This window comes from Hyperolius riggenbachi, chromosome 9 (assembly GCF_040937935.1).
Source record: "Hyperolius riggenbachi isolate aHypRig1 chromosome 9, aHypRig1.pri, whole genome shotgun sequence".
NCBI lineage: Eukaryota > Metazoa > Chordata > Amphibia > Anura > Hyperoliidae > Hyperolius > Hyperolius riggenbachi.
Genome location: NC_090654.1, coordinates 263,102,837 through 263,174,925, shown reverse-complemented (window position 1 = coordinate 263,174,925; position 72,089 = coordinate 263,102,837). Strand labels below are relative to the sequence as shown.

At 47.2% G+C, this 72,089-nt stretch overlaps 1 protein-coding gene across 1 annotated transcript; it reads right to left on the bottom strand.

Annotated features, from left to right (window-relative positions):
- Positions 1-11,754: 11,754 nt before the first annotated feature.
- GTF2A1 (general transcription factor IIA subunit 1) lies at positions 11,755-70,458 on the bottom strand. The gene is made up of 9 exons (XM_068254440.1): positions 70,311-70,458; positions 41,551-41,652; positions 38,440-38,656; positions 35,653-35,717; positions 29,080-29,155; positions 25,845-25,978; positions 23,195-23,497; positions 20,459-20,548; positions 11,755-13,404 (listed from the first exon to the last, which is right to left on the bottom strand). The coding sequence occupies exons 1-9, from the start codon at positions 70,338-70,340 to the stop codon at positions 13,297-13,299; spliced, it is 1,125 nt and encodes a 374-aa protein (XP_068110541.1). The 5' UTR covers positions 70,341-70,458; the 3' UTR covers positions 11,755-13,296.
- Between the last annotated feature and the right edge of the window lie 1,631 nt (positions 70,459-72,089).

Here is a 72,089-nt window from a genome sequence, read left to right as displayed (position 1 = left end):
GGCTGGGCTGTATAGGCAGATCCAGCCTCTGTATGCAGATAACATTCTTTAAACACACCTCGGGTTCTCTTTAATGGTGTGTTGCGGACCTTTCCTTCTTGGATACTTCCTGAATATAATTTAAGATGGGAGGAGGCGCCCTAATAGTGATACAATATGTAGTGAGTGGAGGTAAGTAATAGGAAGTCTTACCTCGAGATGAGAGGTTCATCAATAAAAAGTCAATGCGTTTCAAGGGACCTGCCCGATTCCTCAAGCCAATATGCCGAACGGAGATACACAGCTCAGAAATGGTCTTGTTTTGACCTGAGGAAGCAGGCAGGTCCTGTGAAATGCATTGTCTTTTTATTGGTGTCTAACAATAAAAATCTTATCATGAGGTAAGATTGTTCCTATTATTTACTTCCACTCACTTCATATTGTATCATAATTGGGGCGCCTTCTCCTCTGTCTCCTCCCCTGTCCCAGGAGTTACCTCAGCAACTACATCCAGTGGTCCAATGTTTTCTCTGGAGCCCGACCCACATTGACCCAACCGAGTCATCGAAAGTGTGTGGAGACGGTCCTTCTCCACATGCCCAAAATTGTGGTTGCCTATAGCAACCCACGTTTGTGAGTAGTAGTTATTTCTTTACATTTCGCAGAAATACTAGACTATTGGCGCTCCTGGTGCTCTTCTTGTCTCCTTTTCTTACCGGTACCTGTGTTTCTAAACCTGAAATTAATCTACCGGACCTCCCAGAATGAATATAATATAAACAGTCAGTGCAGACTGTTTAGAGCAATTGCAGTCTCGTAATTACGGACAGTGCAGTCCGTAATTACGAGACTGCAATTTCTGTAAACGTCTAGCCAGGGCCGGTTTAAGCAACAATGGGGCCCCAGGGCAGAATAAACCGGGGGGCCCCCCAACAGACACCCCAGAACAAAAATCGGCATTAAGGGACCTTTTTTGCAGCTGGTATAATCAGGGTGTGAAGCCCCAATCGGTCGGAGCTCCACATTCTGGCTATCCCAGCCTTCATGAGGGACAAGGGGTTAAAAAGTTTCAGGAGGGGGGACCCCACATAATTAAAAAAAAAAAAAATTCCCACACTTTAAACATAAATAAAAAAATTGGGAAAATAGGAAAAAATGCCAGTGATCTTCATACAGCCATATTGCGGCTGTATAGCGATCCCTGGCCAAAGCGATGCGGCTGCAGAGGGGTTTCCAGGAGGACCCCCTGGAAACCCCGTCAGGAAATGTATTGCTCTCTCTTTTGATGCATGTAAAATTACACTACTAGGTTTGCTACTAAAAGTGACATTTACCGCATTTAAAAGTATACTTTTTTCCTTTGAAACTTTAAAATCTATTTTCTCAAAAGCGATAGAGTCTTTTTGAAAAATTGTTTTTTTCCTCTTATTCCCAATGATCTCCTTAACATATCCTGCAAATTTAGAGTTTCTAGCATTTAACCTGCTGAGCGGTCTGGACGAGCTCAGCTCGTCCAACACCGCCAGAGGCTGCCGCTCAGGCCCTGCTGGGCCGATTTCAATGAAATAAAAAGCAGCACACGCAGCCGGCACTTTGCCAGCCGCGTGTGCTGCCTGATCGCCGCTGCAGCGCGGCAATCCGCCGCGTGCAGCGGCGAAAGAGGGTCCCCCCAGCCGCCCGAGCCCAGCGTAGCCGGAACAAACAGTTCCGGCCAGCGCTAAGGGCTGGATCGGAGGCGGCAGACGTCAGGACGTCGGCTGACGTCCATGACGTCACTCCGCTCGTCGCTATGGCGACGATGTAAGCAAAACAAGGAAGGCCGCTCATTGCGGCCTTCCTTGTTTATTCTGGGCGCCGGAGGCGATCGGAAGAACGCCTCCGGAGCGCCCTCTAGTGGGCTTTCATGCAGCCAACTTTCAGTTGGCTGCATGAAATAGTTTTTTTTTTATTTAAAAAAAAACCCTCCCGCAGCCACCCTGGCGATTTAATCAGAACGCCAGGGTGGTTAAGGTGGATTTGCTATTAACCATTAAAGTCGGCGGGTTTTTAAATGTGTATTTTTTTTCCTTTGAAACTTTAAATCGATTTTCTCAAAAACTATAAGGTCGTTTTGAAAAAAATTTTTTTCCTCTTGTAGCCACTGGGGGCCCCTACAAGCTCTGGGGCAATTGCCTCCTTTGCCTCTATGGTAGCGCCGTCCCTGCAGCCAGCTAGTCTCACCAAGATCTCAAATCTCTGCCGATCCCTACATTAGCCGCCATTCTCCCAAAGGATTCAGTTCAAACTCCTAACACTATCATAGAAAGCTCTACATAGGCTATCCCCTCCATACATTCCTTAATTAATCTCCAGATACCATCCCTCCCAAAGCCTTTGCTCCTCCCACAAGACTCTTGTCCTCTAGCTCGATCACCTTCTTTCACTCCAGCATCCTGAACTTCTCACTAAGGCCACATACACACATCAGACCATAGTCTTTTGAAAATGAAAGATCACAGACCAATCTTACCACCCTTCATGTAGTATGAGAGCCATACTCTACACAGTCTTTTCTATGGAGCTGAACTCCACATCAGAAAAAAATCTTTGCAAGATGCTGCACACACAGATGCTGCACACACTCAAAAGATCAGTATCTGCAAAAGATCTGTTCCTGCCAAAAATCCATTCCTGCAAATTGCAATGATAGTCTATGAGATCTGCAGATCATCATACACACATGATTTAACTGACATTCATCTGCAGATCAAGCAATCATCTGCAGATCTGAAAATCCATCCTGGTGGATCTGATCTGCAGATGAATGTCAGTTAAATCATGTGTGTATGATGATCTGCAGATCTCATAGACTATCATTGCAATTTGCAGGAATGGATCTTTTGCAGATACTGATCTTTTGTGTCTGTACAGCATCTGTGTGTGCAGCATCTTGCAAAGATTTTTTTCTGATGTGGAGTTCAGCTCCATAGAAAAGACTGTGTAGAGTATGGCTCTCATACTACATGAAGGGTGGTAAGATTGGTCGGTGATCTTTCATTTTCAAAAGACTATGGTCTGATGTGTGTATGTGGCCTAAGGCTCATCAATGAGATGCAAATATTTCCGAGTACATGCAGAACTATATACATTTTGTATGCAAATTTTTGCCGCTTAACCACTTGCCGACCGCACACTCATAACGTGCGTCGGCAAAGTGGCAGCTGCAGGACCAGCGACGCAGTACTGCGTCGCCAGCTGCAGCCTAATTAGTCAGGAAGCAGCCGCTCGTACGAGCGGCTGCTTCCTGTCAAATCACGGCGGGGGGCTCCGTGAATAGCCCGCGGGCCGCCGATGGCGGCTCGCAGGCTAGATGTAAACACAAGCGGAAATAATCCGCTTTGTTTACATTTGTACGGCGCTGCTGCGCAGCAGCGCCGTAAGGCAGATCGGCGATCCCCGGCCATTCAGCGGCCGGGGATCGCCGCCATGTGACAGACCACATCCTGTCACTGGCTGCACAGGACGGATAGCGTCCTGTGCAGCCCGGAACACCAGGGGGAGGCAGCAGGTAGGAGAGGGAGGGGGAATTTCGCCGCGGAGGGGGGCTTTGAGGTGCCCCCCCCCGCCACCCACAGCAGGCAGGAGAGATCAGACCCCCCCAGCACATCATCCCCATAGGGGGGAAAAAAGGGGGGCAATCTGATCTCCCTGCCTGCACCCTGATCTGTGCTGGGGGCTGCAGAGCCCACCCAGCACAGATCAATCAAACCAGCGCTGGTCCTTAAGGGGGGGTAAAGGGTGGGTCATCAAGTGGTTAAAAATGGACCAATCAACACCACCAAGTCATTGATTGGTCCGCCTATATTTGCATCCAGAATCGACATAATCCTGCATGAAATCAGAAACATGTATTATTATTAATTGGATTTATAGAACACATTACGCAGAGCTGTACAATAAATAAGGTTACAGACGTTGATATATAGGGGTGACAGTCAACATACAACAGACAGAAAGCAATAAGGTACACAATGTCAGATCATACACAGCCCCGTTTCTATGGGCGTGCAAATAGTGCAATTGCCCGGGGCGCCAGATTGAGTGGCAGGAGAGGGGGAGGGTGCAGCGGTGGGGGGAGCGGGCATAGTAGTTACAACTCACCTGCCACGATCCCTGCACGTACGCAGCCTCTCTTCCTCTCCCAGGCGACCGTCGTGCTGGTAACAGCGCCGCCTTGTGATGACGTGACCGCATGCCATCTCAGGGGTGCGCTGTTACCAATGCAGGAAGGAGATAAAGGCTGCGGGGGATTGCGGAAGGATGGGGAGTTGTAACTATGTATGTAACTATGATATGCCTGCTCCCCCCGCCGCTGGAGGCACCTACCTATGTAACCTACAGTATAATGGAGGCACCTACCTAACCTATACTTGGGGCACTTACCTATATAACCTATATTCTGGGAACCTACTTATCTAACCTATACTGGAGGCACCTACCTATCTAACCTACCCGGGGCACCTACCTATTTAACCTATACTCGGGGAACCTACCTATCTAAGGTATACTGGAGGCACCTACCTATCTAACCTACTCAGGGCACCTACATATCTAACCTATACTGGTGGCAACTATACAGGCTACCCTGTACTGGAGGCACATACCTAGCTAACCTATACTGGGGGCAACTATGCATTGGGGGGGGGGGGCTGTAGCTGGCTAACTACACTGGGGGCATCTAGACCTGGCTAACTCCTCTGATCATACACTTGAGTAATAGTCTCAGTAATTTAGGTTGACGTTACTCTGTGAGCAGAGTGCACAGATACACAAGGAGGGAGGGCCCTGCTAAAGGCTTACAATATTAAGGAAAGGGGTAGCGACATAATAGGAGGGTGCTGAGTGGAAATTACCGTGCTGCAATGTCAAATTGTGGAGAACTACTGGTGAATTCTGGTAAATTTGATTCAATCGCTTTACTACCCTTTAAACGCGAACTGCCTAGGGCCTTGGTTATATACACAGCCAGAGTAAATGTAATCAGGATGGTCTACTCAGCTGGGTCAGCGTTTATCAACATTTTATTAGTAAGTGCCCCTTTGAAAACCCTGTACTCGCCGAGTACCCCCTAGCATAGTAAACATTATCACAAGTACCCCTTGACAGATATACATTTAGGCCTCTTTTCCACGGACTGTTGATAGGCAGTGAAATGCCTCTCAAACTCTCACAACTGCTCGCTGCTGCCTGGTAACTGCTCATCGCTGCTGCCTGGTAACTGCTCATCGCTGCTGCCTGGTAACTGCTCATCGCTGCTGCCTGGTAACTGCTGCTCGCTGCTGCCTGGTAACTGCTCGCTGCTGCCTGGTAACTGCTCGCTGCTGCCTGGTAACTGCTTGCTGCTGCCTGGTAACTGCTTGCTGAGCACACAGTTTAACTGTCCGTGAACAAGGACTGAGGCCTTGTTCACATGATAGGCATTTTTGTTAAATTTTAAGTGCGGGTAATTTTCAAAAATCGCCCTGAAAGCGCTTGTGCAATGATTCTCTGTGAGAGAGCTCATATCATAGCGGTTCGTTTGCGATCAGCTTTGAAAAGCGGTACTCGGGCCATTTTTGAGGCGATTTGCCTGAATGGAAGGTATAGAAAAAACCCCACAAAACGCTCACAAAATCGCTTTAGCAAGCGATTGCATGAGCGTTTTTTTAAGAAAAGAAAAATACATTGCATTTATTGTTTCCGGATCTTTTTCCAGATCAAAAGACGGAAGCGCTTACAAAAACGAGCGAACGTGCAGAAAATCTCGAAAAAAAAAAGGACAAAATATGGAAATACAGAGACACGGTAAGTATAAAAGTTTTATTGAAAGCTAATCAATCGGCCCCCCCAAAGCACCGCATAATCGCTTTTTTTAAGCAATTTCTGCAGCGCTTATATACTTTGCATTGAGCGGAAACATGCTCAATATGCTGCATGTCCGGCGACTGCGATTACCCCTAATCGCAATGGCACAAATGGGTTCCCCCTCACTCACTTTCATTGGCAAAGCGTTTTTTGGGAATCTCCGGCGATCGCAACACACTGCCCAAAGCACCCTAGTGGGTTCCTATCCTAAAAGTGAATGCAGAACTTATAAGGCGCCCTTATGTTACTCAATTTTCCTGCAGGTGGAATTGACCAATTTACTTTTTTGAGCAGGATGGAAAATATTGGTCATCGAGCATAAAAGACAACTTTACTTACGGTAACGTCTTTTCCGGTAGTCAGGAGGACAGCACCCCTGGATGAGACTTGTCTCCCTCCCCACCGTGGACAGGAACTGCAAAAGAACAAATTTGCATAAGCAACAGGCAGCCTGCTATATAAGCCACTTACTTTGCTGCTATACCTCAGTTAATATAAAAGATAATACGGACACTAAAATGCTTATACAAACCTCTGATGCTCCACCCAAAAAGGGCGGGTTGTAGGGGTGCTGTCCTCCTGACTACCGGAAAAGACGTTACCGTAAGTAAAGTTGTCTTTCCCGGATCGTCACTCGGACAGCACCCCTGGATGAGACGATATACTAGAGATCAGGTTTAGGGCGGGACCACTGCTTGCAGAACCTTCCTTCCAAAGGATAAATCTGTGCTTGCAGATACATTGAGTCGATAATGTTTTACAAAGGTGTTATGACTCGACCATGTTGCAGCTCTGCATATCTGCTCAACGGAGGCCCCTGCCCTCTCTGCCCATGAAGTAGAAATGCCTCTCGTAGAATGAGCTCTGACCGAGGATGTTAATGTCTTCCCCTGCACCTGGTATGCTGCTACAATTGCCTGTTTGATCCAGCGCGCTAAGGTTGTCTTGGAAGCTCTATTTCCTTTTGTCTTCCCAGCAAATAGGACAAACATTGCGTCTGACTTTCTCCAAGAATTAGACCTTTCCAAATACTGTAATAGACTCCTTCTTACATCCAGTAGATGTAGTCTCTTCTCTTTATCATTTGTTGGATTTTCACAAAATGATGGGATATATATTTCTTGGTTCCTGTGGAAAGAAGAAACAAATTTCGGTAGAAATGCTGCGTCCGGACGTAATGTTACTCTATCCTCTGAAATAACACAGTACGGCTGTTTTATGGATAGCGCTTGTAACTCTCCTATCCTTCTTGCTGTAGTAATAGCTATAAGAAATATGGTTTTTAATGTCAGGAATTTGTCCGATACCTGAGATAAAGGTTCAAATGGAGACTCACATAATCCCTGTAATACCACATTAAGATCCCAAGCAGGTATTCTTGATCTTACAGATGGCTTTAGTCTCTTTAACGCCTGAAAAAAACGGATAATATAGTCTTCCTGTGCTAATTTTCTTTCCAGAAACACACTTAATGCTGAAACCTGAACCTTCAGAGTACTAATACTGAGGCCCTTCTTATAGCCACACTGTAAGAATTCCAAAACTGATCTAAGTGATTTATTGTTGAAAGATCTGTTAGTGCACCAGTCATTAAAGACTCTCCATGCCTTCTGGTAAATTACTCTAGTTACCTTCTTTCTACTATTGAGCAATGTCTCTGCAAGACCATCTGAGAACCCCTTGGATTTCAGTATTACCCACTCAGGTTCCAGGCTGATAGGTGAAGTAGACTCAGATCTGGATGCAACACTGGGCCCTGCGATAACAAGTCCTGCATCAGCGGTAGGACTATTGGCTCTGATATCGCTAGAGATTGAAGTAATGTGAACCAAGGACGTTTGGGCCACAATGGGGCAATCAATATGACCCTTGCTTTGTCCTGAATGATCTTCTTCAATACTCTTGAAAGTAATGGAATTGGCGGAAAGGCATACATCATCATGTTGCCCCAACTTATCGAGAACGCATCCACTGCCCAAGGAGAATCCTCCTGATACAGGGCACAAAATCTTTGACATTTTGAGTTCTTTTTCCTGGCGAATAGATCCAGTTCTGGACATCCCTATTGAGAACTTATCATCTGAAAAGCCCTTGGGTTGAGTGACCATTCGTTCTGGTCTAACTTCTCCCTGCTTAGATAATCCGCCACCTGGTTTGATGTCCCCTTTAGATGACGTGCCTGTAACGATCTGACATTGTTCTCTGACCAAAACATAATTTTTGATGTTTGCTTCCATAACATCTGACTCTTCGTGCCTCCCTGTCTGTTTAAAAAGGCTACTACCGCTCTGTTGTCGGATTTTATCATCACATGCGTTCCTTTGATCTGATCCCTGAAGTGTAACAGTGGCCTCCATACTGCTTCTAGCTCTCTGCTGTTCGATGACCTTGAGCTCATCTGTACAGACCATTGTCCCTGAGCCGGAAGAGCATCCAAATGTGCTCCCCAACCCCATAAACTGGCATATGTTGTGATTATGCTTTGATCTGGGTACTTCCATAACCGGCCTGTCGAAAGATGAACTCGATGCTGCCACCAAAGCAGGGATACTTTTATGTTGTGAGGGATAGGGATCCTCTTGTCCAATACCGTAAGGCTCCTGTTCCATGATCTGAGTATCCATAACTGCAGAACCCTTGCGTGGAATTGTCCCCACTGTACTGCGGGAAATGAGGCTGTTAGAAGCCCGAGTATTGCCATTGCTCTTCTCAGTGATATTGTCTTTGCATTCTGAAAGGAAAAAATAGCGTTTAGAATTGCAGTAATTTTTCTATCAGGCATGAAGATCTTCTCTTTCCTAGTATCAATGTTAAAACCTAGAAATTCTATGACCTGGGATGGAACTAAGGAAGACTTCTCCCAATTAATGAGCCAACCCAACTGCTGAAGATAATCTAACGTAGATTCTGTCTGCAATCTTACCCCTTCTGCTGAAGGTCCCCAAATCAGAAAATCATCTAAATATCCGAGGATATTGACTCCCTTTAATCTAAGGTCAGCTAAAACTTCAGACATGACCTTGGTAAACAGCCAAGGGGCAGATGAGAGTCCAAAAGGAAGGGCAATAAACTGAAAATGTCTTACCTCTTCCTCCATATGGACTGCAAATCTTAGATACTGTTGAGATGACGGATGGATGGGTAGGTGAAGGTATGCATCCTTGAGATCTAGGGAGGCAAGAAAATCGTTTTTCTGCAAGAGATGAATCACAGATTTTATATTGTCCATCCTGAACTTTCTGTATTTTACATTTAGATTTAAGCTCTTCAGGTTCAGAATGAACCGGTAAGATCCCTGCGGCTTTTTTTACCAGAAATACTGTAGAATAGAACCCTTTTCCTCTCTGACAACTTGGGACATATCTTATTACCCCCTTGTCTAGTAGGGATAGGACCTCGTTCTGTAATGCCTGACACCTTGTTTGGTCTTGTGGTTGGGGAGTAATGCAAAACCTCAGAGGGGGATGCTGATTGAATTCGATCCGGTATCCCTCTGATACAATCTTTAGCAGCCACTGACTTGTAAACCGAGGCTGCCATTCCTCTAAAAAATTTGCAACCCTCCCCCCCACTGGGATTCTGGCGTCATTGCTTATCCTGCCTCTTGGCCGGATTAAAGTTGGGTTTTGATTTCTGTGGTCTGTATGGAGCCCAACGCTTACCCTTGGAGGACTTGGAGTCCTGCTCTGACCTGTTAGGGGGACGAAATGGCCGCTTATACTGGAATGGTCTTTTCTTCTCTGGAAAATTTTTCTTTCTATCTGAAGTTCTATCTAGTGTATCATCCAACTTGGATCCAAACAGAAGCCCACCTTCACATGGTATTCCGCACAATTTCGATTTTGAGGCATTATCACCACTCCAAGTTTTAACCCATATGCCTCTTCTAGCTGAGTTAACCAAGGCAGTTGTTCTGGCCGTAAGCTTAACAGTGTCATCCGATGCATCCACCATATAATTGGAGGCATTTAGAACCTTAGGAAAGTCATTAAGAATTTCGTCTCGAGGAACCCCAGAAGCAATTTTATCTTGCATTTCTATTAGCCATGATCTTAATGATCTGCTCACTGCAGTGGAGGCTACTGCGGGTTTAAAAGTCAAGGAAGAGGATTCCCATGCTCTACGCAGAAGGTTGTCCATCTTTTTGTCAATTGGGTCTTTCAGACTACCAAAGTCTTCAAATAATAAATCCGTTTTCTTTGACACCCTTGAAAAAGATGGGTCCAACCTAGGCGGAGGGCCCCAAAATCCCTGGTCCTCCGGAGAGAAAGGATAACGATTGGATAAGGATCTAGGCCAAAAGGCTCGCTTCTCAGGGTTATCCCATTCCTTCTTAATCATACCCTTTAGGGTGGAATGAACTGGGATAAACTGAGGCTGGGGATCCGCCAAAGTTTTGTACATCTCATCCAAAGGTGTCAAAGACTTTTTCTCTGTCTTGATACCCATTGTATCATACATAGCCCCCAATAAATCTTTCATTAAATCAGTTGAGAAAGCAAATTTTGATTTGTCAATATTAGAGACCTCCTCTTCCATATCTGATGGCTGATCTAACACAGAAATCTCTCCCTCAGATAATTCAGAACCTTCTATTTCACTCTCTCTTCTACGCTTAGATCCGGAGGAACCCGGCTGAGGCAAATTCAGAACAGGGGATGCCGGAACAACAACTGTAGGCACTGAATCCATATTTCCACTAGTTCCTGGAACATCAGAAGGAACTATAGGCTGTGAAGCAATGGCAGAGTCTTTAATCTCTTTAATTGCTGAAGACATCTCAGATCTCATCCAGCCCATTAAATCTTTAAATATGACAGGGGATTCATCCTTAACAACCTTCTCTGTACAATTCTGACATAACTTCTTAGAGGATGATGAAGAAAAACAATTGTTACAAATTGCACACTTCTTCTCAGACCTGCTTGACCCATGCTGACCGGATTGAGCAGCAGATTTGTCAGTTTTATCACTTTTATCAGATTTGTCCGACTTGTCATGTTTTTTAGGCTACAAAAAAACACAAACAAGGAACAAATATTACTAGAGGTTCCATAGTAAATAATAATAACAAGCAGGAGTATTTCAGATACCACATCTACTTGCCAGAGAGGGGTCTTGTCCAGACTTAGCAGACTGCAAAGGAGCTGAACCTGAAGCGTCCTCCATGACTTCCAGTAACATCTGAGTCATGGACTCACCTCCAAATAAATACCTCTAACAGACCCAGCTGATAACACTTAATGCCGCCCCTGCCGCATAAATTATGCAAATCAGCTCACATACCTTAAGTAATCAGCCTAGGCTGATTCCCTCTCACCGCCGCGGCCCTGCCGCCTGATTGGCCCGGCGTCCTGATGTAATTACAATCAGCTGTTGCGCTGATTCACCTTTCTCCGCCGCGGCCCCTGCCGCTCTGCAGACCTCAGATCACGCGGGACGCCAGCGCGTGACTACTTCCGGGTAAAGCGGAAGTGACCTCTTCATGCGCGCGCCTGCGTGCATAACACCGCTGCCTTCCTTGGAGAAGCCTCCCATTCGCTGCAGGACTCCCCACTGATCACTGCTCAGCTCTAATGGGAGTCCTGCTACACGCTGCCCCTGCCGACTGACATGGATGGCACCCTGGAGACCTCTCCCTCCGTTCCGTCCGGGACAGGAAACTATACTGAGGTATAGCAGCAAAGTAAGTGGCTTATATAGCAGGCTGCCTGTTGCTTATGCAAATTTGTTCTTTTGCAGTTCCTGTCCACGGTGGGGAGGGAGACAAGTCTCATCCAGGGGTGCTGTCCGAGTGACGATCCGGGAAATATCCATACCATAACATTCCCAATGTCAGTGGGAAAAAAACGACCCAACTCTTGTTTTTAAAATAACTTTAATTAAAGGTATTTGCAAAGGTAAAATATTAAAACATATTAGATCAAATAAGTCGTCTAATCAAAGAGTCTAAAGCGTGGCATTTAAAAACATAAGACAAAAATGAAAAAAAAAAAAAGAGCAACGTCAATCTGCCATTGTACAGAATTTTACAGACATAATAAATACCTTTGCCCCGCCCTCCCCCCTCCCCTCTCCACAGAACTTTATATGTACAACAGCAGTTGATTTTAGTAGCGGAAAAAAAACAAAAACAAAAAAAACATCAGACCCCTATAAAAATCCAATCTCGGGACCCCCCCATGAGACACAGGAGCGGCCCCACATACAAAGAAATTCACATTTAACAAACCTTAGGCTGCGTCGTGTCGTCTCCCCCGGACAGTGTATGGAAAGTGGAAGCAGGAAGGATTGGGGAGAGCCCCAGAGAGCGGCCCGAGGCCGGGAAGAAGGTGGGACCTCGTATGGGTGCTGGAGAAAAGGGGCAACATCGCTTCTACAACTGCCCTCAATGCCCACCCTTAAAATTCTGACAGTCCGTATAAAAACCAGAACGTAAGGTGAGTGGCGGCCACTGAGGGGCAGCTCGGGAGCTGAGATACCCCAAAAAACCAACCTCGGGGGCTCCGCTTCTAATACACAAAAATTGGAGGCTGGGTCAGTTTCACCGCAGCCTCAGTCTCTTTATCTGTTAGCATAGGCACTAGTCACAAGGCAGTAATATTGCCCCCCACTGCTTACATCTCCTGCTGCCCCGCCGGCGCAGCAACGCTCTACGCCGGTAAGACAGCGGCGGCTCGACAATCAGTGTGCAGCGGCGGCGGCAGCTGCTGGGGACCCGGGAATGGATGAGGAGTCCAACATGGAGGTCGCAGCAGCCCGAATCCCTTCTCATGGAGAATAAAAACCTTCCACCGGGGGCAGCCATGTCAACTGGAAGGCATAGAGGAAACGGCACCATGAATGGAGGGGGTGCAGAAATGACAGATTGGGGTCAACAAAGAAGAAGGTTGAGTAGCGAGACGATCTGGACGTAAACAAACACAGGAGAATGAGCCCCTGGCAGACAGACACCGGCCAGGGAGATGAGGAGGTTAAAGACTGAACTGTTGGGGTGACGGCAGCCCATGATTGGCTGGGAAGAAGGAGGGGCCAAGAATAAAAGCACTTAATATGGGGATAAAACCAGCCGATCGACCCAGGGGTATACAGAACAAACAAGTTATAAAAACGCTCTGAAGCGATTGTTGTGTAGCCGAGGGAAGGGGGGAGAGGGGGAGAAGGGGCAGAGACGGGGCAAAAAGTTCATAAAACCGCTGCGGGGGGGTGGGCACAGCTCCGGTCATCAGTCTCTTCTGCAGTGCAGCCCCTCCGCCAATCCCACAGGGAGACGCCTCTTTGCTTTCTTCTCATTGGTACCGGGGAAAAGGGGCGTTTCCCCGCTTGAAAAGATTTTTGAGTTTAACCAGTTTCAGTTCCGTCTTACTGATTCCACTCATTGCCCCCTCTAGACACCCTCCATGGGGGGAGGGAGGGGGGGGCAGGGGGCGATTCTCACCACTCCGCATCGCCGATGGCTTTGGAGAAGACAAAATCGCGACCGTTCAGATTCATAATCCCGTCTTTGAGATGAAATTTCCACTTGTTTTTACTCCTATGGATCTAAAAAAAAAAAAATCAAAAAGATAAGCATACAAAAAAAATAAAATAAATCTCCAGCAAGCATACAAGACATATAGCAGATCAATCAAAATTCACTTTTCAGTGGTCAGCCTGCAATGAATTGTGCTTTGCATAAACAGTGCCTTGCAAAAAATGCTGTGTCTGATGCAAACCCAACACATTCCATCACCCCAAAAACACCATCCCTACAGTGAAACATGGTGGTGGCAGCATCATGCTGTGCGGTTGTTTTTCAGCAGCAGAGGCTGGGAAACTGGTGCAAATCGAGGGAAAGATGGATGGTGCTAAATACAGGGAAATTCTAGAGCAAAACCTGTGTCAGTCTGTGGGTGATTTGAGACTGGGACAGAGGCTCACCTTCCAGCAGGACAATGACCTGAAGCATACTGCTAAAGCAACACACTTGTGGGAAACATTTAAAGGGGAACTGAAGTAAGAGGTATACGGAGGCTGCCATATTTATTTCCTTTTAATCAATACCAGTTGCCTGGCAGCCCTGCTGGTCTATTTCTCTGCAGTAGTATCTGAATAACACCGGGAACAAGCATGTAGCTAGTCTTGTCAGATCTGACTTTAAAGTCTGAAACACCTGATCTGCCGCATGCTTGTTCAGGGGCTATGGCTAATAGTATTAGAGGCAGAGGATCAGCAGGGCAGCCAGGCAACTGGTATTGCTTAAAAGGAAATAAACATGGCAGCCTCCATCTACCTCTCTCTTCAGTTCCCCTTTAAATGTGTTGGGATGGCCTAGTCAAAGTCCAGACCTCAATCTAATAGAGAATATGTGGTCAAGCTTGAAAATTGCTGATCACAAGTGAAAAGCATCCACCATAAAAGAGCTGGGCAGTTTTGCCGAGACTAGAGGAATGGACAAAAATCTCAGTGGCAAGATGCAGCAATCTCATAGAGACTTATCCAAAGCAAATTGCAGCTTTAAAGGGAACCTGAAGTTGGAGGAATACGTAGGCTGCCATTTTCATTCCTTTATAAGCAAACAATGGCAGTTGCCTGGCTCCCCTGCTGATCTTTTGGCTTTGGTTGTTTTTGAGCCACATACTGCTTAATAAAAAAAGAAACTAAATACTTACTTAAAGCGGAATATAACCCTGCATTTCAACTTTGCTCTAAAACATTATTTACAGCATATTATATGCAAAAAGCATTTTTTTTTTTTACTAGACCAGCCTTGGAAGGGTTAAACACAGACGTTTCAAGTTCCGTGGAGAGATATGCAGAAGTTCAGATTGTTACATTCTATGTATCTATTGATAAACAGTTACACACTCTTTGGCTGTCCTCCAAGCTCCTTCTCAGTGAAAGAGATGAGTCACATTCAACACTTAGATACATTTATGTAAACAAAATGTATCTTTTTCAGGTTCGGATGCATCTGCAGAAATCTCAAGGAACTTTAAAGCCCTGTGTAACCCTTCCAATGCTGGTCTAGTAAAAAAAAAAAAGGTGGTTGCATATAATATACTGTAAATAATGTTTTAGAGCAAAGTTGAAATACAGGGTTATATTCCGCTGGAAGGCTCTGGGTCCTAATGAGCCTTCCCTCTCCTCTTCTGGTGCCCTCGGTGCAATGCTGGCTCCTGCGTTCAAATCTCCCACCGCGGGGGACTTTGGAAGTCTTCAGGAGCTGCTCCTGAAGACAGGCGGCTCCATATGGCACATGCACGATAGAGGGCGATCGCACGCACGCAGTATGGAGCAGCCCATCTTCGGGAGCACTTGGGCTCTCAAAGACTTTCCGAAGTCACCTTCGCCGGCGGAAGGAGCAGTATTTGACCAATTTAGTCAAATACTGCTCCCGGGGACAGCGCAGCACGGAGGGCACTGCGAGAGGAGAGGGAAGGCTCATTAGGACCCAGAGCCTTCACGCTCCTTAGGTAAGTATCTGGTTTCTTTTTTTTTTATGTAGCAGTTCCCATTGGCTATAATTTTCTTCATTGAGGTAAGCCATTTCACTTTATTCTATTTCTAGATCTTTCCCCCTCTTTTGCTTTCACCCTCCTTTGGATAAGTGTTTTATTTGGCTCACTAGTGGCTCTGCAACGCTTTGGAATCATTTAGCTGTTTTGTATCAAGAGCGCGACCGCATCCGGCTGGGCTGGATACCCGAGTGGAGTCGGGCTTATAGATCTGCACCTGCCTGCAGTGGTTGATTACCCATCTGCTACCTCCCTTTGTGAGTACCGCATTCTACATTTTTCACTAATTATACTCTCGGTGATGTACTGCACCATCGGAGCTCCCATTGTCTCTGTGCTTTCTTTTTCCCCCTCAGGGTGGTTTTAGCTCCCCCCCCCCCCCTACCTGCATTTTAATTCCACGTTGTGAGGCAAAAAACCATGAAAAGAAAACATGTCAGGGGGAAGCGAACACTTTTGCGAGGCCCTGTAACGGCTGTTCTCTGCCCAGTTGGATAAGTGGCTTGTGTTTATATTGCGGTCACGGCCGATCGTCCCTGGAGAGAGGACACGGAATTTCGGCGTCTGCAGGACACAGATGACGTTACAGCTGCTCCCCTGTGGAAAACAACCCCGGTATGCGCAGCATAAGCTGCTCTGCGATGATCGACTATATACAGCAAAGTCCCTGTTATCCAGAACTCAAGGAATTTTAGAAGTCTCAACTAACCGGCATGTCTGAGTGATAATGGGACTTAGTTTTGGGGGTGTTCGCAGCCTTTTAAATACTTACCGAGTCTCCAGCGACGTCTTGCAGCCTACCTCTTTGCGGCTTCCAGCGTCCATGCACGGCTCCCAGCATGGCACGTGATCTGATGAGGGTCAGGTGACACGCTGGCTTTTGTGCACGGGGGAAGCCGGAAAGCCACTAGGAGGAAGAGGAAGGCTGCAAGACGTCGCTGGAGGCTAGGTGAGTATTTGTGGGAGGTTTGTGCCTTTTAACCTCCTTGGCGTTCTATTGAGATCGCCAGGGAGCTGCGGGAGGTTTTTTTTTTTATAAAAAAAAAATCTATTTCATGCAGCCAACTGAAAGTTGGCTGCATGAAAGCCCACTAGAGGGCGCTCCGGAGGCGTTCTTCTGATCGCCTCCGGCAAGCATAAGTAACAAGGAAGGCTGCAATGAGCAGCCTTCCTTGTTTGGCTTTCCTCGTCGCCATGGCGACGAGCGGAGTGACGTCATGGACGTCAGCCGACGTCCTGACGTCAGCCGCCTCCAATCCAGCCCATAGCGCTGGCCGGAACTGATTGGTCCGGCTGCGCAGGGCTCGGGCGGCTGGGGGGACCCTCTTTCGCCGCTGCTCGCGGCAGATCGCCGCAGAGCGGCAGCGATCAGGCAGCACACGCGGCTGGCAAAGTGCCGGCTGCGTGTGCTGCTTTTTATTTGAGGAAAATCGGCCCAGCAGGGCCTGAGCGGCAGCCTCCGGCGGTGATGGACGAGCTGAGCTCGTCCATACCGCTCAGGAGGTTAAGCTGGTTGCTTAAGTACATGTATCCGGCATTGGGCGATCCCTGCTGGTGCCAGATACCTAGGACTCCAAATATATATGGAAAATACATTTATATGCACACGCCACACATTGTACAAGCCGTGCTCAGCTATTGTAAAAACCTGCTGTAAATATAAAGCTAAGTGATCCCTCTCTTATACCACAGGAGTCGTCATGATAGTCGTCATTGTATCACGTCTCACTGAGGTTACTATGGACACAGCCAGCGGCAGTGCGGATGCCAACCGTAGGAGTATATTCATATTAACTACTTCCGGACCTTGATGATTGAAATCTACGCCCTGTTTTGATGGCTATCTGGCTGCCAGGGCGTAGATTTCAATCAACCGCCGCTGCGCGCATCCGCCGCTGAATCCCCGCTGTCTCTTGCTGCAGCTCACTTGCTCTGCCTGTCTCTATGACGGCAGAGTCCTGTGAGCAGGTCAGGAGCAGATTTCATTGGCTCCTGGCCCTGTCTTTCAATGTAAGGATTGGCTTACATTGATAGACAATTGGCTTACATTGATAGACATGGTCAGGAGCCAATGAAAGAGGCTCCTGACCGGCTCACAGGAACTCTGCCGTCATGGCCCAGGTTCCCGATGTGCGGCGGTGACGGCGATTGTGTCGGGTATGTGCGGTGATTCGTTGTTATCCGTCGGTGTTCCGCCGTTTCTGGTACCAGCGGTCTCTGGTCCTTAAAGGGAACCTAAACTGAGAAGGATATGGATTTTTCCTTTTAAAATAATACCAGTTGCCACACTCTCCTGCTGATCGTGTGTCTCTAATACTTTTAGCCACAGCCCCTGAACAAGCATGCAGATCAGGTGCTCTGACTGAAGTCAGACTGGATTAGCTCATGCTTGTTTCAGGTGTGTGATTCAGTCAAAGAGATCAGCAGGACTGACAAGAAACTGGTATTGTTTAAAAGGAAACATCCATATCCCTCTCAGTTAAGGCTGCCTTTAAGGGGGCAGAGACCACTGGTACTTAAGTGGTGAAAGGGAGTCTAAAGCGGGTTTTAACTATCATTTGTATGCAGATGACGCCCAGATCTACCTCCACACCCCTGACATGTCCACCACTACCATGGACAAGGTCTCCTCCTGCCTATCAGCCACCTCCTCCTGGATGTCCGCTAGGTTCCTGAAACTAAATCTAGACAAAACGGAATTTATGATCTTCCCACCCCGGCTATGCCTAAACCTCCCAGATGTGCAGGTCACTGTTAACCACACTACCATTCGCCCTACCTCTCAAGCCCGCTGTCTGGGTGTCACCCTGGACTCCGCACTCTCCTTCACTCCCCACATCCAAAACCTCACAAAGTCCTGCAACTTCCACCTTCGTAACATCTGCAAGATCTGCCCTTTCCTGACCTCTGCCACCACCAAACTCCTCATCCATGCCCTCATAATTTCCCGCCTTGACTACTGCAATGCCCTGCTGTCTGGTCTCCCTATGACCCGAATAGCCCAGCTGCAGTCCATCATGAATGCAGCAGCCAGAATTATCCACTCCTCCCATTGCTCCACCACGGTGGCTCCCCTCTGTGAATCCCTCCACTGGCTTCCTATCCAGTCCAGAATCAGATTCAAGATACTGTGTCTGACCTACAAATCTGTCCACAAAACCTGTCCAACCCACATTTCCGATCTTACTCAGAGATACACACCTAGCCGCTCACTCCGCTCCTCCAATGAACTGCGCCTGACCGTCCCCCGTATCACCCAGTCCCATGCACGCCTCCAGGACTTCTCAAGAGCTGCTCCAACACTATGGAACTCCCTACCTCCACCCATTAGGGCAGCCCATTCCTTCAACATCTTCAAGAAGGCCCTCAAAACTCACCTTTTCACTCTGGCCTACCACCCCTCACAATTGCTCTAAACCCGCAGCTGAACTCTGGTCCCCTACCTTTCATGTCCCCACCTCTCCCTCTAGATTGTAAGCCTTTGGGCAGGGTGGTCCTCCTTTTGTGTCCTACCTGATCATGCAACCTCCATTACTGTGAACCCATGCTATGCATCTGAGTGAACTCAAATCGCCTAATCTCCATGCTCCATCCAGTGACTAAGCATTACCTTGTACTCATACTGTGCTGTGTGATCTGGTTTGCTTGTATTCCTGTATTGTAATATTGCTGTATGACACCCCTAAATATTGTCTGTCCCCTAAACGAATGTCCAGCGCTGCGTAATATGTTGGCGCTTTATAAATACAATAAATAAATAAATGGGCAGGACGGAGCAGTCTTCTGGAGCATTCGGGCTTACAAAGACTTATGAAGCCTCCCACTGCAAGGCATTTGAAACGGGAAGCCAGCATTGGAACGCAGGGACCATAAGAGGAAGGGAATGCTCAATAGGACCGAGAACCTTCCCTCTCCTTAGGTGAGTACGTTTTTTTTTACATTCCCTTCAGACTCTCTTTAACTAAACAGCTGTAAAATTGCCATGTGCTATCAGATTCCCCCACATATGGGCAGAGAGTCGGTCTGTACTTATTCAAGAAGTGAGAAATCACATGAACATCCCTGACATTCCATGATTGCTACTCTGCTGCCACCTGCTGGTATCACTCTACAGTGCAGGATCTGCAGCATAACACTGCCACACTATGGCTTCAATTCACTAAGACTAAGGGCTGGTGCACACCACAAGAGCTTTTAAACACTAGAGATTTTAAAGCTCTTGCTAATGCAATGCTATGGGGGATTTTTACAAAATCACATGGCTCTAGGGCAGGCATGGGCAAACTTGGCCCTCCAGCTGTTAAGGAACTACAAGTCCCACAATGCATTGCAGGAGTCTGGCAGCCACAGTCATGACTCAAAGGCAAATGCATTGTGGGACTTGTAGTTCCGTAACAGCTGGAGGGCCGAGTTTGCCCATGCCTGCTCTAGGGTGTGCATAGCACAACTATCAAAGCTTGTGTTTTGCCACAACACCTGGATTGTTTTCCCCAGAGACTGCCTGCAGGCGTTCATGTGCCCGGCCAGTGCATGCATGTTCTGGTCGCGGTGTTCAGCAGTACAGAGATAGTGGGAGAGGTTGTCTCTCGCTCCTCATACACTCCTGCTGCTGGGTGGGTGTGACTTTCGCACAGCAGTGAGGGGGGAGCACTAATTTCAAAATGCCAATGCCGACCAAATGCTAGAGGTCAAACACTAGGGGCAGTGGGGCACGTACCTTATGTGACCACTTGAGGCTTCTAGTGCTTGTCACAAGACACCAAGTTCTCATACAGGACCCCCCCCCCCTCCACCAACCCGATGCGGCATATTGGCACAGCACCAGCCATCCTCTTCCACCCGCTGTATGAATGTGTCCATGCATATAGACATATTCAGCATGTAGGCTATTTTGTTGGCAGACCGGCACAGTGCCATCCCCCACAATCTGTGGCATACTGGCACAGCACCAGCCACCCCCTAACACAGGCACCTCCCTCTTACCCACCTTGTCATACTGGCACTGAGCCACCCCCCTTAACACAGACACCCCCCTTACCCACCTTGTCATATTGGCACCGCGCCACCCCCCATAACAGAGGCACTTCCATCTTACCCACCTTGTCATACTGGCACACAACCACATTCTCTGTGTCAAAGAGCTCCTGTCCCTCCTCATCACTGACGTCATCCTCGCTGTTTAGAGGTTCCTGAAAAACAAGAAGAGATGTTTAGCTGTAAGAATAAGGATGGAAATATCAGATCCTAGGGGGCAGGATGCGTTCCATCTGTAATACAGACTAACCAGCAAGCTCATGGTGAACCAGAACTCATTGGAGTGTTAAAGGGAAGGTTCAGGGTGAGGCAAAAAAAAAAAAAAAATCAAAATCGAAAATCCACTCACCTGGGGCTTTCTCCAGCCCGTGGCAGGCAGGATGTGCCCTCGGCGCCGCTCAGCAGGCTCCCTGTGGTGCCCGGTGACCGACCCGACCTGGCCAGGCCGGCTGCCAGGTCGGGCTTCTTCTGCGCTCCAATCTGCGTTTCACGCGGACGCGCTGACGTCATCGGACGTCCCCTGTGCTGTACTGCGCAGGCTCAGAACTACTGAGCCTGCGCAGTACAGCCCGGAGGACGTCCGATAACGTCAGCGCGCCCGTGTGAAACGCAGATTGGAGCGCAGAAGAAGCCCGACCTGGCCAGGTCGGCCACCGGGAGCCTGCGGAGTGCCTGCCACGGGCTGGAGGAAGCCCCAGGTATGTGGATTTTTATTTTGCCTCACTCTGAACCTTCCCTTTCAGGGGCTACAATGGCCCTAAAAGCCACCTTACTAAAATGCTATGGAAAGCAAAAGTTTGCTTTCTTAAAGAAAACCTGAACTGAAAATGAAAAGTCAAAATAAGCATTACACCAGTCATACTTCCCTCCTGTGTATTCTACTCCTCAATCTCTTTCTCCTCTCCCTGTCCTGTATGTCCATTGTGATCAAGGGAATTCTCCTTCCTCCATTCTGAAAATGGCCATTACACCATAACAGCTTCTTGGTCAGCACACTGTTAAACTGTAACATCGCCCACTTGAGCCATAGGGAAACATAGACATATCAGTTCTCCTCTCAGCTGTAACTGACAGCAACTGATATATAACTGACAGCAACTGATATATTTCAGTTCTGACAAAATGTTGTCAGAACTGGAAGGGATCACTGTAAGAAGAAAATGGTGAGCTTGTGAGAGGAACTGATGGAGAGGTAACTATGTAATGTTCATTTGAAGTTACCTCATGTGTTTATTTTAAATAATTTTATTCAGTACAGGTTCCCTTTAAAACAGAAGGTATTTGCAATAATTCAGATTGGAGTTCTCAGAGCTAACTCCAACTTGAATTATTGCAAATACTTTCTGTTTTAAGAAAGCAAACTTTTGTTTTCCATCTGTAATACGGGAGTGGTTCTTGCTGCCTTTCAGTGCTTAGGCTGGCGGATGAAATTCAGTCTATAATCCGCATAGATGGCTTCTGGTGACTTTACACTAAATTTCCTGTATTGAACAACACAGATACTCTAGTGACTGAATTTCTGTGTCCATCATCAGCGGCAACTGTATTTCAGTTTTATATATGGAGTAAGATGCAGGGGCGCCAACAAGGAGACTCAAGGGTGCTGATATGGAAATTCAGGGGCGTGGTCACGGAGATTCAGGGGTGTGGTCACGGAGATTCAGGGGCGTGGTCATGAACATTCAAAGGTGCCAACAAGAAGATTCAGGGGCACTGATACAGAGATTCAGGGGTGCAGACATGGAAATAAAGGGGGAGGGATATCAGGATTTGTGTTCTTCAATACAGGAAACCATGAAATGTGGGCTACAAACCACCCAAAGCAAAAGAGCAAAACGATCTGCAGCAGCTCTGGCTCTGTACATCTTATCCCACAGCTCTGGGCTATACTGGGAGGAGCCTATCCCACAGCTCTGGTCTATACTGGGAGGAGCCTATCCCACAGCTCTGGGCTATATTGGGAGGAGCCTATCCCACAGCTCTGGGCTATATTGGGAGGAGCCTATCCCACAGCTCTGGGCTATATTGGGAGGAGCCTATCCCACAGCTCTGGGCTATACTGGGAGGAGCCTATCCCACAGCTCTGGGCTATACTGGGAGAAGCCTATCCCACAGCTCTGGGCTATACTGGGAGGAGCCTATCCCACAGCTCTGGGCTATACTGGGAGAAGCCTATCCCACAGCTCTGGGCTATACTGGGAGGAGCCTATCCCACAGCTCTGGGCTATACTGGGAGGAGCCTATCCCACAGCTCTGGGCTATACTGGAAGGAGCCTATCCCACAGCTCTGGGCTATACTGGGAGGAGCCTATCCCACAGCTCTGGGCTATACTGGGAGGAGCCTATCCCACAGCTCTGGGCTATACTGGGAGGAGCCTATCCCACAGCTCTGGGCTATACTGGGAGGAGCCTATCCCACAGCTCTGGGCTATACTGGGAGAAGCCTATCCCACAGCTCTGGGCTATATTGGGAGGAGCCTATCCCACACCTCTGGGCTATACTGGGAGGAGCCTATCCCACAGCTCTGGGCTATACTGGGAGAAGCCTATCCCACAGCTCTGGGCTATACTGGGAGAAGCCTATCCCACAGCTCTGGGCTATACTGGGAGGAGCCTATCCCACAGCTCTGGGCTATACTGGGAGGAGCCTATCCCACAGCTCTGGGCTATACTGGGAGGAGCCTATCCCACAGCTCTGGGCTATACTGGGAGGAGCCTATCCCATAGCTCTGGGCTATACTGGGAGGAGCCTATCCCACAGCTCTGGGCTATACTGGGAGGAGTCAGAAGTTAGTTATCACCTCCTCCACTTGGCCATCCTCTCCATCTTTCTCTTTGTCCTCCTCTTCCTCCTCATCGTAGTCCTCATCCTCGTCCTCATCCTCTTCGGAGGAAGTGTCTCCAGCGCCATCTACCTGCAGGACGAGAGGCGCTTGCTGCTGCCCCTGCTGGGGCTGCTGGGGGTTGGCGACAGTGAGTTGCCCCTGGGGGGGCTGCGGGGCAGACACAGTGGTCGGTATGACTTGGGTCTTGTTGCTGGCGAAGAGGATCTGCTGTGGCTGGATGATGACGCCAGTCTGCTGAGAGAGTCCTCCGGGGAAAACCTGCCAGAGAAAGAGGAGGGTAAATCATGCTTATTAATACATGCATAGTATAAAGAGGACCTGTCATACACACTGCATGCGGATAGGAAGTTCCCTCTCCTGTGTGCATTACTATAATGTCCGGCCAGTAAGCATTACATACACGTCACCGTGACATAATTTTCCAACCAGAACATCACTCATCTGCCTCTTTATATTGTCAGGTGCAGAGAGGCGAAATTTCATTCATGGAAGATCTTTATTGCTGCGCTTTACCCCAGATGCTCCACTAGGGGGCAGTCACATTACACTAATAACCCTAGCTTGTGTGTAAAAATGAATGCAATTGTATGCCGCTTGGTCCTGAGCCAGCCAAAATTAGGAGGCATTGCCTCCAATTGGCCTAAATCTGCTGCATACATTTTGTATGAAATTTGCATGCAAACTGGAATGATTTGGACCTCACTGATGTATTGACAGATCCTTCTGATCTTATGGCGGCTGCACTATGTGGTCAGTGACACATTCTCTACATTTTCCTATGGAGAGTCCACCAGGGGGCGGTAAGGCTCAGGCATACGGGGGTCAGTTCGCAAGCAGCCAGCGGCAGCACGCAGGAAAGTGGTCCCTTGCTGTATGTTTGGGGTCTCGAGTAGATGTGTCACCACCATAGGCTTCTCTAGGAAAACGCATTTGCTTATCTGAAAACAAATCGCGCAGGCTGGGACTGCGTTGTAGTAAGCGGATTGGAACGATTGGATCCATTAAAGGATACCTTCTTTCTAATCAAATTCTAAAAATTGTGCGTGCGGGAGGTGCGCATAGGCTTTCCGCACCTCTCGTTTTCCCGGCGTCTGCCTCCGCTCGTCCACTACTGCTGTTTACCAGGTCCTGGTCGGAGCGGTCAGCACTCTTTGACCCGAACATACTGCGCTACACATGCCCAGTATGTCTTCTTGGGCAGCTTGTGACTGTGCTCGCCGGGGGATCAGTGTGCTGTGTGCGCGATGACATATTCGGCGCAGTCACAAGCATCCCAAGAGGACACACTGTGCAGCGCTGTATGTCAGGTCAAAGGGCGCCGACTGCTCAGACCAGGTCAACGGCAGCAATATCGGGCGAACGGAGGCAGACGCCGGGCCGCGGGAGGTGCTATAAGCCTATGCGCACCTCCTCACATACACACAGGGTGCCATTTTTAGAATTTCATTTGGACTAACGTATCCTTTTAAAGCAATCAAATGTAAACTGTTCCTATACTTAAAGTGAACCAGAGACTAAGCACCCTTATGTATTTTACCATATATATCAGTGGGAACATTATGGAAAACACCTACCCTGCTTTCTTGTTTCATCCTTCACTGCTCAGCCTGCTTGTTATCAGCCCTGATAAAATCCCCGCCAGAGCATTGTCATTGCTCAGGAATCATCATAGCTGAGTCATTATAGCAGAGCCAGAAGGGGGCAGGCTTGGGATTGAAAAGACATAAGAAAAGACAGACTCAGCTATAATGATTCCTGAGCAAAGCCAGACAATGCTCAGGCAGGGATTTTATCAGGGCTGATAGAAGCAGACTGAGCAGTGAAGGATGAAGCAGAGAGCAGGGTAGGTGTTTTCTCGAATGTTCCCACAGAGATATAGAATATAATATATATATATATATATATATATATATATATATATATATATATAATGAAAAAATACATGAGGGTGTTTTTGTCTCTGGTTCACTTTAATATAGGATTCATTTGTGCACCCGTCACTCTGATGATCTCCTTTCTGTAAACCTGCGTCTTTGCCTCAAGTGTGGTTCGAGCCTAACGCTTTCTCCAAATATTCCATTACGGGCGTGTAACTGGCCACTCAATGTCTGTCCATTCAAAGCTAAGTGCTGCATCGCTTCTGTGTGAGTCAAATGCAATGCGTTTGCCGAACGACGGGAACCGATGCCAAACGAACCTCTGCTCGTTTGCAGAGAAGTATTTAGTACCGGCTAAACGCAACGCTGCCAAAAGCCAGTGTGACCCGAGCCTAAAAATACCATCAGTAGGAAGGGGTAGTAATAGGTCTGCCCTACGGTCTTTTGGGGTACTCGCATTTCATTCTAAAGTTTGTCTTCCATGACAGAGAAAAGAGCCGCATGCCACTCATCCCTTTAATTACTGCAATGTATGAATTATACAGGTCTCAGGGCTAGCTAGATGCAGTTTAAACACTGATTTTATGTAAGTAACCCCAGAACCTGCATACCTTAGATATGTGTACAGGGAATAGGTTGCTCATCACTCACGGGAAACAACCCACCAACCCAGAAAAATCACAAGACAAGTGAATTATAACAGAGAATAATAGGACTTGATACTCCACCTGCTGGATGACAGGCGCCTGCACGCCTCCGGGCTGCATCTGTGGGATAACTTGCTGCTGCAGGACCATCTGCTGCTGGGGCTGGAGAATATACTGAGCGCCATTCGCGGCTCTCACCACCTGTATCAGCTGACCTGCAGCGAGAAAATATGGGAAAATGCTTAACGGAGAACACACACTTACTGCATATGTTACATTGACGGGACATACGCTACACGCAATACGCTGCAGGGAAGGGACATACGCTGCACAGACGCGGCATACGCTGCAGGGAAGGGACATACGCTGCACAGACGCGACATACGCTGCATGGACGGGACATACGCTACACGCACTACGCTGCACAGACAAGACATACACTGCACAGATGGGACAAATGCTACACGCAATACACTGCAGGGAAGGGACATACGTTGCACAGACGCGCCATACGCTGCACAGACGCAACATACGCGGCATACGCTGCACAGACGCAACATACGCTGCACGTACGGACAATACGCTGCATGGACGGGACATACGCTACACGCACTACGCTGCACAGACAAGACATACACTGCTCAGATGGGACAAACGCTACACGCAATACACTGCAGGGAAGGGACATACGTTGCACAGACGCGACATACGCTGCACATACGCGGCATACGCTGCACAGACGCAACATACGCTGCACGGACGGGACATACGCTGCACGGACGGGACATACGCTGCACGGACGGGACATACGCTGCACGGACGGGACATACGCTGCACGGACGGGACATCGCACAGACTGGACGCACACTGCATAGACGGGACATACACTGCACGGAGAGGACATACAGAGGGGACATACACTGCACGGACGGGACATACACTGCACGGACGGGACATACACTACATGGACGGGACATACACTGCACGGACGGGACATACACTGCACAGACGGGACATACACTGCACAGACGGGACATACACTGCACAGACGGGACATACACTGCACAGACGGGACATACACTGCACAGACGGGACATACACTGCACAGACGGGACATACACTGCACAGACGGGACATACACTGCACAAAAAGGACATACAGACGAGATATACACTGCATGGACGTGATACACACTGCACGGTCGGGACATACAGAGGGGACATACACTGCACAGACAGGACATACAAAGGGGACATACACTGCATGGACGGGATACACACTGCATGGACGGGACATACAGAGAGGACATACACTGCACAGACAGGACACACAGAGGGGACATACACTGCATGGACGGGACATACACTGCACGGACAGGACATACAGAGGGGACATACACTGCACGGACAGGACATACACTGCACAGACGTGGCATACGCTGCACAGACGGGACATACGCTACACTCATTATGCTGCACGGACAGGACGCACACTGCATAGACGGGACATACACTGCACGAAGAAGACATACAGAGGGGACATACAGAAGGGACAAACACTGCACGGAGAGGACATACAGAGGGGACATACACTGCACGGACAGGACATACAGAGGGGACATACACTGCACGGACAGGACATACAGAGGGGACATACACTGCACGGACAGGACATACAGAGAGGACATACACTGCACGGACAGGACATACCCCGCACAGATGGGATGCACACAGCACGGACAGGACATACATCGCTCGGACAGGACATACAGAGGGGACATACACTGCATAGACGGGACATACACTGAACGGAGAGGACATACAGAGGGGACATACACTACATAGACGGGACATACATTGCACAGACAGGACATACAGAGAGGACATGCACTGCACAGACAGGACATACAGAGAGGACATACACTGCATGGACGAGACATACAGAGAGGACATACACTGCATGGACGAGACATACAGAGAGGACATACACTGCATGGACGGGACAACCACTGCACGGACAGGACATACAGAGGGACATACACTGCATGGATGGGACATACATCGCACGGACAGGACCTACAGAGGGGACATGCACTGCACGGACAGGACATACAGAGAGGATATACACTGCATGGACGAGACATACAGAGGGGACATGCACTGCACGGACAGGACATACAGAGAGGATATACACTGCATGGACGAGACATACAGAGGGGACGTACACTGCACGGACAGGACATACCCCGCACAGATGGGATGCACACAGCACGGACAGGACATACATCGCACGGACAGGACATACAGAGGGGACATACACTGCATAGACGGGACATACACTGAACGGAGAGGACATACAGAGGGGACATACACTACATAGACGGGACATACAGAGAGGACATGCACTGCACAGACAGGACATACAGAGAGGACATACACTGCATGGACGAGACATACAGAGGGGACATACACTGCATGGACGGGACAACCACTGCACGGACAGGACATACAGAGGGACATACACTGCATGGATGGGACATACATCGCACGGACAGGACCTACAGATAGGACTTGCACTGCATGGACGAGACATACAGAGGGGACATGCACTGCACGGACAGGACATACAGAGAGGATATACACTGCATGGACATGACATACAGAGGGGACATGCACTGCACGGACAGGACATACAGAGAGGATATACACTGCATGGACTGGACAACCACTGCATGGACGGGACATACACTGCACGGAGAGAACATACAGAGGGGACATACACTGCACGGACAGGACACAGCCCGCACAGATGGGACACACACAGCACGGACGGGACATACAGAGGGGACGTACACACCACAGACGGGACAACCAATGCATAGACGGGGCATACACTACACAGACAAGACATACAGAGGGGACATACACTGCACAGACAGGACATACACTGCACAAACAGGACATACATCGCACAGACGGGACACACTGCATAGAAGGGACATACCACGCACAGATGGGACGCATGCAGCACGGACAGGACAGAGGGGACATACACTGCACGGACGCGGGGGGACACTCCAGACGGACGGCCATACTCTGCACGGACAGGACACATACTGCATGGACATTGGATGCATATTTAGGCTGTATGTGCTATAGACCAGCAGATCTGCTTGTACAGTTGGATAAATGTCTCTATATTTAAGCTGTATCTGTGCTATAAACCAGCAGATGTACACTGCAGGTATTATGGCCTTTTAGGGCTATCTGCTAGTAATGACCACATTTGCCAGACATGATTAATGAGCATCACTTACCGGAATTGGTGATGAGTTGCTGGACTGGCGTCACACCGGCGGGCAACGCGAGGGTAGCTGCTGTTGCGGCTGCACTCTGTAGAGAGACAGTTATGGAAACTGGTCAGAAGTATTCCTTTATTATCAGAGGTTTCCAGGCCTGATCTGTGTTATCCAACATGGGTCACAGGACTGAGGGTGGCAAGGCGATGGCCAGTCTGAGTCAGAGGGGCAGACTTATCATAAACCAGCAGCTGCTCACACTGGTCAATCAAAATCCTTGATCTATAAGTGGTATAGGGGTTATTACGCTACAGGCGAGGAGGTCACATGATATTAGTGGTATAGGGGGGTTATTAGGCTGCAGGCGGAGAGGTCACATGATATAAGTGGTATAGCGGGGTTATTAGGCTGCAGGCAGGGAGGTCACATGATATAAGAGGTATAGAGGAGTTATTAGGCTGCAGGCGGGCAGGTCACATGATATAAGAAGTATAGCGGGGATATTAGGCTGCAGGCAAGGAGGTCACATGATATAAGTGGTATAGTGGGGTTATTAGGCTGCAGGCGGGGAGGTCACATGATATAAGATGTATAGCGGGATTATTAGGCTGCAGGCGGCGAGGTCACATGATATAAGATGTATAGCAGCACGGTGGCGTAGTGGTTAGCTCTCTCGCCTTGCAGCGCTGGGTCCCTGGTTCGAATCCCAGCCAGGGCACTATCTGTAAAGAGTTTGTATGTTATCTCCGTGTCTGCGTGGGTTTCCTCCGGGCACTCCGGTTTCCTCCCACATTCCAAAAACATACAGATAAGTTAATTGGCTCCCCCCAAAAATTGGCCCTAGACTACAGTACTTACACTACATAATATAGACATATGGCAATGGTAGGGATTAGATTGTGAGCTCCTTTGAGGGACAGTTAGTGACAAGATATATATATATATATATATATATATATATATATATATATATATATATATATATATATATGTATATGTATATGTATATGTATATGTATATGTATATGTATATGTATATGTATATGTATATGTATATGTATATGTATATGTATATGTATATGTATATGTATATGTATATATATATATATATATATATATATATATATATATATATATATATATATATATATATATATATATATATACACACTGTACAGCGCTGCGTAATATGCCGGCGCTATATAAATACTAAATAATAATAATAATAATAATAGCGGGGTTATTAGGCTGCAGGCGGGGAGGTCACATGATATTAGTGGTATAGCAGGGTTATTAGGCTGCAGGCGGGGAGGTCACATGATATAAGAGGTATAGCGGGGTTATTAGGCTGCAGGCGGGGAGGTCACATGATATAAGAGGTATAGCGGGGTTATTAGGCTGCAGGTCACATGATATAAGATGTATAGCGGGGTTATTAGGCTGCAGGCGGGTAGGTCACATGATATAAGTGGTATAGCGGGGTTATTAGGCTGCAGGCGGGGAGGTCACATGATATAAGAGGTATAGCGGGGTTATTAGGCTGCAGGCGGGTAGGTCACATGATATAAGAGGTATAGCGGGGTTATTAGGCTGCAGGCGGGGAGGTCACATGATATAAGAGGTATAGCAGGGTTATTAGGCTGCAGGCGGGGAGGTCACATGATATAAGAGGTATAGCGGGGTTATTAGGCTGCAGGCCACATGATATAAGAGGTATAGCGGGGTTATTAGGCTGCAGGCGGGGAGGTCACATGATATAAGAGGTATAGCGGGGTTATTAAGCTGCAGGCGGGGAGGTCACATAATATAAGAGGTATAGCAGGGTTATTAGGCTGCAGGCGGGGAGGTCACATGATATAAGAGGTATAGCGGGGTTATTAGGCTGCAGGCCACATGATATAAGAGGTATAGCGGGGTTATTAGGCTGCAGGCGGGGAGGTCACATGATATAAGAGGTATAGCGGGGTTATTAGGCTGCAGGCGGGGAGGTCACATGATATAAGAGGTATAGCGGGGTTATTAGGCTGCAGGCGGGGAGGTCACATGATATAAGAGGTATAGCGGGGTTATTAAGCTGCAGGCGGGGAGGTCACATGATATTAGAGGTATAGCGGGGTTATTAGGCTACAGGCGGGGAGGTTACATGATATAAGAGGTATAGCGGGGTTATTAGGCTGCAGGCGGGGAGGTCACATGATATAAGAGGTATAGCGGGGTTATTAGGCTGCAGGCGGGGAGGTCACATGATATAAGAGGCATAGCGGTGTTATTAGGCTGCAGGCGGGGAGGTCACATGATATAAGAGGTATAGCGGGGTTATTAGGCTGCAGGCGGGGAGGTCACATGATATAAGAGGTATAGCGGGGTTATTAGGCTGCAGGCGGGGAGGTCACATGATATAAGAGGCATAGCGGTGCTATTAGGCTGCAAGCGGGGAGGTCACATGATATAAGAGGCATAGCGGTGTTATTAGGCTGCAGGCGGGAAGGTCACATGATATAAGTGGTATAGCGGTGTTATTAGGCTGCAAGCGGGGAGGTCACATGATATAAGAGGCATAGCGGGGTTATTAGGTTGCAGGCGGGGAGGTCACATGATATAAGAGGTATAGCGGAGTTATTAGGCTGCAGGCAGGGAGGTCACATGATATTAGAGGTATAGCGGGGTTATTAGGCTGCAGGCGGGGAGGTCACATGATATAAGTGGTATAGCGGGGTTATTAGGCTGCAGGCGGGGAGGTCACATGATATAAGTGGTATAGCAGGGTTATTAGGCTGCAGGCGGGGAGGTCACATGATATAAGTGGTATAGCGGGGTTATTAGGCTGCAGGCGGGGAGGTCACATGATATTAGAGGTATAGCGGGGTTATTACGCTACCGGCGGGGAGGTCACATGATATTAGAGGTATAGCGGGATTATTAGGCTGCAGGCGGGGAGGTCACATGATATTAGAGGTATAGCAGGGTTATTAGGCTGCAGGCAGAGAGATCACATGATATAACAGGTATAGCGGGGTTATTAGGCTGCAGGCGTGGAGGTCACATGATATAAGAGGTATAGCGGGGTTATTAGGCTGCAGGCGGGGAGGTCACATGATATAAGAGGTATAGCGGGGTTATTAGGCTACAGGCGGGGAAGTCACATGATATAAGAGGTATAGCGGGGTTATTAGGCTGCAGGCGGGGAGGTCACATGATATAAGTGGTATAGCGGGTTATTAGGCTGCAGGCGGGGAGGTCACATGATATAAGTGGTATAGCAGGGTTATTAGGCTGCAGGCGGGGAAGTCACATGATATAAGAGGTATAGCGGGTTATTAGGCTGCAGGCGGGGAGGTCACATGATATAAGTGGTATAGCAGGGTTATTAGGCTGCAGGCAGGGAGGTCACATGATATTAGAGGTATAGTGGGGTTATTAGGCTGCAGGCGGGGAGGTCACATGATATAAGTGGTATAGCGGGGTTATTAGGCTGCAGGCGGGGAGATCACATGATATAAGTGGTATAGCGGGGTTATTAGGCTGCAGGCGGGGAGGTCACATGATATAAGAGGTATAGCAGGGTTATTAGGCTGCAGGCAGGGAGGTCACATGATATTAGAGGTATAGCGGGGTTATTAGGCTGCAGGCGGGGAGGTCACATGATATAAGAGGTATAGCAGGGTTATTAGGCTGCAGGCAGGGAGGTCACATGATATTAGAGGTATAGCAGGGTTATTAGGCTGCAGGCGGGGAGGTCACATGATATAAGAGGTATAGCGGGGTTATTAGGCTGCAGGCGGGGAGGTCACATGATATAAGAGGTATAGCGGGGTTATTAGGCTGCAGGTCACATGATATAAGATGTATAGCGGGGTTATTAGGCTGCAGGCGGGTAGGTCACATGATATAAGTGGTATAGCGGGGTTATTAGGCTGCAGGCGGGGAGGTCACATGATATAAGAGGTATAGCGGGGTTATTAGGCTGCAGGCGGGTAGGTCACATGATATAAGAGGTATAGCGGGGTTATTAGGCTGCAGGCGGGGAGGTCACATGATATAAGAGGTATAGCAGGGTTATTAGGCTGCAGGCGGGGAGGTCACATGATATAAGAGGTATAGCGGGGTTATTAGGCTGCAGGCCACATGATATAAGAGGTATAGCGGGGTTATTAGGCTGCAGGCGGGGAGGTCACATGATATAAGAGGTATAGCGGGGTTATTAAGCTGCAGGCGGGGAGGTCACATAATATAAGAGGTATAGCAGGGTTATTAGGCTGCAGGCGGGGAGGTCACATGATATAAGAGGTATAGCGGGGTTATTAGGCTGCAGGCCACATGATATAAGAGGTATAGCGGGGTTATTAGGCTGCAGGCGGGGAGGTCACATGATATAAGAGGTATAGCGGGGTTATTAGGCTGCAGGCGGGGAGGTCACATGATATAAGAGGTATAGCGGGGTTATTAGGCTGCAGGCGGGGAGGTCACATGATATAAGAGGTATAGCGGGGTTATTAAGCTGCAGGCGGGGAGGTCACATGATATTAGAGGTATAGCGGGGTTATTAGGCTACAGGCGGGGAGGTTACATGATATAAGAGGTATAGCGGGGTTATTAGGCTGCAGGCGGGGAGGTCACATGATATAAGAGGTATAGCGGGGTTATTAGGCTGCAGGCGGGGAGGTCACATGATATAAGAGGCATAGCGGTGTTATTAGGCTGCAGGCGGGGAGGTCACATGATATAAGAGGTATAGCGGGGTTATTAGGCTGCAGGCGGGGAGGTCACATGATATAAGAGGTATAGCGGGGTTATTAGGCTGCAGGCGGGGAGGTCACATGATATAAGAGGCATAGCGGTGCTATTAGGCTGCAAGCGGGGAGGTCACATGATATAAGAGGCATAGCGGTGTTATTAGGCTGCAGGCGGGAAGGTCACATGATATAAGTGGTATAGCGGTGTTATTAGGCTGCAAGCGGGGAGGTCACATGATATAAGAGGCATAGCGGGGTTATTAGGTTGCAGGCGGGGAGGTCACATGATATAAGAGGTATAGCGGAGTTATTAGGCTGCAGGCAGGGAGGTCACATGATATTAGAGGTATAGCGGGGTTATTAGGCTGCAGGCGGGGAGGTCACATGATATAAGTGGTATAGCGGGGTTATTAGGCTGCAGGCGGGGAGGTCACATGATATAAGTGGTATAGCAGGGTTATTAGGCTGCAGGCGGGGAGGTCACATGATATAAGTGGTATAGCGGGGTTATTAGGCTGCAGGCGGGGAGGTCACATGATATTAGAGGTATAGCGGGGTTATTACGCTACCGGCGGGGAGGTCACATGATATTAGAGGTATAGCGGGATTATTAGGCTGCAGGCGGGGAGGTCACATGATATTAGAGGTATAGCAGGGTTATTAGGCTGCAGGCAGAGAGATCACATGATATAACAGGTATAGCGGGGTTATTAGGCTGCAGGCGTGGAGGTCACATGATATAAGAGGTATAGCGGGGTTATTAGGCTGCAGGCGGGGAGGTCACATGATATAAGAGGTATAGCGGGGTTATTAGGCTACAGGCGGGGAAGTCACATGATATAAGAGGTATAGCGGGGTTATTAGGCTGCAGGCGGGGAGGTCACATGATATAAGTGGTATAGCGGGTTATTAGGCTGCAGGCGGGGAGGTCACATGATATAAGTGGTATAGCAGGGTTATTAGGCTGCAGGCGGGGAAGTCACATGATATAAGAGGTATAGCGGGTTATTAGGCTGCAGGCGGGGAGGTCACATGATATAAGTGGTATAGCAGGGTTATTAGGCTGCAGGCAGGGAGGTCACATGATATTAGAGGTATAGTGGGGTTATTAGGCTGCAGGCGGGGAGGTCACATGATATAAGTGGTATAGCGGGGTTATTAGGCTGCAGGCGGGGAGATCACATGATATAAGTGGTATAGCGGGGTTATTAGGCTGCAGGCGGGGAGGTCACATGATATAAGAGGTATAGCAGGGTTATTAGGCTGCAGGCAGGGAGGTCACATGATATTAGAGGTATAGCGGGGTTATTAGGCTGCAGGCGGGGAGGTCACATGATATAAGAGGTATAGCAGGGTTATTAGGCTGCAGGCAGGGAGGTCACATGATATTAGAGGTATAGCAGGGTTATTAGGCTGCAGGCAGGGAGGTCACATGATATTAGAGGTATAGCGGGGTTATTAGGCTGCAGGCGGGGAGATCACATGATATAAGTGGTATAGCGGGGTTATTAGGCTGCAGGCGGGGAGATCACATGATATAAGTGGTATAGCGGGGTTATTAGGCTGCAGGCGGGGAGATCACATGATATAAGTGTTATAGTGGGGTTATTAGGCTGCAGGCGGGGAGGTCACATGATATAAGTGGTATAGCGGGGTTATTAGGCTGCAGGCGGGGAGGTCACATGATATAAGTGTTATAGTGGGGTTATTAGGCTGCAGGCGGGGAGGTCACATGATATAAGTGTTATAGTGGGGTTAGAGCTAGGAACTGGTCATGTGACATGGACATACATGAAGTGTGTGGTGAAGTCTGCAGTATTTTTACACATATAAATGGATAGAAGAGCGTGGACCATACCATTCCTTGGGGAGTCATGTGCTGGATCAGTTTGGAATCGTTGCTCGGAATCAGCACTTGTTGAGCTGCAGGAATACAGGAGAAAGGAAAACGTGTTTCAGAGTCTAGTGTTTTCAATCAATGGGACAATATCTGTTGCTGTTTAAACTCATGAGATAATGAATTGTAGGTGTAGTACCAATGCTAAATAGAACATTAGTAACATAAAAAGGAGTCTGATGTCTTTTTATTCAGTTATAAGTGGACCTGAACTCCTACACAGGACAGAAGGAAAACAGAGTAATGCATCCTGTATGTATTTAGAGAGTTTAGCCTGTTTAATTCCCCCCCCCCTCATCTGTGACTAATTGCAAGTTGTAATTTAATCTCTGTTGTGTCCGCTCAGAAATCCCCTTTGACACAGCAGAGCACCCAATTTTTAAACACAGGATGTTAACCCTATGTCTGCTCCAAGAAAGCACACACTGCAGATTTATTGCAGGATTAGTATCAGCTGTAACAAAAATGTTTTTCTTTAAAGGTTATTATGCTGTTGCGTATCTTCAGGTCCACTTTAAGGACTGAAATCTTAAGACCGAATTCTACTGCAGCTATGACAGTCTGGTGTAAAATCTGCTTCATTCAGCTGCTAAACAATCAGCAGTAATGACCCTTTCGGACTCTTCAGCATTAAAAACTTACCAGCAGTGTTTCCTCAGGCCAGAAACAAGTATTTTGCCACTCTATGTGACATGGGACTGAATTACACCGTGGCTGCCTCATTTACATAGATAACAGAACTTGTTTTTCAACACTTGAGGATCAGGAAAACAGAGAGGCCAGACAATGTAGGAGGACTAGTTCAATGTGTACTTATGTTTATCTCACCAGGTCACGTCACTTCAGGTGTGTGTTATGTGTGTGTGTGTGTTATGTTATGTGTGTTATGTGTGTGTGTGTTATATGTGTGTGTTATGTGTGTGTGTGTGTTATATGTGTGTGTTATGTGTGTGTGTGTGTTATATGTGTGTGTTATGTGTGTGTGTGTGTTATATGTGTGTGTTATGTGTGTGTGTGTGTGTTATATGTGTGTGTGTGTGTGTTATATGTGTGTGTGTGTGTGTGTGTGTGTGTGTGTGTGTGTGTGTGTGTGTGTGTGTGTGTGTGTGTTATATGTGTGTTATGTGTGTGTGTGTTATGTGTGTGTGTGTGTGTTATGTGTGTTTGTTATGTGTGTTATGTGTGTGTGTTATGTGTGTGTGTTATGTGTGTGTGTTATGTGTGTGTTATGTGTGTGTTAGTTATGTGTGTGTGTGTGTGTGTGTTAGTTATGTGTTTGTGTGTGTGTTATGTGTGTGTGTGTGTTATATGTGTGTTATGTGTGTGTGTGTGTTATATGTGTGTTATGTGTGTGTGTGTGTTATATGTGTGTTATGTGTGTGTGTGTTATATGTGTGTTATGTGTGTGTGTGTTATATGTGTGTTATGTGTGTGTGTGTTATATGTGTGTGTTGTGTGTGTGTTATATGTGTGTGTTATATGTGTGTGTGTATGTGTGTGTTAGTTATGTGTGTGTGTGTGTTATGTGTGTGTTATGTGTGTGTTATGTGTGTGTGTTATGTGTGTGTGTGTTATATGTGTGTGTGTTATATGTGTGTGTGTTATATGTGTGTGTTATATGTGTGTGTGTATGTGTGTGTTATGTGTGTGTTAGTTATGTGTGTGTGTGTGTGTGTGTGTGTGTGTGTGTGTGTGTGTGTGTGTGTGTGTTAGTTATGTGTGTGTTATGTGTGTTAGTTATGTGTGTGTTATGTGTGTGTGTGTTATGTGTGTGTTATGTGTGTGTTATGTGTGTGTGTTATGTGTGTGTTATGTGTGTGTGTTATGTGTGTGTTATGTGTGTGTTATGTGTGTGTGTGTTATGTGTGTGTGTGTTATGTGTGTGTGTTATGTGTGTGTGTGTGTTATGTGTGTGTGTGTGTTATGTGTGTGTGTTATGTGTGTGTGTGTGTTATGTGTGTGTGTGTGTGTTATGTGTTATGTGTGTGTGTGTGTGTGTTATGTGTGTGTGTGTGTGTGTGTTATGTGTGTGTGTGTGTGTTATGTGTGTGTGTGTGTGTGTGTTAGTTATGTGTGTGTGTGTGTGTTAGTTATGTGTGTTATGTGTGTGTGTGTTATGTGTGTTATGTGTGTGGTGTGTGTGTTATGTGTGTGTTATGTGTGTGTTATGTGTGTGTTATGTGTGTGTTATGTGTGTGTTATGTGTGTGTTATGTGTGTGTTATGTGTGTGTTATGTGTGTGTTATGTGTGTGTTATGTGTGTGTGTGTTATGTGTGTTATGTGTGTGTGTGTTATGTGTGTTATGTGTGTGTGTGTGTGTGTGTTATGTGTGTGTGTGTGTTATGTGTGTGTGTGTGTTATGTGTGTGTGTGTGTTATGTGTGTGTGTGTGTTATGTGTGTGTGTGTTATGTGTGTGTGTGTTATGTGTGTGTGTGTGTTATGTGTGTGTTAGTGTTATGTGTGTGTTAGTGTTATGTGTGTGTTAGTGTTATGTGTGTGTTAGTGTTATGTGTGTGTTAGTGTTATGTGTGTGTGTGTGTTATGTGTGTGTGTGTGTTATGTGTGTGTGTGTGTTATGTGTGTGTGTGTTATGTGTGTGTTATGTGTGTGTGTGTGTTATGTGTGTGTGTGTTATGTATGTGTGTGTTATGTGTGTTATGTGTGTTATGTGTGTGTGTGTGTGTTATGTGTGTTGTGTGTGTGTGTGTGTATATACAGTCAGTCTGTAGGAGTGGGCGGGGCATACCTTGGTGCGTGGCGGGGATGAGGACTTGCTGTGTGGTGGTTGGGTGGGCGGTGGTTTGTTGGTGGTGCTGTTGGTGGTGGTGGTGCTGCTGGACATGGTGGGGCGGAGCATGATGCTGCTGCTGCTGCTGCTGCTGCTGACTCTGTAGAAGGAGTTGTTGCTCTTCTGAATGGAATCCATCTACCGCCTTGGACTGCATCAGCTTATTCTCCCAGAGCTGCAAATAAATACACAAAATTTGTCAGCATAACTACAAGTACCAGCATGCCCTGCAGAAACACTCACCTGACACACTCACTTCACTATCAGTACAAACACTAGAAATCATCTCATTACAAAGTTATTGCTCCCAAAGTCAATACGCCAGTGTTTGGCCGACGTGGGAGGGCTAAACTACCTATTTTACTGCGTCTCTCAGGGGTTCTCTGCACTCCTCAGTTCCCAGCTCTGCATGTATGTCTTATACATTATTAGGGCCTCTGTGTACCCCACCCTTGGAATCTTTATTGTATAAAGTACAGTAGTGCCAAAAAAGAAAGTATATGCAATTATATGATACTGTATGTGGTGAGGCTGAGGGAGATTTCTATGGAGTACAGCTACAGACTGGCACAGAAAACAGAATGGTTTACATGTAAATATATATTTTTACCTTTAAATCCAATTTACAGCTGTGGCACCTCCCCATTTATTGCTCGGGACCGAATATAGTATTTACATCAGTTTTACCCCATCAGTACCAGCGGTCTCTGGCCCCTTAAAGGGACACTGTAGGGGGGGGGGGGGGGGGGAATGAATTGAACTTACCCAGGGCTTCTAACGGTCCCCCACAGACATCCTGTGCCCGCCCCACTACTCACTGATGCTCCGGCCCCGCCTCCGGTTCACTTCTGGAATTTCAGACTTTAAAGTCTGAAAACCACTGCGCCTGCATTGCCGAGTCCTCGCTCCCACTGATGTCACCAGGAGCGTACTGCGCAGACACTGACCATACTGGGGCTGCCCAGTAGGCTCCTGGTGACATCAGTGGGAGCGAGGACACGGCAACGCAGGCGCAGTGGTTTTCAGACTTTAAAGTCTGAAATTCCAGAAGTGAACCGGAGGCGGGGCCGGAGCATCGGTGAGCGGCTGCACGGGCACAGGATGCCTGCGGGGGACCATTAGAAGCCCCGAGTAACTTCAACTCATTTTCACCCGACCCCCCTACAGTGTCCCTTTAAGGACCAGATACTGCTGGTACCAGAAAGCGGCTCCATCCGACCAATTGCTGCACTGAATGGCTGTAACCGCCGTCCACCCGTCTCCTCAGGCCACCCACTCTGCCATCTCTATGACGGCAGAGCTCTGTGGCCCGGTCAGGAGCTGCTTTCATTGGCTCCTGACCATGTGATCATCATAAGCCTACGAGAGTTGATCACATTGATGACAGGGTCAGGAGCCAACGAAATAGTCTCCTGACCGTCTCACGGAGCTCTGCCTTCATACAGACAGCAAGTCAAGTGAGCTGCGGTGGGGAGAGAGCAACAAGAACGCAAGGCGACGTTGAGGTGAAATCTACGCCCTGACAGGAATAACAGGATCAAAACAGGGTGTAGATTTCAATCAGCGCCGTCCGGAAGCGGGTAAAGACCCAACATGAGAAAGATAAACAAACAGTGAGATTTGTGAGCAACCACTGCTACCTTATTGTAAGCTGGGAAGATAACATGCTAAAACAGTTGTGACTGGAAAATCTATTACAATAATAAATGTGGGTTAAAAGCTACTTTACATTTGGCAGTGGTGGTTGGTCAGGAGCATCTCTACCAATAACCTAGCGTGTGTACCACTGCTCCAATAAAATGCAAAAAGATCTTTTCTGTTCTCTCCTTACTCCACCTGCGAAAAGCTGGTCCAGTGACCTCCCCAGCCTCATTCAACTGGGCGCACTGCCCTGGCTTATTTAGATAGGTTGCCCACTCTAAGTCACTGCTGCAGCACTCAAGTTTACACTTTCCAGCATCCCTGCATTACAGCATAAACATTGTTCACCATAAGTAGATGCAGACTAGTAGTTCATGGAAAGTAACTAAGACCATGACCCACTCCCAGGAGAATATCTGTTTAAAGCATGTATTGACAGGTGCACAGCTGCAGGCAAGAAGAGCTTTGTATTGACAGGCGCACAGCTGCAGGCAAGCAGAGCTCTGTACGGATAGGTGCACAGCTGCAGGCAAGCAGAGCTCTGTACGTATAGGTGCACAGCTGCAGGCAAGCAGAGCTCTGTACGTATAGGTGCACAGCTGCAGGCAAGCAGAGCTCTGTATGGATAGGTGCACAGCTGCAGGCAAGCAGAGCTCTGTATGGATAGGTGCACAGCTGCAGGCAAGCAGGGCTCTGTATGGATAGGTGCACAGCTGCAGGCAAGCAGAGCTCTGTATGGATAGGTGCACAGCTGCAGGCAAGCAGAGCTCTGTATGGATAGGTGCACAGCTGCAGGCAAGCAGGGCTCTGTATGGATAGGTGCACAGCTGCAGGCAAGCAGAGCTCTGTATGGACAGGTGCACAGCTGCAGGCAAGCAGAGCTCTGTACGGATAGGTGCACAGCTGCAGGCAAGCAGAGCTCTGTACGTATAGGTGCACAGCTGCAGGCAAGCAGAGCTCTGTACGTATAGGTGCACAGCTGCAGGCAAGCAGAGCTCTGTATGGATAGGTGCACAGCTGCAGGCAAGCAGGGCTCTGTATGGATAGGTGCACAGCTGCAGGCAAGCAGGGCTCTGTATGGATAGGTGCACAGCTGCAGGCAAGCAGAGCTCTGTATGGATAGGTGCACAGCTGCAGGCAAGCAGAGCTCTGTATGGATAGGTGCACAGCTGCAGGCAAGCAGGGCTCTGTATGGATAGGTGCACAGCTGCAGGCAAGCAGAGCTCTGTATGGACAGGTGCACAGCTGCAGGCAAGCAGAGCTCTGTATGGATAGGTGCACCAGAATTATTTCAAGATCAGTAACACACAGTGCCAGAGCCAGAGCCTGCCAGGAAACCACATTGACCAATAGGAAGCCAGCAGCAGCAGCCTGTCTGTGTCTCTATACAGGTCTCCACCACAAATCCCAACCTGTTTGTCTACTCACCGTCTTCAGCTCCATGAGAACCTGTTCATCCACTCCCTCGTCCAGGAACAGCTCACGCACGTCATTAATCACATCCTCAATCACCGTCTTGTACAATTTAGGCTGCAAGAAGGCAAACAGCGATTAATCTTACTTTCCGCTGACATCTTTACACACTCTGCCAGAGACGCACTGTGCACAGAACAGCAGCCAAAACACAATACAGAGTTTAGCCCGTCTAATAACTGTAATTTGATCTCTCTGCTGTGTTAGCTGGCTGCCTCAGCAAAGGAGCTAATTTGTAAACACAGGATGTTAACCCCATGTCTGCTTCCATGAAAGCAGGAAGAAGACACACTGCAGAATTATTGCAGGATTTGTATCAGCTGTAACAAAAACGTTTTTTTTTTAACCTCGTTACGCTATTCTATTACATATCTTTTAGAGCAGAGAGGAAGTTGTGAGTTCAGGTCCAGAAATAAGGTTATTTTCTCAATCTCGAATGCCCATACTTTATATCCCGGCGACTTTGGGTTGCAATAAAGGGAAGCGGTGTGCTACTGATACTGAACTGAAGATCTCAAGACAGATTGGCGCAATCAGCGTTCCGTCAGATATCTGCTGCAGGTGGTATAGTGATCGATATTTCCCCATTGATTTTACATCAGGGACATATTATTATTAATATTATTGATTTATAAAGCGCCAACATATTCCGTGGCGCTGTACAAAGTAAGAAACAAACATGGTGTACATTATAATACAGACAATGGTGTACACCAAAATACAAGATACATAATTAGTGACAAAATACAAACAATGATACAAAAACAAATTATAGAATTGGTAATAACAGTGATAAAATTAACATGATGAATAAAATGTATAATGGTTACCAAGACACAAAAGGGGGAGAGAACCCTGCCCTTACGAGCTTACAATCTAAAAGGAATGGGGGTGGGGGTGGGGGGTGGTTGGGGCAGTGGAAACAGGAGGAGGGGTAGTATGCAGCAAATATATAGAGGCTGTGTGTTTTAGGATACCTAGTAGGAGTGCAATTTGGTCTTAGGACAAAGGGAAGTGGCCTAAGGTAGCGCATATGCTTGTCGGAACAAGTGTGTTTTTAGAGAGCGTTTAAAGGCAACAGAGGTTGGCGAGTGACGGATGTGTTGAGGGAGGGCATTCCAGAGGAGGGGTGAAGTGCGTGCGAAGTCTTGTAAACGTGAATGTGAGGATTTGATTCTAGAGGACAACAGAAGATCGTGTGCCGATCTGAGATTGCGATTGGGTTTGTATCTGGAAATTAGTGAGGATATGTACCGGGGAGAGAGATTGTGAAGAGCTTTGTAGGTTAGGGTTAGGAGTTTGAACTGAATTCTCTGGTTAATTTGCAGCCAGTGAAGAGCTTGATAAAGAGGGTCGGCAGAGGAAGATCGAGAAGAAAGATGAATGAGATGAGCAGCTGAGTTCAGTACTGACTGGAGCGGGGCCAGTCTGTTAGAAGGTAGTCCACAGAGTAGTATGTTGCAGTAGTCCAGACGAGAAATTATAAGAGCATGTATTAACATTTTAGTTGTGTCTTGAGTGAGAAAAGGACGGATGCGAGATATGTTTTTGAGTTGGAGATGGCAGGAGCTGGTTATGAAGTGAACATGAGGAATAAAAGAGAGAGATGAGTCGAATATCACCCCCAAGCACCGAGATTTGGGAACTGAAGTTATGGGAGTGTTATTAACATTTATTGTTACTTCAGGCAGGGAGGTGGACAGAGACGGTGGAAAAATTATTAGTTCAGTTTTACTCATATTAAGTTTTAGGAAGCGAGAGGACATGAAGGAGGATATAGCAGACAAGCAGTCAGTCAGGAACACGTTTAAGGAGGGAGTTAAAGGGACACTTAAGTAAAAATAAATAAATAAATAATGAGTTTTACTCACCTAGGGCTTCCAGTAGCCCCCTGCAGCTGTCCGGTGCCCTTGCCGTCTCCCTCCGATTCTCCTGGCCCCGCCGGCAGCCACTTCCTGTTTCGGTGACAGGAGCTGACAGGCTGGGGAAGCGAGTGATTCTTCGCGTTCCCAGACACATTAGCACCCTCTATGCTGCTATATGGTATATGATATATGCTATAGCAGCATAGATGGCGCTATTGTGGCCAGGAACACGAAGAATCACTCGTGTCCCCAGCCTGTCAGCTCCTGTCACCGAAACAGGAAGTGGCTGCCGGCGGGGCCAGGAGCATCGGAGGGAGACGGCGAGGGCACCGGACAGCTGCAGGGGGCTATTGGAAGCCCCAGGTGAGTAAAACTCTTTTTTTTTTTACTTAAGTGTCCCTTTAAGGTCTGGGGCAGAGAGGTACAGTTGTGTATCGTCTGCATAGAGGTGGTATTGAAACCCGAATGAGTTGATTAAATCACCAAGACCGTGCATGTAGATGGAAAAGTGGAGAGGACCAAGGACAGAGCCTTGGGGAACCCCGACAGACAAAGCATGAGGAGAAGAGATTTGATCTGAGTAGGAGACTGTGAAGGACCTTCCAGAGAGGTAGGAAGATAACCATGTGAGAGCAAGGCCCTTTATTCCTACATTTGAAAGGATTTGTAGGAGTAAGGTGTGGTCGACAGTATCAAATGCTGATGACAGGTCAAGAAGGATGAGTATGGAAAATTGACCTTTGGATTTGGCTGTAAGAAGGTCATTGGCCACTTTGGTAAGGGCCGTTTCCGTGGAGTGGTTGGAGCGAAAGCCAAACTGGAACTGATCAAGTAGGGAGTTAGCAGATAAATAATGGCTTAATTCTGCATGTATATGGCATTCAAGTAGTTTGGATGCAAATGGGAGAAGTGACACTGGGCGGTAGTTGGCAAGTGTGGTAGGATCTAGAGAAGGTTTTTTTAAGTAGTGGTGTCACAACAGCTTTTTTGAGTGGGGACGGAAAGATGCCAGTGGAGAGGGACAGGTTAAATAGCGTTGTTAGGGCAGGCAAGAGAGAGGAGGATAGCTGCGGAATGAAATGGGAGGGAATAGGATCCAAAGAACAGGTGGTTAGATTAGCTTTGGCAATTACAGAGGAGAGAGAGTGTTCAGAGAGTGGAGAGAAGGCAGTTAGAGAGCAGTCAATGAGAGGTGTGGAAGTGGGATTTGAGGGCAAGGAGAATTCACTTCTGATTTTGTCAATTTTCTCAGTGAAGTATGTTGCAAATTCTTCAGCTTATAAGCAAGATGAAGAAGGAGGAGGGGGGATGGAGGACGGAGTTGAAGGTGCTGAACAAGCGTTTTGGATTGTGTAAATGGGCGGATATTAGGGAAGAAAAATAGGACTTTTTTGCCACATGTCGGACACATTGTGTAGTCCAGGGGTCAGGAACCTTTTTGGCTGAGAGCCATAAACGCCACATATTTTAAAATGTAATTCTGTGAGAGCCACACAATACATTTCAAACTGAGACAGTGCGCATGTGCAGCAGAGAGCTCATGTCCCTGTTGCCATGGTGATGTGTAACATCAGTAATTTCCCAGACCAGAGAAATACCGACTAACAGGTTGTACAATTAGCTAGCTGACTTGGGGTTGATTCACTTTGTAGGACGAGATCCCCGCACTTTGGCCTAATAGGCTGCCTGTCAAGTGAAAGGCAGCCTAATGGGTCAATCGAAGTGCAGGTATCTCGTTCTACAAAGTCACTGGACCTGACAGGGTCCAAAGTGGGACAGTTGGAGCAGCCGTTCATTTTGGGGTAGTGAGAGTAAGTCAGTAGTGCGTGCTACAGCAGTAGAAAATTTTATTTGCGCTGCCACACTAAGCTGCGCTGCTTGAGCAATGTAGGTTAGTGAATCAACCCCTACTGATTTCTCTGTGAGCCAGATGCAGCCATCAAAAGAGCCACATCTGGCTCCCCAGCCATAGGTTCCCTACCCCTGGTGTAGTCTATGCTTGGCTTTACTCATGCAGGCAGGATTATATACATGTCTTCAAATTAAAGGGAACCTGAAGTGAGAGGGATATGGAGGCTGCCATATTTATTTCCTTTTAAACAATACCAGTTGCCTGGCAGTCCTGTTGATCCTCTGCCCCTAATACTTTTTGCCATAGACCCTGAACAAGCATGCAGCAGATCAGAACTTTCTGACAAGATTAGCTGCTTGTTACAGGTGTGTGGTTCAGACACTACTGCAGCCAAATAGATCAGGAGGACTGCCGGGCAACTGGTATTGTTAAATAGGAAATCAATATGGCAGCCTCCATATCGCTCTTTCAGGTTCCCTTTAACTGTAATCACTGCATACTGTTTGCTATCAGTGAAGGAGAAAGGTGACCATACATTATTCAATTCACCATCCAGAGATTAAGTAATCGACTTTATTGGGCGATCGAAAACTGGGTGGTCAATCGAAAGCGATTCGACTACTGGCCAACACACTGCAAGTGAGATCTTGGCGACTGTCCTTCACTAATCGATCTACACAATGTTGTCCTCTATGCTCTGGAACCAGAATTCGATATTGTGTGGATGGAAATGATGTGAACATCGGCCGATCCCTGTAGGACTGGCTGTTTTCCCTCCTGCTCGATCAAGGAAATTTGTCGATCCGGGCAGGTATCCATCAATTGAGCAGAACGGAACATAATCGATTGTTTGCTGATCCAATTAAATGATTGAATCGAATGGTCCATCGTACAGGAAAATCGAGTAATATATAGGAACCTTAACCCTTTGGGAGATCGGCTGCCTAACCCCCCATAAGGACCAGGGCATTTTACCTGCTGGGGGAGGGGGGGGGCAGCCAGATCCCCAGTATTGTTAGGTAAGCATTAGTGTCCCCAATATAGCCCGGTGTCCCCTGTATTGCCAGCAGCCTTTACTCACCTCCTAGGTTCCAGCGATGAGCAGCTCTACCTGACATCCCCGCTCGCTCTGCCGTTAAGTTTCAGGTCGCGGCTTGATGACGTCATCAAGCCGGGACCCGCCACTTATGTCAGAGCGAGCAGAGATGCTGGCCAGAGTGGAGGGGAGCGACGATCGCCTGGGGGAACGTCAGGAAGGTGAGTGGATCCTCTTCTACCCCTCCTACCACAGCTGATCTAATAGTGATCACTATGATCCTCCGATGATCGTAGTGATCACAGGATCAGGAGCCAAGCGCAATGCCTCTGAATCACTGAGGGTACGTTTCCACTGTAGCGTTACGTTTTCGCCTGCAAAAAATCGTATAAGATTTTTCTGATTGTTGAAAATTCGCATGTAAATTTGTACGTGTTTTATGCGAATTTTCGTACGCGAAAATTCGCATTAGTTACATATGCATAATCTGCCTAGTAACAGCTTAGTCATGACTGCTGACAACTTCCTGTAACCATGGATCTAATGAGAATTTTCGGGCAAGTAACGCGAAAATTAGCATTGCCTATACAAAGCATTGTACGCGATGTCCGAAAGAATGATACAGGACCTCAGATTTTTTCACGCGTACGAACGCTAACGAAAATTCGCATAGAGTGGAAACAGCTGCATTGACTAACATTAGTTTTAAAATCTATGCAAATTTTCTGAGCAGAAAAACTGACACAAAACGCACAAGTGGAAACCTAGCCTGAGGGCAGATGTCAGCTGTCATATGATAGCTTAATCTCCCCTCTCGGGGTGCGCATGATCTTGTCGGGAGCGGAAACAGCAGGTGGCGTAAATCCTGCGACGTATCAGAGTTAGACAGCCACAAGTACAGCGTAGGATTTACTACCACCGGTCCCCAAAAGGTTAAAGGACAGAGAGATATGGAGGTAGCCATATTTATTTCCTTTTAAACAATACCAGTTGCCTGGCAGCACTGCTGACTTATTTGGCTGCAGTAATATCTGAATTACACTAGAAACAAGCATGCAGCCAATCTAGTCAGATCTGACAATGTCAGAAACACCAGATCTGCTGCATGCTTGTTCAGGATGTATGTCTAAAAGTAAGAGGCAGAGGATCAGCAGGACAGCCAGGCAACTAGTATTGCTTAAAAGGAAATAAATACTGTATGTCAGCCCCCATATCCCTCTCGCTTCAGTTGTCCGTTAAAAGGACCTCTGTCGCGAAAATCTTAAAATTTAAAATACATGTAAACATATACAAATAAGAAGTACTTTTCTTTCAGAGTAAAATGAGCCATAAATTACTTTTCTCCTATGTTGCTGTCACTTACAGTAAGTAGTAGAAATCTGACATTACTGACAGATTTTGGACTAGCCCATCTTCTCATGGGGGATTCTCAGGGTTTTCTTTATTTTTAAAGTGGATCCGAGGTGAACTTTTACACATTGCATAATTGTGTTCCTTTCCTATTGTTTATAGGGCATTCCTTAAAGAGACTCCGTAACAAAAATTGCATCCTGTTTTTTATCATCCTACAAGTTCCAAAAGCTATTCTAATGTGTTTTGGCTTACTGCAGCACTTTCTGCTATCACAGTCTCTGTAATAAATCAATGTATCTTTCCCCTGTCAGACTTGTCAGCCTGTGTCTGGAAGGCTGCCAAGTTCTTCAGTGTTGTGGTTCTGCTATGAACCCCCCTTCCAGGCCCCTCTATGCACACTGCCTGTGTATTATTTAGGATTAGAGCAGCTTCTCTCTTCTCTCTTATCTTTTACAAGCTGGATAAATCGTCCTCTGAGCTGGCTGGGCTTTCACATACTGAGGAAATTCAGACAAGGGCAAAGCTGTTTGCAGGAAGAAAAGAGCAGCCTGAAACTTCAGTGCATGAGAGATGCAGGGGGAAAGAAACACACAAATGACCTCTTGAGATTCAAAAGGAAGGCTGTATACAGCCTGCTTGTGTATGGATGTATTTTCTATGTGTGGACATACTGTACATCAACCTACTTCCTGTTTTGGTGGCCATTTTGTTTGTTTACAAACAAACTTTTTGAAACTGTTTTTAACCACTTTTAATGCGGCGGGGAGCGGCGAAATTGTGACAGAGGGTAATAGGAGATGTCCCCTAACGCACTGGTATGTTTACTTTTGTGCGATTTTAACAATACAGATTCTCTTTAAGCCAAATACTTTTTTGTTTTTATTTTAATACTCTAATTCCCTATAAACTAAATAAACCACGCCCACAGGTTTTCAGAGAGCCTTGGCAGTAGCAAGGGCTCATGGGAGCTCAGTCTGGGCAGGAGGAGGAGGTGTTACTAGCCATTGATTTCAGAGGCAGAGAGTAGGGGGGGGGGGGGGCGATTAGGTTTTTTTCACAGGCTGAGTGCTCAAGATACAGATAAGCCTGCCTCTGTGTAATGTTTACAAACAACATGGCTGCTGTTATTGTATCACAGGAAGAAATAATCATTTTCTATTAAAGCTGTTTGCAGCTAGATTTGCTGTGTAAACTAAACTTTAGATAAGATATGCAGACAAGTTACTTGTTATAGTTAATCTTTCATCTCGGATCCGCTTTAACCTCGAGGACCGCAGTCTTAAACCCCCCTAGTGACCAGGCCACTAATAATTACTAATTAGGCCTCGCTGCAGGGCCGCACAACTCAGCACACAAGCGATTCCCCACCTTTTCTGCCTACCAACCGAGCTCTCTCATTGGTGGGCAATGATCGCTCCCAGGATGTTGATTTTATTTTTTTGTAAATATTTATGTGTTTTTTTAAAAATAATTTTTCCCTTTAATTCAAATATCCCTCCCTCCCCTTGCCAGCCAATCAGGCTTCAATAGGCTTCAGCCTATGACAGCGGATTACCTCCCCAGGGGCTAGCCAAGTGACATGGCTGTCCCCAGTACAGCGCTGCCGTAGATCGTAAAAAGACAGCGGTTTCGCCGTCTAACAGTCTACTACCGGCGCTGGGAGACTGATGGTGGAGAGGAGCTCCGTCATTCATGCAGAGATGCGCGCACATGATATCCTGCAATCCCCGCCCCTAGCACTTCAGGCCAATTGCCATGGTGTGGTCGTGTAGCTGCTGCGCTGCTCACGTCAATTGGCGTGGAGTAGTTGCTTAGGGGTTAAAAGCACTTAGTGAATGGCAGTTGCTCCATCCAACTGCCAAAAAAGTGTGTAGCGAGCAGGGAGGCTGGCCAGCATCACTGTATAAATCTTTTTTCAGGGAATGTCTTTATAAAGAATAAAGGCCATGCTGAGAATCCATCATGAAGAGATGGACTAGCCCAAAACCTGTCGCTTCTGTCAGATTTCTAATACCTACTGTAAGTGACAGCAACATAGGAGAAAAGTAATTTATGGCTCATTTTACTCTGGGAGAAATACACTTATTTGTATGTGTTTTAAATTTTAAGGACAGTTCCTCTTTAACTGTAAAAGATTGTTTGCATTCCGGGAACGTATTTGCACAAACGGCCATGGTTATTTAACGGGGCCATACCCATTCGTTTTTTTTTTTGCATTTTAAAAAAACTCAGCTTTTGTATTATTCCATACATCCTTTGCCAAGTTTCTATATTAATTATGTTGCGATGTCGCAACAAATGTGTGTTTTTTCTATATAGGAACTAGTATGGTGTGCGCAAACACATACGACTGCAGAGTACAGTCCTCCCCAAAGAGGAAGCTTTTGGTCTAATAATCTTCAGACTCTACATCCTTTGTGCAAAAAAAAAAAAAAAAAAAGTGATTCGCCTCAAAAAACAAACAACATAAAAGTATAATGGATCAGTGAGGTAGACTGGCATGGAGCGCGGCAACGCCCTCGCCCGACAAACGCGATCACCATCTAGTCACAGCAGGCCATGGATGGTCTCTGCAGGGCTGCACATATCAGCACAGCGCGGAGCGAATAGCTGCACAGTGTGACTGCCCTTCCCCCCCCTCCACTGCTATATAAAGCCTGTACGGCCAGGGAGGATGGGGCGCTGACGTCACCCACCCATGGCTCCCCCCTCCCCCTCCTGCCTGCTGTATATAGAGCACTGCCATCGCCAGCTTCAGCAGGAGGCTGGGAGAGACGGAGCTGGAGACTTCACAAAACGCTCTGCGTGATTCTTACGCACGGCTTGCCGTTTACAGACAGCCACAATCCAGTATTGATCTGTTATGCTGGGTACACATGATTCAATTTCCTGTCCGATCGATGGGTCGAATTGATAATTTCCGACATGTCCGATCTGCTCCCGATAAAGAGATCGATTTTATGCAGTAGTGATCTGTATCAGCGACAAAATTGCGAGATTACCAGAGCGCGAGTTTCTGAACTCACGAATTACCGCAGAAAATGTTAGGCTGCAAACGAGGGGATAAGTCGTTTTTTTTTGCAGTGAGATGGCGACATGCATCGGCCAGCGAACACTGTGATATGCAAACTTTTATTAAAGGGCTAATAATTATCTATATCATGTATATTGTTAAGGCTACTACACACCATGCAATTTTCATGTCGGATCTGCTTCCAATCGAGAAATGTCGATTATGATATTATATAAGGAGGCTTTGAACAGAGGCGCCAATGTAGAATAAAAACGTCTAAAAACAGTTTAAAAGGGGAAAGTTGGTGGACTTACCACCCTCGAAAAGAGACAGACTAGGAGTCGTTATTTCAGTAATAAAAAATAACATTTAATCATTGCTCCAGTATGCAACACGTTTCATGGGCAAAAATCCCGCTTTGTCAGGCAATTCAATGGAAAAAAAGGGAATTAGTGCAGGTCTGTGTAACAGCCGGGCGATTAAATGTTATTTTTTATTACTGAAATAACGACTCCTAGTCTGCGTCTTCTTGAGGGAAGCAAGTCCACCAACTTCCCCCTTTTAAACTGTTTTTAGACGTTTTTACTCTACATTGGCGCCTCTGTTCAAAACCTCTTTATATAGTCTAGTCCACCCCTGGTGGAGAGGTACATCCCCATTTTTCCTATGTACAGAGAGCGACTTCTTAAAGGGAACCTGAAGTGAGAGGGATATGGAGGCTGCCATATTTATTTCCTTTTAAGCAATACCAGTTGCCTTGCTGCCGTGCTGGTCCTCTGCCTCTAATTCTTTCAACCATAGACCCTGAACAAGCATGCAGCAGGTCAGGGGTTTCTGACAATATTGTCAGAACTGACAAGATTAGCTGCATGCTTGTTTCTGGTGTAATTCAGTTCACTACTGCAGCCAAATAGATCAGCAGGGCTGCCAGGCAACTAGTATTGTTTAAAAGGAAATAAATATGGCAGCCTCCATATCACTCTCACCTCGGGTTCACTTTAAACCTGAGTGGGTTCAGGTCATAATTCTCCCCGCCTACCTTTGAAGTGGTTACCTGGCTGGTAACTTATACTTGTGAGTATATCTATTGTTGGCTTAATTTAACCATCTGTATCAAAAACTGCTACACTATATTGGGCTCTCGGTTCTCCTCTTTGTTTTACATGATTTTGAGATTAGTACTGCTCAAATTCGATCTCTTTCTTAATCAGAAGCAGATCAGCCACGCTGGAAATGATCGATTTGACATGAAAATTGCATGGTGTGTATAAGCCTTTTGTGTTGGTGTTGTGTTTCGGCAATACCAAAAGTGTTCCAGCAGTGTAAGCTGCAACTTGCAAGTAAAGAACCACACATGCGCAGGAATTCAGTCACATTATCCGCTCATGCACAAAAATTCAGTCACATGATCTGCACATGGGCAGAACTTCAGTCACATGATCTGCACATGGGCAGAACTTCAGTCACATGATCTGCACATGGGCAGAACTTCAGTCACATGATCTGCACATGGGCAGAACTTCAGTCACATGATCTGCACATGGGCAGAACTTCAGTCACATGATCTGCACATGGGCAGAACTTCAGTCACATGATCTGCACATGGGCAGAACTTCAGTCACATGATCTGCACATGGGCAGAACTTCAGTCACATGATCTGCACATGGGCAGAACTTCAGTCACATGATCTGCACATGGGCAGAACTTCAGTCACAAGATCTGCACATGGGCAGAACTTCAGTCACATGATCTGCACATGGGCAGAACTTCAGTCACATGATCTGCACATGGGCAGAACTTCAGTCACATGATCTGCACATGGGCAGAACTTCAGTCACATGATCTGCACATGGGCAGAACTTCAGTCACATGATCTGCACATGGGCAGAACTTCAGTCACATGATCTGCACATGGGCAGAACTTCAGTCACATGCTCCACATATACTGTACACAGAAATTCAGTCATGGGATCTGCACATGCCCAGGACTTCAAACACATGATCTGCACATACACAGAAATTCAGTCACATGATCTGAACATGTGCATAACTTCAGTCACGTGATCCGTAAATGCGCATGACTTCAGTCACATGGTCACACATGCTCATAAATCCGCTCTTTTGATCCGCACATGCGCAGAACTTCAAAGGAACCTGATGTGTGAGACCCGTGGAAGCTGCCATATTTACTTCCTTTTAAAAAATACCAGTTTCCTGGCAGCCTTTCTGATATTTCTGGTCAGTAGGGTCTAAATCACACACCTGAAACAAGCATGCAGCTAATCTTGTCAGATTTGTCATAGATATCTGATCTGCTGCATGCTTGTTTAGGGTCTATGGCTTAAAGAGAACCTGTACTGAGAAAAAATATTTAAAATAAACACATGAGGTAACTTCAAATGAACATTACATAGTTACCTGGCCATCAGTTCCTCTCAGAAGCTCACCATTTCTTCTGACAATGATCCTTTCCAGTTCTGACAACATTTTGTCAGATCTGAAATATATCAGTTGCTGTCAGTAAATTATCAGTTGCTGTCAGTTATAGCTGAGAGGAAAACTGATGTACCAGGTAATGTCCATGTTTCCCTATGGCTCAAGTGGGCGATGTTACAGTTTAACTGTGTGCTGACCAGGAAGCTGTTATGGGTAATGCCCATTTTCAAAATTGAGGACGGAAAATTCCCTTGATCACAGTGAACAAACAGGACGCAGGAGAGGAGAAAGAGATTGAGGAGTAGACTACATGGAAGGTAAGTATGACTTGTGTATGGTTATTTGACTTTTAATTTTCAGTTCAGGTTTTCTTTAAAGTAATAGAGGCAGAGGGTCAGCAGGGCAGCCAGGCAATGTGCATTATTTAAAGGAAATAAACATGTCAGCCTCGACATCCCTCTTACTTCAGGTTCCCATTCAGTCAGTGGTGACTCAAGTCTTCCCTGACTCACTAGTTGTGGCTTTCTCTAGTAGATCAGCAGTGAGGTGGCAGCACTTCCCAAAGCAGGCTGCATCTAAGGGACTACCAGCATAGGTGTGCAAAGCCTAGTTATAGGCAGGGTACACATCTTGCATTCAAAACAGATGCACCAAATTAACATTAATGGAGGATGTTAGCTTCCAAAACAGTTTGCATGCAAAGTATTACGTACTGTACCTTTCTACCGCGATTGAGGCCATCCTTTTGGAAGGGACCCTAGGCTTTAAAAGTTAATTAGTTAGAGGCTAGGGTCCCTTCCAAAAGGATAGCATCATCGCGGTGGAAGGGTCCTCATCCCCAGAGATCCATTCTTCCTCTGGCCATAGCTCTAGAGATCTCTCCTTCTCCTGACCTCTTAGCCTTACCTGCCATCTGTTACTCTCACCCCTAGGGATAGATCTCCTAGCCTCACCCCATTTGATTCCTTAAATCTATGGGCCTCCCTCTCCTGGTCTTTGAGATCATTCCATCTTCTGGTCTCACCCCTAGTGACCAATTCATCTCCTGCCCTCCTCCTTGAGGATCCCTTAATCCCCTTGCCTCACCACTAGGGTTCTCTCCATTTCATGAACTATCCTCTGGGGCAGGTTTCCCTGAGTACTCTGCAGGGGTTCCTTGGCATTTTCCCCTATTGTGGGGGGAGTATATTAGGGCACATTATAATAGAGGGAACTGTATAAAAAAAGGACTAAATTGGGCATCAGGATAATAATGAGCATATTAATAAAAATAACTAAGATAAGGAGACAGTATAATGAGCAGCAGTGTAATAGATGTTAGTGAAATAAACAGCCTCACCTACTTGTAAAGACCATGCCTCCTGCAAAATAACTGCAGGGGTCCCTAGAGATCAAAAGATTGTTTGCAGGGGTTCCTTGAGATCAAAAAGTTATTTGCAGGGTTCCTCCGGGGTAAAATGGTTGAGAAAGGCTGCTCTGGGGATTCTTCATCTTCTGGCCTCACACATAGGATGCCTCAATATCATGTCCTCACTCAAAATCCCTCCATCTCCTGGCCTTAGCCCTAGGATTCCCTCCATCTCCTGGCCTTAGCCCTAGGATTCCCTCCATCTCCTGGCCTTAGCCCTAGGATTCTCTCCATCTCCTGGCCTTAGCCCTAGGATTCCCTCCATCTCCTGGCCTTAGCCCTAGGATTCCCTCCATCTCCTAGCCTTAGCCCTAGGATTCCCTCCATCTCCTAGCCTTAGCCCTAGGATTCCCTCCATCTCCTAGCCTTAGCCCTAGGATTCCCTCCATCTCCTAGCCTTAGCCCTAGGATTCCCTCCATCTCCTAGCCTTAGCCCTAGGATTCCCTCCATCTCCTAGCCTTAGCCCTAGGATTCCCTCCATCGCCTGGCCTTAGTCCTAGGATTCCCTCCATCGCCTGGCCTTAGTCCTAGGATTCCCTCCATTGCCTAGCCTTAGCCCTAGGATTCCCTCCATCGCCTGGCCTTAGTCCTAGGATTCCCTCCATCGCCTGGCCTTAGTCCTAGGATTCCCTCCATCGTCTGGCCTTAGTCCTAGGATTCCCTCCATCGTCTGGCCTTAGTCCTAGGATTCCCTCCATCGCCTGGCCTTAGTCCTAGGATTCCCTCCATCTCCTGGCCTTATTCCTAGGATTCCCTCCATCTCCTGGCCTTATTCCTAGGATTCCCTCCATCTCCTAGCCTTAGTCCTAGGATTCCCTCCATCTCCTAGCCTTAGTCCTAGGATTCCCTCCATCTCCTAGCCTTAGTCCTAGGATTCCCTCCATCGCCTGGCCTTAGTCCTAGGATTCCCTCCATCTCCTGGCCTTAGTCCTAGGATTCCCTCCATCTTCTGGCCTTAGCCCTAGGATTCCCTCCATCTCCTGGCCTTAGCCCTAGGATTCCCTCCATCTCCTGGCCTTAGTCCTAGGATTCCCTCCATCTCCTGGCCTTAGTCCTAGGATTCCCTCCATGTCCTGGCCTTAGTCCTAGGATTCATGAGGATTTCTTTACTTCCTGATCCTCTCCCCAGGGATCGCTTTATCTCCTGGCGCCACCCCAGGGGAACAACCCATCTCCTAGTCCCAACTCCAGGAATCCTATCTCCTGGACCCATCCCTAGGGATTGATCGAACCTTCTCTCCTGGTCTTGCTAATAGTGACTGTGCAATCTTAGTCTTGCCCCAAAGCATCTCTATCTCCCGGCCTCCCCCTGAGAATTCCTTAAAGGACCACTGAAGTGAGATGTATATGGAGGCTGCCATATTTCTTTACTTTTAAAGTGACACTGAAGCAAAAAAAAAAAAGTTTGGATATAATGAATTATATGTGTAGTAGCTCTGAGTCCGCCAGGAGAAGAGCGCAATCTAAAATGTTCTGTATCTAGTATGGATAATTCATAGAACATTTGTAGCATAGAAAAGTGTCATCTTTATTTTCAGTTATATAGGTGTTTATATACAGTGGTGTGAAAAACTATTTGCCCCCTTCCTGATTTCTTATTTTTTTTCATGTTTGTCACACTTAAATGTTTCTGCTCATCAAAAACTGTTAACTATTAGTCAAAGATAACATAATTGAACACAAAATGCAGTTTTAAATGATGGTTTTTATTATTTAGTGAGAAAAAAACTCCAAATCTACATGGCCCAGTGTGAAAAAGTGATTGCCCCCCTTGTTTAAAAATAACTTAACTGTGGTTTATCACACCTGAGTTCAATTTCTGTAGTCACCCCCAGGCCTGATTACTGCCACACCTGTTTCAATCAAGAAATCACTTACCGTATTTTTCCCGTATAAGACGCACTTTTTCTCCCCCAAAAATGGGGAGAAAAAGTCCCTGCGTCTTATACGGCAAATGCAGGGAATCCCCGACTTAAGAACACCCGCCGATACTAACCGCCGCCACGTCGGGGATTCCCTGCATTTAGCTACATGTGTGGTCTGCTCTCCGTACGGTAATGTCTGCAGGGGCATGTATGTATGTGCCGCCCCTGTGTTCCTGGCTCCCCCCATGTGGTGCGCAGACTCGTTCCCCTGCCTGATTGTCCGTTCCCGCATAGGTGCACTCACGTCCCCGCAATTGTACTCTACCCTTCCCGCTCGTTTCTGCTACCCTCCCCGCTCGTGTGCGCTGCCCCCATGTCAGCATAGCAGCCGCAGTCTTACTATGCCAGCGGCTCCCGGGATCGCAGACCTGGTCTTCTGTCTTGCCGCTCTAGTGATGGCTTCTGCTGATGACGCGTATTGCAGAAGCCATCACTAGAGCGGCAAGACAGAAGACCAGGTCTGCGATCCCGGGAGCCGCTGGCATAGTAAGACTGCGGCTGCTATGCTGACATGGGGGCAGCGCACACGAGCGGGGAGGGTAGCAGAAACGAGCGGGGAGGGTAGAGTACAATTGCGGGGACGTGAGTGCACCTATGCGGGAACGGACAATCAGGCAGGGGAACGAGTCTGCGCACCACATGGGGGGAGCCAGGAACACAGGGGCGGCACATACATACATGCCCCTGCAGACATTACCGTACGGAGAGCAGACCACACATGTAGCGGGGACAGCTATGGACACCTAGGGCACAGCTATGGACACCTGGGGGACAGCTATGGGCACCTGGGGCACAGCTATGGGCACCTGGGGCACAGCTATGGGCACCTGGGGCACAGCTATGGGCACCTGGGGCACAGCTATGGGCACCTGGGGCACAGCTATGGGCACCTGGGGCACAGCTATGGGCACCTGGGGCACAGCTATGGGCACCTGGGGCACAGCTATGGGCACCTGGGGCACAGCTATGGACACCTGGGGCACAGCTATGGACACCTGGGGGACAGCTATGGACACCTGGGGGACAGCTATGGACACCTGGAGGACAGCTATGGACACCTGGAGGACAGCTATGGACACATGGGGCACAGCTAAGGACCACACTGCAGACGCCCGAGGACACCTAAGGACAAAGGGGGACCACACTGCGGACATATGGGGACACCTAAGGACACAGGAGGACCACACTGGGGACCCCTGAGGGCACATGGGGGACAACTGAGGTCACATGGAGGACATTAATTGGGGGAGAACATATACAAGACGCTCCAGTATATAGACACACCAGGTTTAGCATACATTTTTTTTTTCCTGGTTTTTGCCCTCTAAACCTGGGTGCGTCTTATATTCCGGAGCGTCTTATACGGCGAAAAATACGGTAAATAGGAGCTATCTGACACAGAGAAGTAGACCAAAAGGACCTCAAACGCTAGACATCATGCCAAGATCCAAAGAAATTCGGGAACAAATGAGAACAAAAGTACTGTAATTGAGATCTATCAGTCTGGTAAAGGTTATAAAGCCATTTCTAAAGCTTTGGGACTCCAGCGAACCACAGTGAGAGCCATTATCCACAAATAGCAAAAACATGGAACAGTGATGAACCTTCCCAGGAGTGGCCGGCCGACCAAAATTACCCCAAGAGCGCAGAGAAAACTCACCCGAGAGGCCACAAAAGACCCCAGGACAACATCTAAAGAACTGCAGGCCTCACTTGCTTCAATTAAGGTCAGTGTTCACGACTCCACCATACGAAAGAGACTGGGCAAAAACGGCCTGCATGGCAGATATCCAAGGCGCAAACCACTTTTAAGCAAAAAGAACATTAAGGCTCGTCTCAATTTTGCTGAAAAACATCTCAATGATTGCCAAGACTTTTGGGAAAATACCTTGTGGACCAACGAGGCAAAAGTTTAACTTTTTGGAGGGTGCGTGTCCCGTTACATCTGGCGTAGAAGTAACACAGCATTTCAGCAAAAGAACATCATACCAACAGTAAAATATGGTGGTGGTAGTGTGATGGTCTGGGGTTGTTTTGCTGCTTCAGGACCTGGAAGGCTTGCTGTGATAGATGGAACCATGAATTCTACTGTCTACCAAAAAATCCTGAAGGAGAATGTCCGGCTGTCAACTCAAGCTGAAGCGATCTTGGGTGCTGCAGCAGGACAATGACCCAAAACACACCAGCAAATCCACCTCTGAATGGCTGAAGAAAGACAAAATGAAGACTTTGGAGTGGCCTAGTCAAAGTCCTGACCTGAATCCTATTGAGATGTTGTGGCATGACCTTAAAAAGGCGGTTCATGCTAGAAAACCCTCAAATAAAGCTGAATTACAACAATTCTGCAAAGATGAGTGGGCCAAAATTCCTCCAGAGCGCTGTAAAAGACTCGTTGCAAGTTATCGTAAACACTTGATTGCAGTTATTGCTGCTAAGGGTGGCCCAACCAGTTATTAGGTTCAGGGGGCAATTTCTTTTTCACACAGGGCCATGTAGGTTTTGAGTTTTTTTTCTCACTAAATAATAAAAACCATCATTTAAAACTGCATTTTGTGTTCAATTATGTTATAAGAAATCAGGAAGGGGGCAAATAGTTTTTCACACCACTGTATATATATGTATATATGTATATATGTATATATATATATATATATATATATATATATATATATATATATATATATATATATATATATATATATATATATCATTGCATCATTATCTCATATTTGCAGTTTACAAACTATACTCTGTATTTTAAAGTGTGAAACAGAGCAGGAAAGTTCAAAGGATCAATAACTATGCAGAAAAACCTTAAACAAGAAACAGTGAGAGTCATGCTGAGATAAGTGCTTCAGAAAAGAGCACTGTAGACCACTAAATTAGTCGGAGAAGCTCTTTTGCATAGATAACTGGAGTTTCTTAACTCTTCCTGTACTGGAAACAATATGAGACTCATATCTGTGCTAATAATGTTATATTTGTTAGCTGTACTACACATACAAATCATAACTATTTTCACTTCAGATTCCCTTTAAGCAATACCTAGCTATCAATTGCCAGGCTATACTACTGATCCTCTGCCTTCAATACATTTAGCCATAGACCCTGAACAAGCAGATCAGGCGTTTCTGACATTATTGTCAGATGTGACAAAATTAGCTGTATGCTCGTTTCTGCTGTTTTTCAGACACTACTGCAGCCAAATAGATCAGCAGGGATGCCAGGCAACTGGTATTGTTTAACAGGAAATAAACATGGCAGCCTCCATGTACCTCTCACTTTAGTTGTGCTTTAAAGCGGTATTGTCACCATAAAAATTCAATTTCAACAGCAACTGGTCTGAGTGTATTAAGTGATAAAGATGCTAATCCTGCATTCAAAACTTTTTCTGCTGTTATGGTTTGGAGTTATCACATACTTTAGGAGCACTGGCTCTAGTGCCAAACAGTGCCAAAGAGTTGAATGCTGGGAGTTCTTTTTATCTATAATACACTAGCTGATTGCCCGGCGTTGCCCGGGAATGTATTTGGCTAGTGTTGGCTCTGCCCACTTTTTCTAACCCTAACACACAATTACTCAAAGACCAAGTTTGTGAGCTTTGCGGTCTTTGGAATCAATAATTTGCATTGAACTGAAAAAAATCTGATTGGCTGTTTGTGGCTCCACCCCCTTTTCTGAATTTGAACCCCAGTCACCCAATTTGTTTAAAAACCGTCTAAAAGAGGGGGATGTTCAGGTGGACTTACCTCCCTCAAAAATATAGAACTCAATTGAGTCACAATATATCAATACAAAAAAACGTTTTATTTAACTCCACTTAGTGCAACGCGTTTCGCAGGTGTGGTCCTGCTTCATCAGGCAAACAGGAGTATAACTCAATGGGTCTAGATGCAGAAGTGAGCGCCTCTGTGAACTTCTGCATCTAGACCCATTGAGTTATACTCCTGTTTGCCTGATGAAGCAGGACCACACCTGCGAAACGCGTTGCACTAAGTGGAGTTAAATAAAACGTTTTTTTGTATTGATATATTGTGACTCAATTGAGTTCTATATTTTTGAGGGAGGTAAGTCCACCTGAACATCCCCCTCTTTTAGACGGTTTTTAAACATTTTTATTCTACTCTGGCGCCTCTGTACACCAAGCCTTGCTGAAATCTTGATTCCACCCTCGGTGGAGGGGTGCTACCCCGTTTCCTATCTACAGAGAGCGACATCTTAATAACCTGAGTGGGGTCAGGTTCTAATACTCCCCACCTGCATTTGAAGTGGTTGCCTATGGGTAACCCATGTTTGTGAGTATATCTTAATATTTTGTTTTAAACCACAACCAACTTAACAATACTACACCATATTGGGCTCTCGATTTCTCTTTGTTCTTCCAAGCCCAGTCACCCAATGACCAACTGTAGCATGTTTGAGGCCTGTGCCATTAACAGTGCAAAAATGGCAGCAATTAAATATTCCCCTTGAGAAGCAATAGGTGAAGTTTGATTCACTTTTGTAGGCTCCACCCACTTTTCTGAATATTAAACCCAGTCACCCAGTGACCAACTGTGCAAAGTTTGAGAGCCCTGCCATTAACAGTGTAAGAATGGCTGCAGTATACATTTTCCCAGTGAAAGTTGTATTTGTCTGCGCCCACTAATGACCTGGAACTGCCTGCCCGTGTATGCATTTGACCGGTTTTGGCTCCGCCCACTTTTTCTAACCCTAACGCACAAACACTCAATGACCAAGTTTGTGAGCTTTGGGGTCTTTGGCATCAATAATTTCTATATTCCCATAGAAATTAAACAAATCAGATTGGCTGTTTGTGGCTGCGCCCCTCTCCAACATTTGAATCCCAGTCACCCAATGACCAACTATAGCAAGTTTGAGGCATCTGCTATTACCAGTGTAAAAATGGCAGCAATTTAAATATTCCCCTTGAAAATCAACAGGTGAATTTTGATTGGCTATGATAGGCTCCACCCACTTCCCTGAATATTTATCTCAGTCACCCAGTGACCATCTTGGCAAAGTTTGAGATCCCTGCCATTAACAGTGAAGAAGGGCTGCAGTTTACATTTTCCCAGTGAAATTTGTTTTTGGCTCCGCCCACTTTTTGTAACCTGGACACACAGTCACTCAATGACCATGTTTGTAAGCTTTGGGTCCTTGGCATCAATTTGTATTTTCCCAGTGAAATGAAACACATCTGATTGGCGGTTTGTGGCTCTATCCCAGGCATGGGCAAACTTGGCCCTCCAGCTGTTAAGGAACTACAAATGCCACAATGCATTTGCCTTTATGAGTGTGACTGTGGCTGTGAGACTCCTGCATGCAATGCATTGTGGGACTTGTAGTTCCTCAACAGCTGGAGGGCCAAGTTTGCCCATGCCTGCTCTATCCCCTTTTCTGAATTTGAACCCCAGTGACCCAATGACCAACTGTATCATGTTTGAGGCTTGTGCCATTAACAGTGCAAGAATGGCAGCAATGTAAATATTCCCCTTGAAAATCAAAAAATGAATTTTGATTGGCTGCTGTACGCTCCACCCACTTTCCTGAATATGAATCCTAGTCACCCAGTGGCCAACTGTGTCAAGATTGAGAACCCTGCCAATAACAGAATGGCTGAAATCAATCTAACAAATATGATTGGCTGTTTGTGCCTCCACCCCCTTTAGTGAATTTGGTCCCCAGTCACCCAATTACTGACTGTATCAGGTTATGGCCTCTGCCATTAACAGTGTAAGAATGGTAGCAATATAAATATTCCCCATGAAAATCAATAGGTGAATTTTGATTGGCTGTTGTATGCTCCACCCACATTTCTGAATACCAATCCCAGGCACCCAGTGGCCAATTGTGTCAAGTTTGGGAACCCTGCCATGTAAAAAATTAAGTTTCTGGCACCGCCCACTTTTTGTAACCTTGACATATAGTCACATAATTACCAAGTTTATCAGCTTTGGGGTCCTTGTTATCAATACTTTGTATATCTGATTGGCTATTTGTGGCTCCACCCCTTTCTGAATTTGAACCCCAGTCACCCAGTAACCAACTGTACCAGGGTTGAGGCATCTGCTATTAACAGTATAAGAATGGTAGCAGTTTAAATATTCCCTTTGAAAATCAAAAGTTGAATTTTTTGATTGGCTGTTGTAGGCCCCACCCACTTTCCAAAATCTTAATCTCATTCACCCAATGACCAACTGTACAAAGTTTGACAACCCTGCCATTAACAGTGTAAAAATGGCTGCAGTTTATATTATCCCAGTAAAATTTGTTTTTGGCTCCGCCCACTTTGTGTAACAGTTTATCCAGCAAAGAAATCTGATTGGCTGTTTGTGGCCCTGCCCCTTTAGTGAATTTGGACCCCAGTCACCCAATGACTGACTGCAGCAAGTCTGAAGCCTCTGCCATAAACAGTGTAAGAATGGCAGCAGTTTAAATATTCCCCTTTTAAACGCAATAGGTGAATTTTGATTGGCTGTTGTAGGCTCCACCCACTTTCCTAAATCATAATCTTATTCACCCAGTGACCAAGTGTGGCAAGTTTGAGAACCCTGCGATTAACAGTGTAAGAATGGCTGCAGTTTACATTTTCCCATTTAAAATAAATGGCTGAATTTTGATTGGCTATTTTATGCTCCGCCCACTTTTCCTGGATTTGTAACCTCGGTCACCAAGTGACCAACTGTGCCAAGTGTGGGGACTCTGGCTTGATTACTGTGAGAATGGCAGCCTTTTACATTTTTTCTATTGACTTGAATGGGTGAAATCTGATTTGCTGTTTGTAGCTCCGCCCAGGTGTGCAGGGGGCCCGCGAGACCCCCAGAACCTATCATCCCAGGTAGTAAGGGATCTGTATACCAAGTTTCATTCAAATTGGTTCAGCCGTTTTCGAGTGAGACAGACAGACAGACAGACAGACAGACAGACAGACAGACAGACAGACAGACAGACAGACAGACAGACACACACACACACACACACACACACATATATATATATATATATATATATAGATTCCTCCTCTTCCATTTATTTCCCTGCCTAGCTGCTTATCAGAAACACCCTCTGATTACTTGTGTTTACAAGCAAGGCTGAGGTGACTCAGTAATTAGATGTGTAAATAAGAAAAAAAAAACAGTGCCGTTGTTAGTATACACCTCAGTGGGAGTGTCTGAAGACTCTGGGAGGAGGGCAGCTAATGAATACACAATGAGCAAGAGAAGGGAGGAGGGGAAAACAAGAGTCAGGGAGGATATGATGTCAGCATTAGCTTGGCAAGATGGCCACTGCCTAGAATAGGATTTTCTGCTTTTCCTTTATAAAATTCACAGGAATCATTACATGGATAGCACAATACATGTTATGTAAGTAGAAGTAGTATTTATCGACTTAGGCTCCCTGCACACTGCAAATCCGTTTTCCGATTCCGATTCCGATTCCGTTTCCGATTCCGTTTCCGATTTTCCTTGAATACATTCAACAGAAAAACGGATCAAAAAACGCAGCATGCAGTTAAGATTAAAAATCTGAATCGGAATCGGATGTAAAAACAGATTAAAAATCTGAATCTGAATCTGATTTGCTTGCAGTGTGCAAGAGGCCTTATACAGGTTTTTTATTTCTAGGTCAGCATGGGTGTCGCTTGTTCGTTAACCTCCCTGGCGGCGGTAAGCCCGAGCATAGCTGGCAGGGGATCACATGGCCCCGGGAGGATTTTATGTAGCAACATTGTTTTATATCTGTTAGCTAGCTAACTATGTTCCCCAAGTGCCTCCCCCCCCCCCCCCCCCCCGATCCCTGCCATAATACGTACCCCTAGAGATCCCGCGATGGCGCCGCCTCCCAATCAGCTCCAGGCCTCGCTATGGCGGCGATTGGGACTGCGGATAACGTCATCTCTGATCGTCGTCATAGCGGGTGAAGCTGCGGCTCTCGCGGGATCATGGAGGGGTGCGTATTGCCGGCGGCGATCGGGAGGGGCTAATTGGTGCGGAGGGGCTTGGGGGGACATAGTTAGCTAGCTAACCGATATAAAACACATTTTGTTACAAAAAAAATCCTCCCGGCGAACGTAGCCTCTGAAACTGCGTACCGCCAGGAAGATTAACTCCCTGACTACCATCCTGCCCCCATGGATCCTTTTATTTCTTGGTCGCACTCCTAGGAAAGAGTCCATTTCTTTAGCCTCACCTCCGATCTTTCTGTCTCCTGGCCTCATCCCATGGGAGCGCTATGTACCCCGACTCTAACCCCATCTTTTGGCCTCTGCCCTGCCCACTGCAGGCATCGCTGAATCGTCTGGCCTCACTCTCACAGGAATACCTCCTACCCACTGACCTCTCACGCTCAAATATACCTTAATTCCCTGGTCTCATCATCAATGATTACTCCATCATCCGGCCACACCCTAAGTGGGCTCCTGACACACTCCCTGGAGGATCCTGCCATCTTGTGGCCTCTGCCAGTGATCCCTCCCACTTCTGGCCTCTGCCTGGCGTATCCTACTAAACTGCTGTATCCTACTTCCCTAGGACTATACTATTAACATGGACCTTGCACAGGGCAGAAAGAAGACAGAGAGAAATGCACCCTGTATGTATTTAGAGAGTTTAGCCCATCTAATCCCCCCTCATCTGTGACTAAGCACATCTGTAATTTGATCTCTGTTACCCTATGTCTGCTTCCATGAAAGCAGGAAGTAGACACTGCAGATTTATTGCAGGATCTGTATCAGCTGTAACAAAGAAATGTTTTTGTTTGAAGGTTATTATGCTGTTGCTTATCTTTTAGAGAGGAAGTTCTGAGTTCAGGGCGGCTTTAAGACTATTTTATTAATCAGTGGACCCAACTTACAAAACAAGGAACTCTGTACCACTGACAAACTCACTCATCGGACTATTCCTCTATATCAGTAATGGCTAACCTTGGCACTCCAGCTGTGGTGAAACTACAAGTCCCATGAGGCATTGCAATACACTGACAGCTCTAAGCATACATTGGAAAGTCAGAAGCATGATGGGATTTGTAGTTTTGTCACAGCTGGAGTGCCAAGGTTATCCATCACTGCTCTATATGCTTTTAATTGTCTTAAAAATTCAATCGTGGGCATCCCTAATTGCCAAGTACAATCAGTAAGGGTAGCCATACAATTATAGATTTTCTCTGTCACTTCCCCGCAGATTTGATCACTATGGCCCAACATGTTAGATCGATTGGAATTTCAATCCATTTAATAAAAACATTTTAGAAATTATCACTCTGACTGGACGATCTCCTTTGGTCGGCGGCAGAGCAGAAGCGAAGGCCAATTGAAGGCATGAAGCACAGCAATGTTGCAGTTCGATAGATTTTCAATGGATTTCATGCTCTAATCGTTCCCCGATTAGATTCCAATCAGAAAGGGATCTATTTTGTGGGCACATTGGGTGACAATCTACAAGTGTATGGCTATCTTATGCTGGGAATACACCATAAGTTTTTTTTGGACAGATAGATGGTTCGATAGATAATTTCCAATATTATTTTCAATCGTTTTTCTGATCGATTTCTCATAGATGTGAATGGAAATAGATAAAGGTTAAGAGAATCGAATCAAAAATGGACCGAAAAAATGCATCGTGTGTACCCAGTATTAACACCTAATTCAATCAATACAGTAATACAGGATTTAACTCAATAGAAAAAGCAAAATAAAGGCTCTTTGATTCACATTGCAAGGAACAATATTGTGTATATTATTTCTCTAAATACAGAAGTCAGGCAGAGCCCTGTGCAGAAACACGACAACCATACCATACAGTCCGGGGGTCTTTATATATGTACAGTCTGGACATCTCTATATCTCTGAGTATAGTACAGTGTGGGGGTCTCTATATATCTGAAAACAGTACAGTCTGGGGGTTTCTATATATGTGAGTACAGTACAGTGTGGGGGTCTCTGAGTACAGTACAGTGAGTCTGGGGGTCTCTAAATATTTAAGTACAATACAGTCTGGGGGTCTCTATATACCGGAGTACAGTGCAGTGTGGGGGGTCTCTATAGCTCTGAGTACAGTGCAGTGTGGGGGTCTCTATAGCTCTGAGTACAGTGCAGTGTGGGGGTCTCTATAGCTGAGTACAATGCAGTGTGGGGGGTCTCTATAGCTCGGAGTACAGTGCAGTGTGGGGGTCTCTATAGCTCGGAGTACAGTGCAGTGTGGGGGTCTCTATAGCTCGGAGTACAGTGCAGTCTGGGGGTCTCTATAGCTCAGAGTACAGTGCAGTCTGGGGGTCTCTATAGCTCAGAGTACAGTGCAGTCTGGGGGTCTCTATAGCTCAGAGTACAGTGCAGTCTGGGGGTCTCTATAGCTCAGAGTACAGTGCAGTCTGGGGGTCTCTATAGCTCAGAGTACAGTGCAGTCTGGGGGTCTCTATAGCTCAGAGTACAGTGCAGTCTGGGGGTCTCTATAGCTCAGAGTACAGTGCAGTCTGGGGGTCTCTATAGCTCAGAGTACAGTGCAGTCTGGGGGTCTCTATAGCTCAGAGTACAGTGCAGTCTGGGGGTCTCTATAGCTCAGAGTACAGTGCAGTCTGGGGGTCTCTATAGCTCAGAGTACAGTGCAGTCTGGGGGTCTCTATAGCTCAGAGTACAGTGCAGTCTGGGGGTCTCTATAGCTCAGAGTACAGTGCAGTCTGGGGGTCTCTATAGCTCAGAGTACAGTGCAGTCTGGGGGTCTCTATAGCTCAGCGTACAGTGCAGTCTGGGGGTCTCTATAGCTGAGTACAGTGCAGTCTGGGGGTCTCTATAGCTGAGTACAGTGCAGTCTGGGGGTCTCTATAGCTGAGTACAGTGCAGTCTGGGGGTCTCTATAGCTGAGTACAGTGCAGTCTGGGGGTCTCTATAGCTGAGTACAGTGCAGTCTGGGGGTCTCTATAGCTGAGTACAGTGCAGTCTGGGGGTCTCTATAGCTGAGTACAGTGCAGTCTGGGGGTCTCTATAGCTGAGTACAGTGCAGTCTGGGGGTCTCTATAGCTGAGTACAGTGCAGTCTGGGGGTCTCTATAGCTGAGTACAGTGCAGTCTGGGGGTCTCTATAGCTGAGTACAGTGCAGTCTGGGGGTCTCTATAGCTGAGTACAGTGCAGTCTGGGGGTCTCTATAGCTGAGTACAGTGCAGTCTGGGGGTCTCTATAGCTGAGTACAGTGCAGTCTGGGGGTCTCTATAGCTGAGTACAGTGCAGTCTGGGGGTCTCTATAGCTGAGTACAGTGCAGTCTGGGGGTCTCTATAGCTGAGTACAGTGCAGTCTGGGGGTCTCTATAGCTGAGTACAGTGCAGTCTGGGGGTCTCTATAGCTGAGTACAGTGCAGTCTGGGGGTCTCTATAGCTGAGTACAGTGCAGTCTGGGGGTCTCTATAGCTGAGTACAGTGCAGTCTGGGGGTCTCTATAGCTGAGTACAGTGCAGTCTGGGGGTCTCTATAGCTGAGTACAGTGCAGTCTGGGGGTCTCTATAGCTGAGTACAGTGCAGTCTGGGGGTCTCTATAGCTGAGTACAGTGCAGTCTGGGGGTCTCTATAGCTGAGTACAGTGCAGTCTGGGGGTCTCTATAGCTGAGTACAGTGCAGTCTGGGGGTCACTATAGCTGAGTACAGTGCAGTCTGGGGGTCACTATAGCTGAGTACAGTGCAGTCTGGGGGTCTCTATAGCTGAGTACAGTGCAGTCTGGGGGTCTCTATAGCTGAGTACAGTGCAGTCTGGGGGTCTCTATAGCTGAGTACAGTGCAGTCTGGGGGTCTCTATAGCTGAGTACAGTGCAGTCTGGGGGTCTCTATAGCTGAGTACAGTGCAGTCTGGGGGTCTCTATAGCTGAGTACAGTGCAGTCTGGGGGTCTCTATAGCTGAGTACAGTGCAATCTGGGGGTCTCTATAGCTGAGTACAGTGCAGTCTGGGGGTCTCTATAGCTGAGTACAGTGCAGTCTGGGGGTCTCTATAGCTGAGTACAGTGCAGTCTGGGGGGTCTCTATAGCTGAGTACAGTGCAGTCTGGGGGGTCTCTATAGCTGAGTACAGTGCAGTCTGGGGGGGTCTCTATAGCTGAGTACAGTGCAGTCTGGGGGGGTCTCTGTATATATTATAGTACAGTAGTCTGGGGGTCTCTACAGCTGAGTACAGTGCAGTCTGGGGGTCACTATACATCTGAGTACAGTGCAGTGTGGGGGTCACTATATATCTGAGTACAGTGCAGTGTGGGGGTCACTATATATCTGAGTACAGTGCAGTATGGGGGTCTCTATAGCTCTGAGTACAGTGCAGTCTGGGGGTCTGCATAGCATTGAGTACAGTGTGGGGTCTCTCTCTCTCTCTCTCTCTATATATATATATATATATATCTGAGTACAGTGCAGTAGGGGGTCTCTATAGCTCATTAGTGTGAGGTCTCTCTCTTTCTATATATCTCAGTACATTACAATCTAGACGTCATTGTATATGTGAGTACAGTGCAGTGGGGGGTCTCTATAGCTGAGTAAAGTGCAGTCTGGGGGTCTCTATAGCTGAGTACAGTACAATGTGGGGGTTTCTATATCTCAGTACATTACAATCTACGAGCCATTATATAGGAGTACAGTGCAGTCTGGGGGTCTCTATAGCTAAGTACAGTGTGGGGTCTCTATATATATCAGTACAGTACAATCTAGGCATCATTGTATGAGTACAGTGCAGTGGTGGGTCTCTATAGCTCTGATTACAGTGTAGGGGTCTCTATAGCTGAGTACAGTGCAGTGTGGGGGTCTCTACAGCTGAGTACAGTGTGGGGGTCTCTCTATATATAGCTGAGTACAGTGTGGGGGTCTCTCTATATCTCAGTACATTACAATCTAGGCATCATTGTATAGGAGCACAGTGCAGTGGGGGGATCACTATAGCTCTGATTACAGTGTGGGGTCTCTCTTTATATATAGCTGAGTACATTCTGGGAGTAACTATATATCTCAGTACGTTACAATCTAACCATCATTATATATGTGATTACAGTACAGCGCGGGGTCTCTATATATCTCAGTACAGTACAATCTAGGCGTCATTATATATGTGAGTACAGTGCAGTGGGGGGTCTCTATAGCTGAGTACAGTGCAGTCTGGGGGTCTCTATAGCTGAGTACAGTACAATGTGGGGGTTTCTATATATCTCAGTACATTACAATCTACGAGCCATTATATAGGAGTACAGTGCAGTCTGGGGGTCTCTATAGCTAAGTACAGTGTGGGGTCTCTATATATATCAGTACAGTACAATCTAGGCATCATTGTATATGAGTACAGTGCAGTGGTGGGTCTCTATAGCTTTGATTACAGTGTAGGGGTCTCTATAGCTGAGTACAGTGCAGTGTGGGGGTCTCTACAGCTGAGTACAGTGTGGGGGTCTCTATATATAGCTGAGTACAGTGTGGGGGTCTCTATATATCTCAGTACATTACAATCTAGGCATCATTGTATAGGAGCACAGTGCAGTGGGGGGGATCACTATAGGCTATAGCTCTGATTACAGTGTGGGGTCTCTCTTTATATATAGCTGAGTACATTCTGGGAGTAACTATATATCTCAGTACGTTACAATCTAACCATCATTATATATGTGATTACAGTACAGCGCGGGGTCTCTATATATCTCAGTACAGTACAATCTAGGCGCCATTATATATGTGAGTACAGTGCAGTCTGGGGGTCTCTCCGTGTCTCCGGTCAGCTCTCGGGATCGGCACAATCACCACATCCCCCCCCCTCCCGGCTATATTCCGGGTTTCCCTATCATTGGGAGTCCCTGCAGGGTCTCCCGGACTGCTTACCACGGGGTTGGCGTTGGCCGGGGTCGCCATGTCCCGCAGTGAGCCCGGCGCTCCGTCTCTCCTCGCCTTTATATACCGTTCCAGCAGCCGAGACCAGCAGAGGGCTGACGGTGCATCTCGCGAGAACTCCGCCTCACAGAGGTGGGTTCAGGGGCGGGGAGAGCACGAGAGGCGGGGCGCATTTTTTTTTAGTTGCTGATGAAGAAGGCGGAGCTATGCTCCGGGGTGGGGCTGGCTCCCCACACGCGAAGAGGTGGGGGGTACAATGTTGCTGAGGGAGCATATAGGTGAAATGACACGCCCCAGGGGCGGGGCAAGCCGATGGACACAGGGGGCGTGTATTTTCCTGGGAGAGTGGAGGCGGGGCAGAGAAAATCCCTGAGCGGGCGGAGTAACACTTGTCGGAGGCGGATTTACTAATTCACCGTGCTATTGTTAGGGGCGGGACCTACATTCCTTTACTACAGGAAGATGGGCGGAGCTGAGAAACAATCCTCAACCAAAGAGGTGGGCGGTGCTTGGCTGCTGCAGCCGTTATTATGACTCACCGCCTCCTCCCCCACACTAGACACAGTGACACAGGAGCACTACAAGCCACGGCTCCCGGCAACAGCAGGAGAACTACAGATCCCAGCATCCCCCAACGTTAGACGCAGGAGCGCTACAGGTCCCAGCATCGCCCCTCCCAACACCAGAAACAGGAGCACTACAGGTCCCAGCATCGCCCCTCCCCCACACCAGACAGGAGCACTGACATCGCCCCTCCCCGCACCAGACAGGAGAACTACAGATCCCAGCATCCCCCAACATTAGACGCAGGAGTGCTACAGGTCCCAGCATCGCCCCTCCCAACACCAGAAAACAGGAGCACAACAGGTCCCAGCATCGCCCCTCCCCCACACCAGACAGGAGCACTGATATCGCCCCTCCCCGCACCAGACAGAAGAACTACAGATCCCAGCACCCTCCAACATTAGACGTAGGAGCGCTACAGGTCCCAGCATCGCCCCTCCCAACACCAGAAACAGGAGTACTACAGGTCCCAGCATCACCCCTCCCAACACCAGAAACAGGAGCACAACAGGTCCCAGCATCGCCCCCTTCCCCACACCAGACACAGGAGCACTGATATCGCCCCTCCCCGCACCAGACAGGAGAACTACAGATCCCAGCACCCCCCAACATTAGACGTAGGAGCGCTACAGGTCCCAGCATCGCCCCTCCCAACACCAGAAACAGGAGTACTACAGGTCCCAGCATCGCCCCTCCCCCCACCAGACACAGGAGCACTACATGTCCCAGCATCGCCCCTCCCCCCCACCAGACACAGGAGCACCACAGGTCCCAGCATTGCCCCTCCCCAACACCAGACACAGGAGAACTACATGTCCTAACATTGCCCCTCCCCAACACCAGAAACAGAACTACATGTCCCAGCATTGCCCAACACCAGACACAGGAGAACTACATGTCCCAACATTGCCCCTCCCCAACACCAGAAACAGAACTACATGTCCCAGCATTGCCCCACACCAGACACAGGAGCACTACAGGTCCCAGCATTGCCCCTCCCCAACACCAGACACAGAACTACATGTCCCAGCATTGCCCAACACCAGACACAGGAGAACTACATGTCCCAGCATTGCCCCTCCCCAACACCAGACACAGAACTACATGTCCCAGCATTGCCCAACACCAGACACAGGAGCACCACAGGTCCCAGCATTGCCCAACACCAGACACAGGAGAACTACATGTCCCAGCATTGCCCCTCCC

Coding starts and splice junctions, on each gene's coding strand:
- GTF2A1 (XM_068254440.1), bottom strand. CDS start 70,340: ATGGCGACCCCGGCCAACGCCAACCCCGTG. Junction 23,498..25,844: donor AGGCGCCTGTCATCCAGCAG/GTGGAGTATCAA, acceptor TTTCTCTGGCAG/GTTTTCCCCGGAGGACTCTC. Junction 13,405..20,458: donor TTGTGTGCCAGTATGACAAG/GTGGGTAAGATG, acceptor TTTTTTTTTTAG/ATCCATAGGAGTAAAAACAA.